The sequence below is a fragment of the Solenopsis invicta genome, chromosome 3 (genome assembly GCF_016802725.1).
Source record: "Solenopsis invicta isolate M01_SB chromosome 3, UNIL_Sinv_3.0, whole genome shotgun sequence".
In the NCBI taxonomy this organism is placed as follows: domain Eukaryota; kingdom Metazoa; phylum Arthropoda; class Insecta; order Hymenoptera; family Formicidae; genus Solenopsis; species Solenopsis invicta.
Window position 1 is genome coordinate 8,630,715 of NC_052666.1, and position 72,089 is coordinate 8,702,803.

A 72,089-nucleotide genomic window follows, 5' to 3' on the forward strand; every position below is an offset into this window, starting at 1 on the left:
AATGGTGGAATTTTGTCTTCTCTAATTACTGCCACCCGTCCAATAAGAGACAAAGATAATTCCGTGGATATCCATTTTGTCCTTTGGTGCAGTTCTGTGAGATATTCAATGGACTACTTCTTCCAAAAATGTTGCACCATGGCTTGAGCTCTTTGAAATCGTGAAAGCTGTTGCTTCTTGATTTCCGTCAGATTCGGTTTAAGCCAAGCTTGAAATAGACTACCAATAAGGAAGTGGCCTGGTGTTAAAGATAATTAGGATCATTGGAAAGAACTATGATTGGATGAGAATTAAGATATGATTATATTTAAGTCAACACAGTATACATTTTTTCGTATGTCAATAATACGTTACATACTAATCGTTCAAATGATGTTTAGTCGCTTTCCAAATACTTCAAAAATGAGGCGCGCTCGGGGAATTAAAATGCCATTTTATCTAATCAACCGATAACTCAGTTGCAATCTTATTTTCAAATTGTTGCAAATTTAATAGGCTTTTTAATTCTTTAAATTCTTTATTTGCACCGGCAAAATTTGTACCGTTGTCTGAATAAATGTCACTTGGTATCCGCGAATGTACGGCACAGAGAGAGATAACGTGCGCGAACCTGAAATTGCCAAGCTTACTTAATTAAGCGCGAGTGAGATAGCAAACAGCAGTTCCTTAAGCCTGCCGCCGAGCGCGACAGAGTAATGTTGAGACGAGAGAGTGACGAAGAGGCAACAAGATCAGTTGATTCGCAAGCGAGCGAGATTCGGAAGCGAGGATTGCAAAATTGAATGGATGCATCAATATTAAAGGGCATATAAGGATAAGTATATGTATGCTGCCCCCCCACGAATCTAGTCGAGATTTTTACCATAAGTTGGCAGTCATGTAAAACTATGTTTCCCAAAAGATTATATCTGAAAAAAAATTTTTATAGGAGTTATCGGGGTAAAACTAAAAATAAAAAAAATAAAATTTCTCTTCAATGAATGAACCAATTTCAACGAAAAAAAATATGTTATGGGGATCAATGATGCGGTGTTAGGAAAAATTATGAAATTTTTTTTTTCGAAAAAGAAAACCGGTTGAAAAAAAATTTTTTAATTTTTCAAATTTTTTTTTATTGGATGCACTTGAGATACTATCACTATTTTTTACTTAAAAAAATTTCAACTTATCTAGTATAACATATTAAATTTTCAAAATAATTGGAAGGGTAGTACATAGTTTAAAAAATTGAAGATTGTCTGCATGCCGCATACGATTTGTTTGGCGCTGCCTACTCTTCGTTTTTGGCACTAACGGCTACTTACGACTCATAGACTTCTATAATACTTCAACAACTAATCCAAATTCAAAATAGAAGTTGGCTTTGAAAGAAATATTTCAAAAAGATTTTTTGAAACCTTCCAAATTGTGGATCTTATTTATAATCAGTTTCCTCGCCTTTCACAAATCGGGGTGCTTGATTTTTGTGAATCCCCTCGCCTCTCACATATCGGGATGCTTGATTTTTGTGAGTCCCCTCGCCTCTCACAAATCAAGATGAGTTTTCTCCTCTCATACCCTCTTAATCTTTGTTGCTATCGTCCTCAATGACAGAAATGATATTATCCTGTCGAAACATTTCACTGGGGGATCTGAGCCGGTTTAGAGATTTTTGACAGATATATGGCATGAGCTAGATAGTAGACTATTGCAGCAACATGTGAACAGCAGCCAACAGTTCTACCTCCATTTGCACAATCACATACATACTGCAGTATTCCAGAAATGCCAACACTATTGGGTTTATACTTCAAAAAGCATCTGTATAATTTCCGATTAATATGACGAGATGCAACTTGCAATTTTAATATATTAAATTGTTCTTTAACGTACTGCACTTTAATATGTAATAATTTAAAGAGTAAGTTAAACTGAGATCAAAGTTAATAGAAAATACGGAAACACATTTTCGAGTCTGGGAGATTTTGTCAACTTTGAGAAGCTATAATTTTGATTACAATCAATATTTTTCTACAATTTTTTTTTTTTTTATATAAAAGTTCAGAATCTTAGAAGTGTTACTGCACAATCGGCATTGCCGAAAAAATAATTTATTGTGAAGTTATAAGGCAAAACTATTAAGCAAAAATGAGAAATTGGTCAAAAATCTACTTTTCCTTCAAAAAATAATATCTTCGCAACAAAACACTTTTAATGACTTTCAAATACGGTGTTTTAAAGCTAAAGAGTCACATTTTTAAAATAAAATTTGGCAAAAACATTTTTTTTTTAAAGTATAATTATGTAACATAGAGAATATAAGGTATTTTTGGGCATCTAAAAATCCACTTAAAAAAAAAAAAATCATATCTTTGTGTTACGTCTGGCGGAAAAAGTTTTTATTTTCCCGCGCCATCTGTATTGATAATAGCTTAATTAAGAATCGGGAACACCCTTCGACACCAATTAAGTAAACCCTACATCGAAATTATAATTTGATATCGCTCATACGGCTTTTACATGCGCAACCGCTTGGCAACATTGCGGCGCCGACCCCTCAGCTCGCGACCCCCTCTAATATCGCCAAGCTCCGCGCTTTGAAATTCCATGCATCTTTCCAATTTAATATAAAATAGTAGGAACAGCAAAATTATAATTATCGAAGCGTGATTTTTTTATGGATGCTTCCTACTACCGCACCATGCAACTCAAATTAAAACAACTCTACAATCGCGACCAAGAAAAACGCCAAAAGATTTTGAATTAATATAAAGATTGATCTCTCATAGATAACAGCAAAACTTTAATTTTTTACGCATAAAACAATAGCGTGTGCTTGGCGCTATTGCCTCGTACACTCTCAAGTACGATAATTCAAAAAGTAACACTCATAAAAGAATTCTAGAAATCTTTCCTGTTAAAATTAACTCCCCGTAGTAGCAACAATAGAATTTAACATTGCATAACGCTTCGGTACATGGTCCTCCACCGTACCATGTACGCCTAATCGAGATCCTATAAAGAACTTAATTTATATTAATTTTTTAAGTATTGGACTTTACATCAAAGTGTGGTATGCGGTATCCCCGCGAGTCGCGACCCCTGGAACCATCTACAAGCGCCTCGCGCGAACTATAGGCGCGAGAAGCGCGGTCGCGGAACAGGGCGAGCTCCTAAAGACTACGTGTTAAAAAAATCTATCGCTCTGAATTTTCCGCGAACCTGAGGAATCGTCCCGCAACACCTCTTGCTCATATCCTTGCCTATATAAGGAGCAAAATCGGAGCTCCAAAATTCAGATCAGTCTTGTTGGTCGAGTAAGATTTGCTGCCATCGGCGACCGCCAAACTGCAGACCTCCAGGTACGATCTCAACGACGGGTGGGTTTGCTCCTGACGAAGACGTTGGTTTTCGGGGTGGCCCCGGTCAAATTGCCTTTTGCCTTTACCATCATCCTTCTCCCGCCCCCCTCCTAACAGAGATCCAGAGGGTTGAACCACACCAGGCATTAGCTTGAGTGTGGCCTCACTCGTTTCTCTGTCTTCCTCCCTTTCATCCAAGCGTTGGAGAAGATTCGCGAAAACGACTCTTCAACGTCTTCCTATTTCTCTCTCCCTCTCCTGCAGCGTCGAAGAAAACTCGCTAACGCGACTCTTCGACGCTTTCCTTCTCTCTTTCTCTCTTATCCCGTCGAGGAAGACTCGCTAACGCGACTTCTCGACGCACTCGCCGTCTCTCTACCCGGTGACTCAAAATTTTTTCCTAAATAATATCCACCTTCAGAAAAGGCATTTTAACGGGTGTCTTCCCCAGAGGATTCGTCTCTTTCAAAATATACTCTTTGCTATTTGTTTTTCAATTATTAATAATTCGCCTCATTAAAATTCGTAGATTCCTCGCACTGACTTCTCTCTCTCAAGCGCTAACGCTTTAAAATAATTTCTTTTGGAAGAGTAGTCATCTACTCATTCATATATCATCGTGGCAATCCTTCTTATTAATACAATCATGCATCTCTTCAAGAAGCTATGGGCCGAAAAAGAGCACACCGCGCTTACGCCGGCGGACGAAAGCATTTCTTTCGAAAAATGATCCGGGAACTTCACGCTTCGGGGGAGTTTGACCCCGTCGATATTTCCGCCTCCGCGCCTTAGTCCTCTCCCCTCCCCGCTGGAGGTAGAGGAAGCATTAAGCGCCGAAACATTGGCCATCCCAAATTTGGGCAATGATCGCGTTGATAATCTTCCAAAACCCTCTAAGCCCTCTTTTGATGATTCGGGTGCTCTGAAGCAGGGCAAAATGTCTGGGATAGTAGGGAAACCGAGCCGCAAGCCCGCTAACCCAACTCAGGACTTCGTCCTGATTCAGGCCCCGACGCGGCCGTGTCCCGTAAGCGTGACAGCGCAGAAGCCGAGAAATTAAGTCGTCTAGGGGTCCTAGGATCATGGAGAACATCAGGCTTCAGTTCAAAATCCAAAAGACCCCTGCGGATTATGCTATCTTACACTACCAAGCCATACGCAATGTTATTCTAGATTACGGTTACTACATAAGTAATATTCAGTCAATTATGCTTAAGACTCCGTTCCCATGTACATATGTTCATAAATACATTCTATTAATTCAACCAATATACACGCGTCACTGTTCATTTAATCCCACGCCAAGCCTAGTCACGCATGTCAAAACTCCTTTTTCTTATCTTCTCTTGCCTGTATAAATAAATTGTCGTGTATCTGGACGTGTTATCGCAGAGCCACGACTGGTGACAGCTGCCTTAATCTCAAACAGAAGTAAAATCTAACCAAGAGAAAACCAAAATCTACGTCCCGGATTGCAATTTCACAATCCGCGGACGTAACATTTGCAACAAAAAACTTTTAAAGACTTTACAATACGGCCTTTTAAAGCTAAAGAAATCATACATTCAAAAAAAAAATATCATTGTCATTTTGTAACGTTACGCCCCTCCACCGTGCCGCCACTCCAGACCGACCAACCGTCCGACGCACCGCAGCCGAGCACGTGCGTACGCTCGGCTTACGATAGCGCGACCACGTGATACCAAGCGCGACCGGCACGCCACGCGCCGCGTTCGCCAAGCGTTCTCACCCCGGCCATAGAGCCACGCTCCGCACGAGCTGATTGGTGCGTCCAGCCGCGCGGAGCGTGGCTCTATATAAGCCGGCAGTGGGCAGCCGAAGAGAGTGATCACCGCGACCATCCGATCTCACCGGATCCTGTCCAGCGCCGGGCATACTCGGCGCCTCCAAGCTCGGGAATCCTTGAGCTCTTCCTCGAGTATCCATATCCCAGCCACCAACTCAATACGATGGGGATACTTGTCGTTCCCGGGTATGCTCGGCCCAATGCGCTCAGCCGCGCGACGGGTATTCTTGTCGCGCGGCCAATCCAATCCGCTTAGCCGTACGACGGGCATTCTCGTTGCGCGGCCAATCCGGACTGATCCTCCGGACGACGGGCATTCTCGTACGTCCGGCCAATCCAATCCGCGTGACTGTGCGGTGGGCATTCTCGCCGCACGGCCTAATCCATTCAGCCTACATGGCGCCCGAACAGGGACCGTTTTTCCGATGACCGTTCGCTTCCGTGTGTTTCTTTTCTTTTGCAATAGGTCGTAACCGTTCTTCCAATAAACCTTGACCAATTTTTCTTTTCAATTTTTTTTTATATAAAACGTAACTGTCTGCGTTATTTTTTCGACAAACTGTGACCGTTCTCTTTTTGTGTTTTTTCTTACTTTTTGTTTTCTCGATAAGCGGTGACCGTTTTTCTGATAGACCGTGACCGTTTTCTACCGATAAAACCGTGATCGTTTTACCGATCAACCGCTTCCACCGGTAAACCGTGACAGTCTTTGCCAAAGACCGTGACCACAAACACATCAGAGCCAGACCGCGGCAGCCAACTACGAACGCACCGAGGTTACCCGACCGAGTCCGAGCACACCTGGAGTACCGTTCCGACCAAAACCGACTCCGAGCCTGACGTCATCGGAGCAGAAGGCTCCAGCAGACGATACCCATGACACCAAGGATCAAGCGGCAGATTTGGACAGGGGCAACGACACAGCTAAAAAACACACTGCGTAAACATCACGCGTCCAGGACATGCTACTCCCAGAGGAAGGGGATACCTCTCCCGGTCGTATCCGGGTATATAACGGGCTGCCCGCGGGAACAAAAACCGCAGAAGGTGACATCTCGAAATGGAGACACTAGACGCAATATTAACCGCACCGACCGACAACGCGGAGATCAAGTTGTTGTGGTCGCAGGCAATGACCACAGCAACAGAGCAAACGCATCTGTTCGCCACGGAAAAACCAGGCCGCCACCGCCGACCAACCGCAAACAACAGACCCAACAACACCCAGGGCACGCTCCGACCGAGAGACGCCACGACCGCACGTACCGGCACCACTGTACACGAAGCCAGCAGCTGCACCGATGACTCCCAACCGCCTGCGGAGTTTAACGACGGCACTGTCAAGGAAGCGACCTGGGGCACTGACAATTCGCGCCCCAAGCCACGGCCTCATCTAGGAAAGTGCCGACCGTCCTCCAGCGGAGGATATCGCCGCGCTAACGCGGAAGCCAACTCGACTGCAATCCCCCGCAACCGGAAAGCGTCCGCTCCCGGCAGTGAACTGTGCCGTACAGCGATCATCCGCCACCACAGCACGCAAATGGCAGAGCCTCTTGGAAGTACTACCGTCACCGACGAAACAGCCAAACCGCCGACAAGCTCACGACCAAAAGAAGGTCAAGCCACCACAGGCACCAGCACCGAAACCGTCACGCGGGCCAGTAACTCCGCCCACAGAAAAGTACGCGGGGGACAAGTTACGCGACCTGTTCGGAGACCTGGACAAAACACCAGGCACCACCCAGCGACCCAACTCGGCTGCCGCTGCATCGCTTGAGCATGACACGGCCAACAAGGACACACCGACACCCGCACCTCTGACTGCCACAGCAACAACTACACCGCAAACCGTCGCAACCAGCAAAACCCCGCTGCCTCTACCTCCAGCTGCAACCAGGGCACCCACAACCACTGACCGACCGGCGCACCCACCAGTACCCGTACCTGTACGCGACAACGTCACCGTTCTCGTGCCGTACCACGCCGCTCACATCACGAGGAAATATAAGGCGCGCATCGGTGGGATGCGATACACCCTCCGCTTTGGCCGTGACGGACAGTGCTACTACGTGCGGGAATTCCCGGTGTAGTGGCCAAAATTCACCACTCCAAACGGAAGGGATGGTGTAACGTTACGCCCCTCCACCGTGCCGCCACTCCAAACCGACCAACCGTCCGACGCACCGCAGCCGAACACGTGCGTACGCTCGGCTTACAATAGCGCGACCATGTGATACCAAGCGCGACCGGCACGGCAAAGTTCCCTCTCCGGCCGGCTCGACCGCGCGAGCTGATTGGTGCGTCCAGCCGCACGGAGCGGTATATAAGTCGGCAGTGAGCAGCCGAAGAGAGAGATCACCGCGACCATCCGATCTCACCGGATCCTGTCTAGCGCCGAGCATACTCGGCGCCTCCGAGCTCGGAAATCCTCGAGTTCTTCCTCGAGTACCTATATCCCAGCCACCAATTCAATACCATAAAGATACTCGTCGTTCCCGAGGCCGGGTATGCTTGGCCCAATCCGATCCGCTCAGCCGCGCGACGGGCATTCTTGTCGCGCGGCCAATCCCGACCGATCTGCCGGACGACGTGCATTCTCGTGCGTCGGGCCAATTCAATCTGCGTAGCCGTGCGGTGGGCATTCTCGCCGCACGGCCTATCCGTTCCATTCAGCCGGACGACGGGCATTCTTGTCGTAGGGCCAATCCGACCCGTCCGTTCCGTACGTCTCCCCGGATGGTCTCGGGGACCAACTCCGCCAACACCGTTTCCATGTCCGGCACACCGTACCTCGCGGGAGGTTCGCCCCGCGAGAAGAGACCACGCAGGTCTACCGCCGACTACCCCGCGTAGTCGGAACCGTCCGCCGTGCCGCACACCGTCGATCCCGCGCGATCGCGACCGGCCGGCACACGGGCCAATCACGGCCCGTCGAAACCGTTTCCGGGAGTTCGCCACTCCGCAGCGATTCCAACCGTATACGCCGTATGAAAACATACGAGTCCAACCGCAGCCTTGCGGTCATGTATATAGATATTAAAATACGCGCGTCCATCCGTTAATCCAGATAGTTACCAAAGTCCGTTCTTTGTTTAGAATGTAAGTTACACCGCGAATTATAGTTTGTCCGGCCCGACCAATCGTCGGTCTTTTACTTTACGCGGGTCCGATTATGGTTTAACCGAGCAACTCCGGTGCCTTATTATTACATGTGTATTTCAACTAGATCTGATAAATCAATTGTTACGTTATTATTTTTGTACTCAAATCACGCTTCAAAAATACATTTAAGCTGTTTCGTTATCACAACTAAACCACGGCGTTATTATTTACACAAACCCGGACATCCGGCGAGCACATCCGAGCAACCAATCCCGAACGCAATTCTGTAACCGCACCGAAAAGTACCAGCGTTACAATTTCTATTAGAAAATGTACTTATGTTACAAGGCGAATATGAGGTATTTTTTATTAAATTGTGTCTAAAATTGAAAATTGGTGTGTTTCATGATAAATTTCGGAAAAACTTCTTTTTCTACAGCATTTATAGTATTCCAACTGTAGACAGAGTATATGCGAGTAACATCCGCGAACCGACCTGTTTGAACGTCTTTTGTCCTGCTTTTTTATATAAAATACTCACAAAAAATGTTTTACTTACACACTATATGGGTTGCATTGACCCTAACAAAACTTTGCTGTCGTGCCGTTCGAATTCTAGTTGAGCAAAAAAGTTGATCAACCATATCAATCGCAAGAAAAGATTTCAAACTTTTTTTTATGTCTTGGTCCGAACCTATCTCATTCCGTCTTTACACAAGAAGCGTTCGAAACTTTATATGGGGTCTCTCAGATCCACTTACGTGTTTAAGGGTTAGTATACATTGGTAGAAATGGGCACATGCTGAAAATCTTCAATTTTTTAAACTATGTACTCCCCTTACAATTGTTTTGAAAATTTAATATGTTATACTACATAAGTTAAACCTTTTTTTAGTAAAAAACGGTGATAGTATCTCAAGTGCATCCAATAAAAAAAAATTTGAAAAAATTAAAAAATTTTTTTCAACCAGTTTTTTTTTAATTTCCTAATTTTTTTCTAACACCGCATTATTAATTCCCATAACATGTTTTTTTGTCGAAATCGGTTCATCCATTAAAGTAAAATTTAATTTTTTTAATTTTTAGTTTTACCCCCATAACTCCCATAAAAAGTTTTTTTCAGATATAATCTTTTAGGAAACATAGTTTTACATGACTGCCAACTTATGGTAAAAATCTCAACTAGATTTGTGCGGAGGCAGCATGCACATACTTATCCTGCTATGCCCTTTGCAAAAAAAATATAATAATTTTATTCCAGTTTTTAACAAACACAGCTGGCTCACAAGTAGAACAAGTTTCTTTGTTTCTTTTGTTTAGTTCGTCACAGAACACGGCAATCACTCGCGTAACAAAATGTTTGACGAATTTGCAACGTCTTACCGAAATTCATCGGTCTTTACTAAACGACTATTAACCTCGCGGATCTTCTCGCGTAAGATTGCAAACAAGATCCTTCTTGGTGAAGTCACTCTGAGAGTCTGCCGGAGCGACCAGAAATTTGGCAGAGCAACCGTTTAACGGAAGCAAGTCGGGGGAAGGGATCTTTTCGCAGGAAAATTTCCAATTGACGAAGGCCAGTGTCACGTTCTGCGAGGATGACTGTGACCGGATTCTTGCAGAAAATACAAATAAGTTTCACGATCTCAACCGCCGAGTTGCTCTCGCTGGGCGAGTGACATTGAACAAAGCGATCGACTATTCGACAGAGTCGAATGTTTGAGTAAATAATGACACGCAATAACTAACAAATAATAAATTTAAGATACATAGCAAATCACACAAAGAAAACACAAACGGTTACATTTATCACGGAACGTAGATAAATCAGCTAATTTTTATTTAATTCGCTCGATCGTGAACATACCGACTGCCTCGGAACATTTGTTCCAAAAAGCAGGGAACGGGCGGGTCAAAAACAAGGGGGGGGGGCGTGTTTTGTGCAGCAAGACGCGACTCGTAAATGAAAGGGATAGGCGAACGATATATTGCGGACGGACTTACTGTTCATCACGCACGGGCTCCGCTTGTTCGACTTCAATTGGCAAAACGCATACTTTGAAGAGCGGACGTTTATACTTATTGGACGCTGTTTTAATAGTGACGACTCGAGTCAAGCCGTCGGGTTCCGGGTAACATTGACTGATGCGACCGAGTTCCCAACTTGCACGGCGGGAGTAACAGATTCCAAAGTAGCACAAGTTGGCCGATTTTAATACCTGAGAGTTGAATGCGTCGCCACTTTGCTCGTTGCTGCAGAGTAATAATGTAGTCGCTTTTCCACAGCTTCCAAAATTGTTCTTTTAGTTGCTAAACGAGCTGCCAGTGAGTTAGGCAATTTTCTTTAACGGACAATAATGATGGTTTTGGGCGTGAAGTAATGGCGGTATCGATCAAGAAGTGCCTAGGCGTAAGCGGTTTGTAGTCAGAAGAGGAACTAACGGACGAGAGTTCAAGCACGCCTCAACCCCACAGAGGAGTGTCGAAAACTCCTCTTACGTAAGAGTATGGGAGGAAAGCAGACTTGCAAAGAGCAGCGCAGAATGTGGTAGTTATTTCGCGATTTACGCCGACGAACGTGGTCCCGTTATCAGAATAAAGGGACTCCGGTAGACCTCGATGAGCGATAAATCAAGGCTCCTAAGAACGCTGAAGTCAAATAACCATCAACGAGTTTGAAGTGCACGGCGCGCGTTAGCAATGCAGACAAAAACCGCAATATAAACCTTGTGCAAAGTGATTCCGCGTCCCGACAAAGCGCGGACGGCAACCAGGCCTGCGTAGTCCAAGCTGCAGTGAAAAAACGCTTGCGCGGCTGGAGAAACTCTGGCTTGCGGGAGGTTGCTCATGAGTTGCGCGGGCGAAACGGCTTGCTCGCAAGCGCTCGCAACGCACCGATGGAGGGCCGATCGAACCAGGCTTCGAGCGCGAAGCACCCAGAATTCTCCCCTTAGCGTGGAGAGCGTAAGCTGAATCTCGGCAAACGCAAGTAAACATGTTGAATGAGCCGCTAGGATGACAGGATGCTTTACACGAATCGGAATCAGTGCCTGAACTAACCGCCCGCCAACGCAAATTAATTGCTCCTTGACGAGGAAAGAATGCAGAGGGAGAAGCGCGTTTTTCATAGAGAGAAAGGTACGGTTTATTAGCGCGTTAAGCTTCTGAAGAAATAGTTTTGTTTGAATAGTTTTAAGCCAAAAATTTTTTGCACGATTAATTTCCTGCGCAATCAAGAATAACGGGCTTTCTGTCTGATTCACTGGAGAATCATCGCGTTTACCAATCCGTTGAAACAAAACGCAAGATGTACGCTGTTACGCGGAGAAGTTTCGGCAAAGATCGTGTCGCGAGTTTCTACGGCTCAATTGGCCAACCTATTAGAGCTTGTCGCTTTAGATTTTGTTCCATAGAGGTTTTCGGAAGATCAACGAGACTCACCCACCGCGATCTGGGAAGCTTTAATCAAAGTGGACCGTCCCACTATAAGGGATGAAAAGCAAGCTGCTGATCCGAAATGCTCCGAGATGCACAATCCGCCGGATTTTCGGCCGTGGATACGTAGCGCCATGACGCAGATAGGATTTGAGTTTGAATTTCGGAAACTCGGTTGGAAACGTTTTCCATTTTGATGGATGTTACGACACCCACGCGGGTACGATTGTGGAATTTGTCTAACAATGACACGGCAAATTCAAGAGCTGCAGAGCGTGGACGACAAACTCCATAAGGCGGGCGAGCATGACGGCTGCAAAAACTCTAGGCGAGGGAAACTCAATGATTTAACCGGGGTGACCCGTGTCTTCGCGACGAGCATTGTTGATGAGACCTCCCCGTCCCCCAACACGAGTCGCATGTAAATAACCGCGGCATATGCATAATTCAACGCATCGGAAAACCTGTTCAGTTCTCACGTCGTGGTGGCAAAATTGTGTCAAGTCCACTGAATCAACTGAACGTTATCAAGCTCCAACAATGACGATCAAATAGTCCTCCACTGGCTCACAAAATCCGACGAAAGTGGCTTATTCCAACCGACGCGTAATTGCCATAGACGTTGAAGAAAAAACTTGGCCGAGATGGTGATCGGGATGCTCCACTTCAGTGAATCAAACGGTGGCGATCGTCGAGAGAATCGATCGCTTAGTGATGATTTCCAGCGGAGGGCAAGAAGCGCAAAACTAAAAGACATAGAAAGAATCCAACAGATTCCAAGCACCTTCAGATGCTTGTCCGGTTGAAGATCTCGGCTGCATGCGAGACCGTGGTCTGTCTCATCAATGTCGCTGAGGAGATCGACGGAGTTACTTGACCAGTTACGCAAGTTGAATTGGTCACGACGGAGAAGCGCGCAAACCTGCTCGCGAACACAACGGAGCGAGGGGATATTGTCGGTGTAATACGAGTTGTGATAAAAAAATAAGGTGACTTTTTGAATTTCGCGCGCTCTGTACACTCTAATTTCAAAATTTTTTTTTTGTGTTAGTACACTCGTCACGATCATATGTTCACAGTTTTGACTATATAGCATGTGTTGTTTTTATGTGAGAGGCATAAAGGTTAAACTCGTGTTTGCGTGCTCGGCGATTTTTTGCTGTTGAAAATAATGGAGCAGAGAGTTTGTATTAATTTTTGTGTAAAAAATGGTATTAAGTGTTCAAAAACTCTTGAAATGTTGACAGTGGCGTACGGTGAGTCAACTTTGATAAAAAAAATGTTTATAAATGGTATTCCAAGTTATTATTCTAAGTTATTCCAAGAGGGTCGAGAAAATGTTAACGATGAACCTCGCTCTGGACGCCCCAGCACGTCAAAAACCGACGAAAATGTTCAGGAAGTGAAAGAAATTGTGTTGAAAAATCGTCGAATCACGATTAGAGAAATAGCTGATGATCTTAATCATATCGTTTGGCTCATGCCAATCAATTTTAACGGATGTTTTGGGTATGACACGTGTGTCAGCGAAATTCGTTCCAAAACTGCTTAATTTTGATCAGAAGCAGCGTTGCATGAACATCGCCCAAGACATGTTGAACGACGTCAATGATGATCCTGATCTGCTCAAAAGGGTTATAACTGGTGACGAAACATGGGTATATGGTTATGACGTCGAAACCAAAGCCCAATCATCCCAGTGGAAGAGCCCAGGAGAGCCAAGACCGAAAAAGGCACGCCAAGTTCGTTCGAATATGAAGGTTTTGCTCACAGTTTTCTTTGATTACCATGGCGTTGTGCATCAAGAATTCCTACCACAAGGTCGTACGGTAAACAAGGAGTATTACCTTGAGGTTATGCGGCGTTTGCGTGAATCAATAAGAAAAAAACGTCCGGAAGTATGGAAAGAAAATTCATGGATTCTGCACCATGATAATGCACCTGCGCACACGTCGTTACTAGTGAGTACTTTTTGGCCAAAAACAATATTATCATCATCAGCCACCGTATTCACCAGACTTGGCCCCCTGCGACTTTTTCCTCTTCCCAAAATTGAAAACGCCTATGGAAGGACCAAGATTTGCGACGATTGAGGAGATTAAGGCTGCATCGCTGGAGGAGCTCAAGGCAATACCCAAAAGTGCATTTCAGAAATGTTTTGACGACTGGAAAAAGCGCTGGCACAAATGCATTGTATCAGAGGGGGATTATTTTGAAGGGGATAACATAATTTTGGATGAATAAATGAATATTTTTTTATAAAAATGAAAAGTCACCTTACTTTTTGATCACACCTCGTACGTAGATATTTGCCATTAACACGGGGATAGCTAATGGGAAGGCGTGACCGTCATCACAAACAAGCTAGCAAAGCACGCGCAATGTCAGGAAGAAGGCCAAGGCGGTGCTATACTGTCGGCGTGACTGTCAAGAGCTGGTATTTTTGAGTACACTCGGTGTCGCGATTCAACCAGAGAACACGCTGGCAGTCAACGCGAAATTGACGGTACATTTTCGCGACGTTCGCTAACACATAACGGAATTGACGCCAGCGAAGAATAACCGCGGCCAAGTCTGTCTGCAGTTTCGGGCCCGCCAGTAAACAATCGTTGAGCGATTTTGCATTTGACGTGAGACTAGACGCGTTAAACACGACTCTCAGGTGGGTCGTTGTACTGCCTTCAAGAATAACTGGGTGGTGCGGAATGTAGTTAGTTTGAGAAGATGCTGGGCTAGGCGAAACTCGGCGCATGTGTCCGAACTCCTCGTACTTGTGTATAAATTTTGAGTATTCCTTCTCTAACTCGACGTTTGTTTTGAATTGACGAATCAGTCGTTTGAGACAACGCTCCGCCACGTTACGGGAGTGACCAATGTTGGGTCGCTTCCTATCTTGCAACAGAATGTTTACGTCTCGGCAGTATTGACATGTACAGATTCAAAAGTTACGTATGTAAGGAAATGACCCAAAGTGCACGCGCCAGTAGCGTGGTTATGCATATTTCTACACTAATCAAATTTAATAAACACATTAATTAAATTGTATAAATGCAGTACAAAAGATGAAATTTCTAACTAATTTTTTAATTATATCAGTTCTTTTATTGTTAGTTGATGAGCTGGCGTTAGATAGTGAAGGTATGAAATGTGTGAGTAATAACTTTTTGTAATCCAAGTTTCTTTATCTGTTAAATGTTGAAGAAAACAAATAGTCTAGATCTACATGATTCTAGTCGAATCATGTAGATTAGTAAATAAATGTTTGACTTATATTAATTACATATTATTTTCTAAACAAAAAATTAATGTCTTACAACACCGTAATTGTTGTTATTCTTCAGTGTAGTGTCGTGTTATTTTGTAGTAAATATTGTTCTTGATGTCTGCGTTTTCATGTTAGACACAGACTGTCCTCCAAATGATTTTGTCATCTTATGCGAGAAAAACATGCATTCAACTTTCATTAAGAACATTTTTCTCTATCTCTTATAATTTCGACAATACACGCTTCAAAAGAAAAAACCCGATTTTCTTCAAAGGAGTGTTTCACCCTTAAAACTGTATTAGGGCACGTGTAAAAAAATACGTGTCCCTTATTTTTATCTGTACAATATATTAACGTCGAAATCGGAGGGAGTTACTTCCGTAACGCACAATGCGCGGACGCATGCGCGTGCGTATACAGAGGTTTTTAATTATTTTTGGAAAATGGGAATGTTGTATCGTAATTTTATCATATACCGTTAAATTTGTAATAAAATAAGCTTTATTTTGCTTATAAAAAAAATTAAAATTTTGAAAAAAATATGTAAGTGGTGGGGAAAGTATTAAAAAAAATTTAAAAAAAATTTTTTTTTCTATTATAAATTACTCTTCAAACCATTCAACTTTTATTTAAAACATTTTTTTCTACCTTTTATAGTTTCGACGGTATACGCTTTGAAAGAAAAAAACCGATTTTCTTCAAAGGGGTGTTTCACGCCCTTAAAGTGCGTATGGGCACATATAACAAAATACGTGTCCCTTATTTTTATTTGTACTATAACATATTAAAAGCTCGTTTTAATCTTAGGCGAACACTTCCGTTACTTTCCTTGTTAGTCCGAACCTCCTATCTTATTCCGTCTTTGTCTGAGAGATCCCATATGAAATTTCGAACGCACCAAGCGTTCAAAATTGCATATGGGGTCTCTCAGACCCACTTACGTGTTTAAAGGTTAATTCCATCATTTCCGATTGACGGGCTTCTATCAAACGCATCCGAAAAAACCCTCATAACAGAAGCTATCTGTTTTAGGTAAGTTTTTGTGGATAGTGTCATGTAAGAATGTAGCTAGATTATGTAAGGGGCTACCAATGGACAAGACGATAATTTGTAATGGGTATCCCGGCTTATGAATTTTAGGTAAACCGTAAGCACGTGGTAAGACTGGATTCATTGCATTTAATTGACTGAAAAATGACATCGATATGATCTCTTGTTGCTTCCATCCTTTTAACAATGTTTTCACATCCTAATTATGTTTACCGGATTTTGTTTTGGTATAATGTATGTGCTATTGTCAGATAACAACTGTTTTATTTCTTGTAAGTAGTCGTTTTTATGAAGAGCTACTACTGTGTTTTCCTTGTCGACGCGTGTACTGTCGGGTTGTTGTTGATAAAACGTTTGATCATGCTCAAAGACGTTAAAATTTTGGTATTAAATCAATTGCAAGGAGTGTGAAGCTTTGTACATTGGACAAACAAGGAGACTTTTAAAAACTAGAATTAATGAACAGAAATTACATTAACAGAAATACTTCCCAGACATCCGTTATTACAACCCACAGAATTTCTTCGTCTCATGATTTTGATTGGGATGGAGTCGAGATATTGGACAAAGAGACGACTCTAAACAAAAGATTAATATCTGAAATAATCTTTATTAGTAAGCAAAAGCAAGCATTGAACTTGCAAACAGACACCGACCTATTAGATCCGCTATACACGTGTTTAGTAAAAAGTGATGCTTCGAACTTTCGACCTCTCTTTCTCAGTATCATCCCGTTCTCCGTATCGTTCACTTCACGCGCTTCTCACCGAACATGTTAATTGCGATTATATCAAAAGATTCAATGTTTACCAAAATTTAATTAATTACAGTGAAAATTTTCATGATTGTCTGGGATTGACAAATATCCCGTGAAAGGAGAACGACCAGCATACGAGAATTAAAGATTTCAACTAATTGTATGTACAGTAACATGTTACTCAATTCTATCAACAACTTCTAAATCCGTTTTTTTGTATTTCTGAATTGTAGATTTACCGAAATTTTTGTCACTGAGGATGGTCCAAACCGTTGAAACCAAAACGTTTGTAACATTTGATGAAGAATACAAGAATTTACACACGAAAACCTAGTGTTTGGCTCTTAATTGGCACTTAACATTATTTTAATTTACTTTCTTGGAGCCTATTTCATTTATGATTTTGAAAAAAGTGTCTTCGCGTTACTTTTTAAATAACTGTAACTATAACAAGTTATTTTTGGAAGACAAAAACTGTAATTGTAACTGGTTATTTTTACAAAGTAATTTTCCCAACCTTGCCATAAACAATATTGTACTTAATATTAAACATGTAACGCTGGCACTTTCCGGTACGAGATATCAGAAGGGCTCACCAGATGCCAGGGTTTGAGAAATAATAACTTCGTGGTTCGAGTGGAAAGATATAAATATATAAATATATTCGTTAAATTTGATTTAAGTACAACAAAATAACAACTTTGTGATTTAATTATGAAAAGTCTAACGGTGTAGATATCTTTAATATAATTTAATTACAAGGAAACCTAAATCGTTAAGTGTTCGATTAAACAATATAAACGGAAACGATGTGCAACGGCGTAAATTCCGAAAATAATCAGCGGGCGTGTTTGGTTAAACAATAGAAACGGAAACGGTGCGCGTCGGCGCGAAAAAAAGCGCAAAGATGTTCTTTTGATAGAACTCAGATACGAAAACAAACTAAATGACTAGTCCGTTCGGTTAAATTACCTTACGGGTCACACGGACGGACGCGGATACTTTCATAATACTTTAAGCGGAGTTGCCGCAAAGCGGCGAACTCGTGAGCGGTTACACGGGCCGTGATTGGCTCGTGTGCCGGCCGGTCGCAATCGCGGGATCGGCGGTGCCCAGCGCGGCGGACGATTTCTGGCTACGCGGGTGTAGCCGACGGCGGAGATCTGCGCAGTCTCTTCCCGGGGGGGGTGGATACACCGCGAGGCACGGTTACTGGTGGGCCGGACACTAGGAACGGCGTCGGTGGGTTGGTCCCAAGCAGTGTTGAGCACAATTTAATTGTTTTTTACAATTAACAATTAACAATTAAAACTTTATTTTTAATTGCAATTAACAATTAAATAAGTTAATTGTAATTGTAGGTTTGTATAAATGATTACAATTAATTAATTGTTAATTGTGGGTATAAATGATTATAATTAATTGATTGAATATTAAATTGTAATAGTTTAATTACAATTAAACTATTAATTGCAGGTTACAATTAAACGATTAATTGCAGGTTGCAATTAAAGTTAATTACAACTAAACTTAAATTGCGATTAATATTTTAATTGTAATTAAAGAAGCACAATTAACAATTAACAATTATTACTTCCAGTGTTAGATTGAAGCATTTTGTATAGAAATCAATTAGCCGGTGAACGTCCTTAAAAAAATGATTTTCATGAAAAATTTGTAATAAAAAATTAATTTCACAGATCTATCTATATTTGTTTTGAGATATTGCCTTATTTAACACAGTTACTTACATTGTCAGAAAAGGGGATGTTTTATGACAAAACGGAAGTCATTTTCGGATTCAGCATACCCTAAATTCCCTAAAATATAAAGATTACGTGGAATAACCAAAACAGCTCTTGAACAAATTTGTTTTGCAGACCTGTATTATATAACTATATATAAGTAAGAATGTTTAAATTAAATAACATGTGATATTTCAAATTTTTTTTTATTCAGGAATGTAATATAATCAATTACAAAAAAAAACTTTTCTTAATTACTAATACAAATCAAAATAAAAAAATATCTTTGATTAAGTTTTCTTATAACGTAAATTAGTTTTTAAGACAACCATTTTCTCAAACATTTGATCTGTTAACTTATGACTCTTTGGAAGATTAGTCATGGTTGCAAATGAAAATAATCTCTCAACAGGTGCAGAAGATGGTAAAGCAGTATTATATTTGATGAAGACATTCTTTATTTCCGGATATCTATTGAGAATTTCTAATTCTTGACTTTCTTCTGCAAAAAACTGAAGCATAAGCAATTCGGCTTTTGTTAGTGGTGCATCAGAAGATCCATTGAATTGCGTTTCTGAATCCGAATCTGAGTTAAAATTGAAAAAGGAATTTTCTTTTCTTGCATCTTTTCTTGTGTGAATGGCCACTGCTTCTGGTTTTTCGTTGATTTCTTTGGATATATTGGTTTTGAAACTGTTCAAAACTATATTACGTTGTGTAGATTCTACACAAGACAGCCATTTGTTTTTAAAACGTGGATAAGATAAAGCAGCAATGGCAGCATTTTCGGATTCTGGAGTACTCAGATCGTAAAACTGGTTAAATCTCCTCTCAACACTTTATATAAGTTTTCAGTAGCGTTTTACAGTAAGTTAAATTGTTTTTTCTTCCAATTTTTTTGAGTTTTTTTCTTAAAGCGAAAAGACATGGTAGAACAATACCATAATACATATTATTTTCACCTTGCAGTATATCCAGGGCTTCTGCAACAGGCGCAGCACATATTAAATATTCTTGTATGTAGTCAAATTCGGTGTTTTTAATAGGATTTTTTATATTTAGTTCCCTATGCAATTGTACATTTTCTTCTTTAATAGAGAGAATTTGTCGAAAAGAATCGAATAAACTGTTCCATCTGGTCTCGCCAGGTCGACTCAAAGTATGCTGTAATATATTTTGTATTATCTCTGCTGACTTGGGTCGTCCTGCGGCTTTCCATAAAGCATTGCATTTTTTCATCACAGCATTATGTATATTTGATAATGGAGTATTTTGTGCATTTAATACTCTATTAACGTCGGTAGTTGCACATAAACTTAATGTATGTGCACAGCATCGTAAATGTGCAGGTAGGAAATAACTTTCCACAATGTGTGAGTCATCCGCGATTGATAAATTGTGAATTTCTTCCGCAAAATCTTCGAAATCAGATGAAATCGCATCGGATACATCTTCATTATTATCAATCGGCTCAATCTTATTAATATTTGTTTCTTGTACTCCAAACATCTTGAAAGCCTTTACAAAATTGCTACCATTATCAGTTATGGTGGCAACTATCTTATTTACAGTGAGGTCAAAATCAGAATTAATTTTCTGTATTAGTTCAGATATACGATCATAACTATGAGTACCTTTGAACCTGCGACAAGCTAATGCCACTGACATCCTAGACAGATCTTTCGTAATCCAATGTGCTGTAACTCCCATAAAACTTCGTTTCTTACCAGACCAGATGTCTATCGCAGTGCAGACGTAATCAATTTCACACAGTGTAGATTTTATTTCTGCTATTTCTTTTACATAATAATCTTGTATACGACGTCCTAAGGTTTGGTAACTTATTACCTTGAGGTCAATGTTCGATATATTTAAATCTGAGAAAATTTTCAAAAAATATTGATCTTCTACAGCTCTCAACGGAATCATAGAATGAATAAAATACGAGGTGTGTTCAAAAAGTATCGCGAATTTTGTGTTTTTTCAAAAATTATTTATTTATTCATGAATATCTATTTTGTCCCCTTCAAAGTAATCCCCATGAGATATTATACACTTGTGCCAATGGTTTTTCCAATCTTCGAAGCACTTCAAAAAATCATTTTTTTTTATCTTGTTCAGCTCCTCCTTCGATGCCGTCTTTATCTCGTCAAGCGTAGCGTAACGTCGTCCTTTCATGGGCCTCTTCAGTTTAGGGAACAAGAAAAAGTCACAGGGGGCCAGATCTGGGGAATACGGTGGCTGCGGCATCATTAGTGTGTTGTTTTTGGCCAAAAAGTCGCGCACAAGCAACGATGTGTGAGCAGGGGCGTTATCGTGGTGCAAAAGCCAATTTTTGTTCTTCCACAAATCCGGGCGTTTCTGGCGGATTGCTTCGCGCAAATTGCGCATAACTTGCAGGTAATATTCCTTATTGACCGTTCTACCCTGTGGCAAGAACTCATGATGCACCACGCAATCGAAGAAAACTGTCAGCAAAACTTTCACATTCGACCGAACTTGGCGCGCTTTTTTCGGTCTTGGTTCGTGCGGCAGCTTCCATTGAGATGATTGAGCTTTGGGTTCCACGTCATAACCATAAACCCACGATTCGTCACCAGTTATGACCCTCTGGAGCAAATTTGGGTCGTCGCGGACAGAGTCCAACATCTCATTAGCAATGTTCATGCGATGCTGTTTTTGGTCGCAATTGAGCAATTTTGGTACGAATTTCGCGGCGACCTGTCTCATGCCCAAATCATTGATAAAAATCGAATGGCACGAGCCAATCGATATGTTTAGGTCCTCAGCAACTTCTCTAACGGTGATTCGACGATTGGCCAATACCATTTTCTCCACTTCATTAATTTTTTCGTCTGTTGTTGAAGTGCTCGGGCGTCCGGCACGCTCTTCGTCGTTCACATCTTCTCGGCCTTCTGAGAACATTTTGTACCACCGATAAACGTTGCTTCGGTCCAAGGTAGCTTCTCCGTATGCCACAGTCAACATTCGGAATGCATCCGCGCACTTAATTTCGTTTTTCACACAAAATTTGATACAGGTTCTTTGATCCATTTTTTTGAATAGGTAAAAATCGAAGACGATCCAAAACACGTGCAAGCAAAGCAGCTGTCAACAATTAAGTGAACATTCAAAATGGCCGAGCTTGTCGGCATAAGTGAGAGACATGAGTACCAACATAACGCCACAAAAAGATCGAAATTCGAATATACGTAACCCGCGAAAATTCAAAATTCGCGATACTTTTTGAACACACCTCGTATTTAACGATGTTTTCATCAAATTGCTTCAAATTGTAGTAGTGATTGAAGTACATTACTTGCAAAACTAGTAGCGGCAAAGTATCTAAACTTTCTGGAAAATTGAAAAAACTAACAAAAGTTTTGACACAGGAGCAATTTGATGAAAACATCGTTAAATATTTTATTCATTCTATGATTCCGTTGAGAGCTGTAGAAGATCAATATTTTTTAAAAATTTTCTCAGATTTAAATATATCGAACATTGACCTCAAGGTAATAAGTCGCCAAACCTTAGGACGTCGTATACAAGATTATTATGTAAAAGAAATAGCAGAAATAAAATCTACACTGCGTGAAATTGATTATGTCTGCACTGCGATAGACATCTGGTCTGGTAAGAAACGAAGTTTTATGGGAGTTACAGCACATTGGATTACGAAAGATCTGTCTAGGATGTCAGTGGCATTAGCTTGTCGCAGGTTCAAAGGTACTCATAGTTATGATCGTATATCTGAACTAATACAGAAAATTAATTCTGATTTTGACCTCACTGTAAATAAGATAGTTGCCACCATAACTGATAATGGTAGCAATTTTGTAAAGGCTTTCAAGATGTTTGGAGTACAAGAAACAAATATTAATAAGATTGAGCCGATTAATAATAATGAAGATGTATCCGATGCGATTTCATCTGATTTCGAAGATTTTGCGGAAGAAATTCACAATTTATCAATCGCGGATGACTCACACATTGTGGAAAGTTACTTCCTACCTGCACATTTACGATGCTGTGCACATACATTAAGTTTATGTGCAATTACCGACGTTAATCGAGTATTAAATGCACAAAATACTCCATTATCAAATATACATAATGCTGTGATGAAAAAATGCAATGCTTTATGGAAAGCCGCAGGACGACCCAAGTCAGCAGAGATAATACAAAATATTACAGCATACTTTGAGTCGACCTGGCGAGACCAGATGGAACAGTTTATTCGATTCTTTTCGACAAATTCTCTCTATTAAAGAAGAAAATGTACAATTGCATAGGGAACTAAATATAAAAAATCCTATTAAAAACACCGAATTTGACTACATACAAGAATATTTAATATGTGCTGCGCCTGTTGCAGAAGCCCTGGATATGCTGCAAAGTGAAAATAATATGTATTATGGTATTGTTCATGTCTTTTCGTTTTAAGAAAAAAACTCAAAAAAATTGAAAGAAAAAACAATTTAATTTACTGTAAAACGCTACTGAAAACTTATATAGAAAGTGTTGAGAGGAGATTTAACCAGTTTTACGATCTGAGTACTCCAGAATCCGAAAATGCTGCCATTGCTGCTTTATCTTATCCACGTTTTAAAAACAAGTGGCTGTCTTGTGTAGAATCTACACAACGTAATATAGTTTTGAACAGTTTCAAAACCAATATATCCAAAGAAATCAACGAAAAACCAGAAGCAGTGGCCATTCACACAAGAAAAGATGCAAGAAAAGAAAATTCCTTTTTCAATTTTAACTCAGATTCGGATTCTGAAAATTCAGAAACGCAATTCAATCGATCTTCTGATGCACCACTAACAAAAGCCGAATTGCTTATGCTTCAGTTTTTTGCAGAAGAAAGTCAAGAATTAGAAATTTTCAATAGATATCCGGAAATAAAGAATATCTTCATCAAATATAATACTGCTCTACCATCTTCTGCACCTGTTGATAGATTATTTTCATTTGCAACCATGACTAATCTTCCAAAGAGTCATAAGTTAACAGATCAAATGTTTGAGAAAAGGGTTATTTTAAAAACTAATTTACGTTATAAGAAAACTTAATCAAAGATATTTTTTTATTTTGATGTGTATTAGTAATTAAGAAAATTTTTTTTTTGTAATTGATTATATTACATTCCTGAATAAAAAAAGATTTGAAATATCACATGTTATTTAATTTAAACATTCCTACTTATATATAGTTATATAATACAGGTCTGCAAAACAAATTTGTTCAAGAGCTGGTTTTGGTTATTCCACGTAATCTTTATATTTTAGGGAATTTAGGGTATGCTGAATCCGAAAATGACTTCCGTTTTGTCATAAAACATCGCCTTTTCTTACAATGTAAGTAACTGTGTTAAATAAGGCAATATCTCAAAACAAATATAGATAGATCTGTGAAATTAATTTTTTATTACAAATTTTTCATGAAAATCATTTTTTTAAGGACGTTCACCGGCTAATTGATTTCTATACAAAATGCTTCAATCCAACACTGGAAGTAATAATTGTTAATTGTTAATTGTGCTTCTTTAATTACAATTAAAATATTAATCGCAATTTAAGTTTAGTTGTAATTAACTTTAATTGCAACCTGCAATTAATCGTTTATTTGTAACCTGCAATTAATAGTTTAATTGTAATTAAACTATTACAATTTAATATTCAATCAATTAATTAATCAATTAAAAATTTAATTGATTGATGCCCAACACTGGTCCCAAGAATACCCAGGAGCGGACGGACGGTTCTGATTGGCCGAGAATACCTGGCCATCGGCACGACGAGAATGCTCGTCATGTTAGGCGGTTCAGATTGGCCGAGCATACCCGGCTGCAGGAACGACGAGAATCCCCGTCGTACGGTGGATCGGATTGGCCGAGCATATCCGGCCGCGGGAACAACGAGAATACCCGTTGTACGGAGGCGAGAACTAGGATATTCGTTCGCGGGGAGGTGCTCGAGAATACTCGAGCTAGAGTCCCTAGAAGTAGAGAGTCTGGACATCTCGGGGTTCCACGTGATTGGATACACGTGATTGTGCACCTAAAATGGCAGCACCAATACGGATCCCTGTTTAATCCTTTTTAGCCAATGCGATAACAGCATACAACACGTTCAAGTGCACACAACGATAAACATACACACACATAAAGCTCACGTACATACACTGACATAATCATCACCGACATTTTAGGAACAGATGTCCAGACTCTCTACTTCTAGGGACTTTAACTCGAGCTAGGAAGCGCCGAGTATGCCCGGCGCTGGAGAGAATCCGGTGAGATCGGTTGTTTGGTCAAATCTGTTTTTTGGCTGCCCACTGCCGGCTTATATATCGGTCCGCGCGGCTGGATGCACCAATTAGCGCGCGCGATCGAGCTCGGGCCGGCCAGAGTGGGAACGCTTACTGAACGCGGCGCGCCGGTCGCGCGTAATAGCACGTGGTCGCGGTAAGGTTTGCCGAGTGCACGCACGTCCTCGGTGTATGCACATCGGTCGGTTGTTCGGACTGGTATGGCAGTACGATGGAGGGGCGTAATGTTACAAACATTTTACACACACCACTTAACACATGTTACGTTTATTTGTGTGTGTTTGTGTATTGTGTGTATGAGTATGAGTATAAGTAATATTTTGTAAACAAAACACGATTTTTGTAAATACGATTTTAAGTAATTTAGGGTTGCGTAATCAAAAAATTGAACCGTTTTGAAGTTATGCTTATTGAAATTTTTAATCAGTATTCTAAAAGTAACCACGTATAAAAAATTTAGACAATTTAAGAGAAAACAGTTTTTTATATAAAGTAGGCAGATGTCTAGTTGCATATGTGGCACCTTAACGCTAGAGTATTTGCGTACGTTTGTTGATCCAAGGTTGGCAATGTCGATTTTAAATTCAGTAAGTTAAGTTAAGTTGGCGACAAGTATTAGCGTGGAAGAACGGTAGAAGTTCGGCACAAAACAAGACTGGTACGAGCGAACGTAGCCAAATATTGTAAGACCTCGGAAATATACCAAATATTAATTATACCAAGTCATTTGTTGTTTCCTAATTTATATCCCGACCGACGACACGCGGCATAAACATTCATTACGACACATAGAGCAAGGTTCTTTTTTTATTTCGTATATAAGTTTTAATTATGAGAATATGAATATGCTCTATATAAAGTGAGAATTGAAAATGTTTTCTTAATATTATATAATATTATATTAATATAAAATTTTCGTACTTTAAAGTGATTTTCTTTTATCTAGTTTTGTCATTTTATTCTATTGCTTAAATTTTCAATTAATTTCTAGGAGTCGCCATCTGCTCCGTTAACAGAATAAGTCGGCAATCTGCGATGAATTTAGCAATCAACATGTAAGCAAAATTTGTGTTCTAAATAAAGGCATCCTGCATTCATATGCCTGGACAATAACAAAACGTTTATGCACACGGATCTGTTCCAGCATTTAAAACGCATGTAAAATTATAATTTTGCCATTTTGTATCAATTGCATCAATCGCACGATTAATCAAAATTGCTTGACGTTTAGTTTCATTGTGTATTGTGAATTTTTCCGCAAACTATTTTGTAAAGAAACTTTCTCAAGGCTGTTTACAAACAAGAATTTTACGAATTAGAAACAAGTGATGTTTCATGCTACCAAAAGCAAATGATCTTGCCAATGTACAACGGAGACAGGAATGCCTACTCATCTAAAGTTAGCTATGTTCCAGCTTTCTTATAGGTCACGTAACATATTCTATATGAAAATTAGAACGCTTCAAACTTCAGATGAATAAGCATTTCTGTTTCCGTGAGTACATAAGAATGACTATTCCCTTAAATTAATATAGTAAAGGAGAAGGGGGGGAAGCAAATAATGACGGATATTTTTCTCTTTCTCTTGCAAGCTGATTTCTTTTTAAGATATAATTTTTCGCTAGAAAAGTACTTTTTACCTTGAAATATACGAAAAACTTAATTAGAGACCGCATAAGACATGTATAAAAGCTAAATTTTCATAAAAATTTAAGTCTACCTTTGTCACTATTTGCCCCAAGTGTAAAATAAATAATGACACCTTAGAGCAAGTAGTGACAATTGCAAAAGATGATAGTTCTTAACTCCTGTCGGAGACATCGAACATTATGTATCGGTGGTTCGACAGTGTCTCCTCTCCTTTCATCACCCGCCAGCCGAACACCATGTGCGACGCACGGAGGCACCCAAAAATCAAGTTAATTATGGAATCCTTGTTATGCTTCACGCATATGTTTATCGCGTCTCGATTCAGGACGCAAAGCCCGAGTTCGAGGGTCCAGTCCCCGAGGACTCTGCCTCTGCCATTCATTGCCAGGATCCCTACTCCACCGATTTGGCGTTGAAATCCCCGGCGACGACGACCGATCTTCCTCGAAACCGTTTTACGACGGCCCCGACCTCCCTGAGCAGACGAATTTCACAAGGCCACGGTTGGGGGGGAAGTAAACCTTTACCACCGTGGTCTCCCCCCGTTGGACAGCCATAAAGCCCTTCCCACTCTTTACCAATGTCATCATGAGGAGGGCCTATGGGTGGCTGGCTCCTATTACGGGCACCAAGCCGTCCTGGTCCCCAAACCAGTTGCTCCTTTGCTGGACCAAGTACGGTGCGATCACTGCCAACTCAATGGACCACTCCACGAGGTGCTGGCACATCAGATCCTGCGCCCTCGCGGAATGGTTCAGATTCCCCTGGAAGATTATATAAAGATCGGTGGCCATTACAGACCGGTCTATATAGCCTCTACCAGGGCGCCCTCCGTCTGGGAATCAGATCCCCCGTGAGAGCCACTGGCCGGATCCGTTGTAATATCGCAGCCAGCGACTCCTATCCGCTTCTCAGCAGCTACCAGCGCTCGCTGCGGTGTGACAGCTGCCCCAGGAGTTTTTACTCCCCTATTCTTCTTACCGCGTGGGGGGGTGGGGGGCTTACACGCCGCACCGACATATGTCATGGGGTGGATGTATGTTACATTTCCCCCACTGGACTCCAATCTCTTAATCAGGTCCCCACTCAATTGGGAAAAGCCTTTCGTGGCTCACACGCTTTTGACCTCGCGGGCACCGCACTGCAGTTTACCAGACTTGATTATCCCAAGAGCACCCCACGGACGGTTGGGATGTGGATTGCCGCTCCCCGACCCCATCTTACCCGCCGTGGCAGCTCAGCCTCTCCTGGCCCATCCAGCAGGAGGACACTCCGTCCAGCGACAGGCGACTTCGGAAAAGGAAACGGTCGCCGCCTGCCGTCAAACAATTCGTACGCCGCCGAATCCCGGTCTCAAGATACTCTTGAGCGGCTCCAGCGGCCGTCAGGGCCCGAAACTCTGGGAAGAGTTTCCCGCACGCACTCTGTCGTCCTCCGCCGCTCCGGCCCTGCCCTGGATCATTTCCAGGCGTCCCGGAAACGGCCCAGCCCGCGATGGGTTTGGATACTCCGAGGCCCCACCGGCCTATCGCTCCCTGCTGTGAGACGCCGGCGTCCCCTCATGCCAGGATGTGTACTGTAAAAACAGCGTCATTTTTAGATACAAGGGTATCTGGCCTCACGTCCCCCCGAAGACTCTCCGTACTATGTGCTTTAGGCCCTACGGTTGCCGCTCCAAAAGGTGCAGCCTGACTCGCATACACACCACCTTGGCGTCTGAAGCGCGAGACGCGGCACCGTTGGTACGGGCTTGAAACGCAGCGATTCAGACGTTGCCGCCTTGATTTATTATAAAGATTGACTTCTTGCGGCTTGGGTGATGAAGCCAGGGCCCCCGGTCCATCCACGTAATAAAACGGAGGATGGATTACGGTGTGGTATGGTCAACTCGGGCATCAGGATGGTTGAAGTCCCTGTACCTGGGGACTCTAGGAGTCCCCAGACCCCGTAATGAGCATTGAGAACCGCAGGAACGCCAACTTCTGTATTGTGATTCGATTTACAGCCTCGGGAGACTACAAATCGATTCAGAACTTCTACAATGACTCTTCCCTGCCGTTGCAAGCAAAACGAGATATAGATGTACTATCTATACTGTCTATAGATGTACTAATCCACATGAGTTTGCAATTTTTCACGCGAAGCGAATTACACCCTATTGTGGAAAGTTACAAACCATTTGGAAAAGTATATCTGTAGATCTCGTTTTGCGTGTGAGAGCAGGAGGAGAAGATGGGACGTAGACTCACCCCCTTGCGCCCCCCCTCGCGCGCGCGTGTGTGTGTTTGTGTGATTTACTATCCTCATTTACACGTTTTCAATGTCCCTCTATGCCGTGTGGCAGATTTCTTAACCTCACTAACGTCGTTCTTCTAAACTGTCTGAGTGGAACCGTCGTGTGTCCGTTTCAACTTATGTTCAATTAGAAACGTGTCCAATTGAGATCGCCGTGTGTCTGATTAAAAAACCCTGCCATGTTCAACTGGTTTTGTGCGCATCTGGGACCCTCTCTAATTTTTCACTACAATAATAATGTCAGGAATGGAAGAGTCTTTTAAAAAATAATTTGTTACTGTTACCATTATTCATTAAAACATTCATAAAGATTTTATTTGTTATATAAAATGTCTACGGTTAGGAAGGTTACTTTATAAAGTAGCGTTAATATTACAGTCATTGAGAAATTAACAAGTATTTTTTCATTAATTTTTGTAATGTTATAATAAATCTGTTGACTGAGGAGCTTAGCAAACACACAATTTAAAAAAAAAAGTATATTTTATATTAGATACAATAAAGTCTGACAAACGCGTACCGCAGAGAAAAAATGTGACACACTAAGAACAAAGGAACATAAGATAGGTCATGTCACTTTACGCAATGCTCGCTACAGCGCCATCTAAATACATTTGAGAGATCACTACTTAACACTCTCACTGAGACCTCGGATGTATACTCAATTGCTTTTTTAATTTACTGAACTGACTAGGAAGACTTTCCAATTGCTAGTCGCCGATCCCGACAAACAATATATTGTTAGAAAGTACTCACCAAGGCAATCACCGTTGTATAGGTCGTTGCCTCCAAAATAAATTACAGTACGGTATTTATAAGATGTAACGGAAAAATCGGAACACTGTATTATCTTGAAAAATATAAGTTTATGAAAAAAAGTTTCAAACAAAAATTGTAGGGTTTAAGGAAATCTATTCACTAATCTTACTAGTTTGACCTTCAATAGCGTCACTGAGGTCAGGTCAAAATCATATTACTTTTTTTAATGGAACACGCTATTTTTAGTTCCATAGTCTAATAGCTGTTGTCAAAAGCTTTCCAAAACTCTATATTGATGTTTATTTTCATTGTGTATTTTTTGTGCTATAAAGCTTGAACATCATAATATTATTACTGAGGAGCCCGCTTGTAACACTCCTACAGTTAGACTTGTTTAAATATGTCATATTGTACAGTGAGGTGCAACGATTCGCAGGGTCATAGTAGGTAGCTTGAGTTACCGACGCTGAGTCGCACGCGCGCGCTCGGAACATGAATAATTTTATAGATCAAATGTTTTTATTATTTATGTTTATTACTTTATTAGTCTACATATTTGTGTATAACTATATATAATTATGTATGAAATATTTTTACTGGAAGTGAGAAAGATAAAGAAATAAATTAATATGTCTCAGATACTTTGTTTTCAATTTTAAATATAAATTTATTTAGTTTAATGTAATTATGTTTTTGTTTCTATTGCATATAAACAATAATATATTCATATAATTACATACGCAAAATTATTAACGCCAAAATGCAGAATAATCTCCGTTACGTTATGTTTATACCATTTGTAGATCTATCCGTATAAATTTGATTCAGTATTATGTTATTATTTTTGCACAGACAGAGATATACATAACAACAAAGAGAAACGTGTATGAGAAGGTAGGAAAGGTAAGGGAATAAGTCATTTTTTAAAATTAAAAATATATTGGTTCTTTAATATTTTCTTTTTTTTTATTAAATATTGCATTCTTGACAAATGTTCCACCGTTAAATAATTTAGTGGTTCTGAAAAGAATTTTTAGGTGAATAGACATTTAGCGCGCACCTTGGCGCGAAACTTGTTTGCTTCGGAGAAGAGCAAATTAACGGGCAGAGATGCGAGTGAAAAGAATAACAGAATCCTCGGATTTGACCGTGACGTGAGACAAATAGAGATGAAATACAATTTCAAAGATATTTACAAGTATCAGTGTCAATATTACCTTAATAATTATTGCGAGGAACAGAAATATAATTTTCAATCGAACAGTTATCAATTTTGAAAATTTATAATATGCAATACATGCTAAAATACAATATATAATAAAATATACGATAAAATACATTTAGTTCTGAACATACCGCCCGCCTCGGAATATTCGTTTCGAAAGATGAACTCGGCGCTTTCCGAGTAAGGATAGAGCGAGGCGATTGATATGTTCGCGCTATTTCGAGGGTTCACCGTCGGTGTTCGTTTTTTGCTCAATGTCGATCGGCAGAAAACAAAGTTTACTCAGAGGGCGCTTGTATTCCGACGTTGCCGTTTTTACGGTGACGACTCGCGAGAGCCCGTCGAAGCCAGGATGACACATTATTATACGGCCCAATTCCCATTTGCACGGCTGAAGAAGTGAGTTTCTAAGCAAGACTAGCTGCCCAACGCGAACATCGGTTTGAAGTTGGCGTCTCCACTTAGTTCTTTGCTGGAGAGTGTTAACATAATCACTTTGCCAGATTTTCCAAAATTGTTCCGTTATCTGGCGAACGAGCTGCCATCGCGTGAGGCAACTTTCTTTAATATTAAGCGTAGACGGTTCAGGGCGAGCGGTTAATGCACCGCCGATCAAAAAATGTCCCGGCGTCAACGGTTCGTAATCGTCGAGCGTGTCGGAGAGCGGCGCTAGCGGCCTTGAGTTGAGGCACGCTTTGATGCTACAGAGGAGAGTAGAGATCTCTTCGTATGTGAGCGTATGAGCTCCTATCATGCGACGGAGATGATGCTTGACACTTCGCACCCCCGCCTCCCAGAGACCGCCGAAGTGAGGCGCAGACGGAGGTATGAAGTGCCAGCTGGTGTTGTCGATGACGGTTTGATTTTGAAAGTCCGAGTTGCGCAGCGCTGCGCGAAAGGCGATCGTCATTTCTCGGTCGGCGCCGACGAACGTGGTTCCGTTGTCCGAGTAGATGGACTCAGAAAGACCTCGTCGAGCAACGAATCTGGCATACGCCGCTAGAAACGCAGGAGTGGCGTAACCATCTACAATTTCCAGATGGGCAGCGCGAGTGGCCATGCAGATAAATATGACAATGTATGCCTTTCGTGACGCGATTCCATGACCGGACATAGATCGGATGAGAATTGGTCCAGCATAGTCAAGGCCACAATTCAGGAAAGCGCGCGAAGGACGCGACACTCGCACTTGAGGGAAATTGCCCATGAGTTGTGTCGGAATCGCGGCGCGCTCGCGTGCGCATACAACGCACTTGTGAATCGCGGCTCTGACGACACTGCGTCCGCGAAGCAGCCAGAATTCCTGCCGCAGCACATTGAAAGTTAGTTGAGTGCCAGCATGAAGTGATCGCAAATGAGCGTTCTGCACGATCAACTCAACTAACGGGTGAGACGCTAGCACAATAGGATGTTTGGTGGTGAACGGGAGCGGAGCATGAGCGAGTCGCCCGCCAACGCGAATTAGTTCCTCTTCGTCGAGGAACGGAGTGAGCAGATTGAGACTGTTTTTCGAGGCGAGAGGTTTTCCTGACCTAAGAGCGTTCCGGTCAAGTGGAAATGAATCTCTCTGAATATATTTCAGCCAGAAGACTCGAGCGTACCGGATCTTGCCCGCGGAGAGAGAGAGAGAAAGACCCGTCCCGCTGAATTCCGCGCGGTAAGAAGCGATCACGTACCCGAGACACAAACCGCATGATGTATGCCGTGACCCTGAGCAGTTTCGGCCATGACAAATATCGCGAAGCAAGATCCCACGGCTCCAGCTGCTCGACCAGGTTCACGGTTTTCTCAGATTTTTGTTCGGGTAACTCTCCGGCAGGAGTGGGGGCGATCGCCGACGGCCAGTCAGAGCTGGCGAGACGCAACCACGACGGACCACTCCACCAGAGATCGTGTGACGCGAGCTGACTTCCGAGAATGCCGCGAGAAGCGCAATCAGCGGGGTTGTCATCAGTGGAGACGTGTCGCCAAGAGGCATTAGGGAAGCGGGTTTGAATATCGATGACACGATTTGAGACAAACATCCTCCACCTCGACGGGTGTTGAGTCACGCAAGAACCACCGTGGAATCCGTCCAACAGTAACACGGAGTCGAGTCTGGAAGCCGCAATGACTCCAGTGCAAATTTCATGAGGCGCGAGAGTAACACGGCTGCAGCCAGTTCCAGCCGTGGTACGCTCCACGGTTTTATTGGCGCAACCTTTGATTTGCTGAGAAGCAGCATCGACGATCGTTCGCCCGATAACGAGGCTAGGCAAATGTATACGGCGGCCGCGTAGGCTTTCTGAGACGCGTCAGAAAATCCGTGCACCTCGCACATGACGGTGTCCGCACCTTTCCGTATCCACCGATCAATGAGGAGGCCATCGATGACCTTGAGAGAGTTCTCGATCGACAACCATTCATCGCCTAGACTAGCATTAATATCCTCATCCCAGTCGACGCGGATTTGCCACAGCTTCTGAAGAAAGATTTTAGCGCGGATTGTTAGTGGAGCACTCCAGTCGAGGGGATCGAAAAGACGCGCAATGATCGAGAGAATCGATCTCTTCGTACGAGGAATCGAGGATGGAATGGACACGCGGAATTGAAACGCGTCCTGAGACGGGCTCCAACTAATTCACAGAATCTTCAGCTGCTCGTCCTCCTGCAGAGTTTTATTACAAACGAGACCGTGATTCTCTTCAGGAATGTCGTCGAGCAGTCGAGATGAGTTACTCTACCATTTTCGCAACTGAAACCCGCCCCGGCTCAACACCGCGCACGTCTGATTGCGCGTTTGACGCAGGAGCGGAATGTCATCGGCGCCAAAGAGCACGTCATCGACGTATATGTTATCCTGAAGGACTGTCACGGCGAGTGGAAATGACGGTCCTTCATCGTAGAGAAGTTGGCGCAGTACTCGAAGTGCCAGGAACGGAGCGGCCACGGTTCCGTATGTGACCGTGAGTAATTGATATTCGCGAGGGCAACTAGAGTCGCTTTTGCACCAGAGAATGCGTTGATAGTTCACGTCTCGCGGATCGACAAGAATTTGTCGATACATTTTTGCGATATCCGCTGAGTAAACGTATCGGAATTGACGCCAACGCAAAATAACCGCGGTTAACTCAGTCTGAAGCTTCGGTCCCGCTAACATATGGTCATTGAGCGAGGTCGCGTTGGAGGTAACACTCGACGCATTAAATACTACCCTGAGACGCGTAGTGCTACTTCCGTCGCGGATGACAGGATGATGGCAAATAAATACGCATTGAGACGATTCGGACAACGGAGGCGATTCCCGCATGTGACCCATCTCTTCATATTCGCGCAAAAATTCCGAATACTCCTTTTGAAAATCTGGCGATTTTCGAAATCGACGGAGTAAGCTGCTGAGACAGCGAGTAGCTGTGCCGCGAGATGATCCGATTTTAATCGGCGGACCGTTTTTGAATAGTAGACGGACGATGTACCGCCCATCAGAGTTACGCGAATGCGTTGTGAGAAAATGCTCCTCACATTGTAATTCGTCCGGAGTGAGCACCATCTTCCGCGGAATCTCCTGCACTTCCCAGAATCGTCTCAATGCCTGATCAAGTGTGGGCGAGTCACCGCGTGAGCACGTTACTTGCGAGCAACAGTGAACGGATGCCGACGAGAGGAACGGCGAAGAGGACGTCGGTCCGGAGAGTACCCATCCAAAGATAGTGTTCTGCGCGTAAGGCTGACCGAATTCTCCTTTCCGACGGCCATCGAGGAGAATCTCACCGTAGAGATCGGCACCGATGATAACTTCAATCGGCGCAGCGCTTGTTGGGTCTGAGTCGGCCAGCGAGAGGCCGTCTAAATGACTCCACGAACGTTGAGACGCGGCGCGCGACGGAGAATATGGTGTGAGTGAGCGCATGATAATCGCAATGACTGAAAAAGCAGGTTCGGGCGAATGCATCGACGAGATTTCGATTTGAGCGGCGTATCTACACGATCCGGCATCCACGCATCCGACCCCGGAAATCAAAATAGGCAGACGAAGGCGCCGTAATTTCAATTCCCGACTTAAACTTTCTGAAATGAGCGTAAGTTCCGATCCGGGGTCGAGAAGAGCGCAAACGAAGCGCGTTCGACCGAGGGGGAAAGTTACGAGAATTCGTGCGGTGGCAATGAACACCGGCGGTCGAGATGGAAAATCGCAAGCCGCGGACATCGAAGCTGCAGTTGAGACTTCCGTCGTTTCGAAGGGCGTCGACACGTTTGGAGCGACGGCGGTGACCGCAGACACGGAACTCGAGTCAACGTGAAGGAGAGTGTGATGTCGTTTTTGACATGTCCGACATGAATACTTGCTCGGGCAGGATTGAGTGACGTGCTTCGTACTGAGACAATTTAGACAGCGCTTTGCCTGTTTGATGACCTCCACTCGTTGACTCGGACTTCGGTTCAAAAATTGAGCGCATTTATTTACATAATGAGAAGCGTTACAAAGCGGGCATGAGATCGGAGATGCAGTCGAAGCCGTAACCTGTGATCCTTTCGCACGGCTGGTCGAGGTGAACTTGAGGGACTGAGTTCTTCTAGCGCGCGAGCGCGTGCTGCAAGGAACTTGTCGAGATCTTCGAACGTGGGAATGTTCGCGTCTTCGCTTCTCTTTAGTTTCCACGCTTTTCGCGTAGAGCTATCGAGCCTTCGCGAGACTGTGTGAACTAGGATGTCGCTCAGAATCTTTTCGGAGAATCTGTCCAGCTTTTTTAGCGAGACGATAGCGCGATTCGCCTTATCGCGAAGGTCGTTTAATTCAGACGCCGACTCCCGATTGACTGGGGACAGATTGAGCAGCGCGGCAATATGAACATCGACGAGGCGACGCTTATTGTCGTAACGCGAGAGCAGAATCTTCCACGCAATGTCAAAGTTGTCGGCGGTGACCGGTACAGTTTTAATCGCGTCGAGAGCGCTACCCGTTAGACTTGGCGCTAGAAAGTGCATGCGGGAAAACGCGGTTAATTCTTTGTTTTGAATTAACAGTGAAGAAAAGCGATCGCGAAAACTTTCCCAGTCTTCAGGATTGCCCGAGAATGGTGGAATTTTAATCGGCGGTAAATGAGACACGGAGGAAGACGCGGGATCCGCGTATCTGAACGTAGGACTTGCCAACGAAGCTGCGGGCGACACGGGTTTCAACTCCTCCAGGCACTCCGTCATGTAGTCGAGGGCCGTCCGGAAAAGTTCCTCGTGTTCGTCGAACTGCTGCAGTGCAAAGTACTCGACATCCTTCTTCTGGTCCTCGGGAGTGACATGCATCAGAGCTGCATGGGCGTTTATGCACTGGCCCCAAGCGTCCTTGAGCGCGTTGATTCTAGATCGAATCTTCGCGGGAGTGTAGTTATTTCTTCCCAATTTTTTGAAATTGGAAAGAGCGTTGGCGATCGAGTGAAGCAGCGTCTGCTGCTTCGCTAGCAACTTGGTCATTGTCCCGGTCGTCACTCACAACTGCACTGATTTAATGTCTAGAACGTCGTCCTGTTCGGCACGATAGTCTCACGACACTCACCGCGATCCGGCTCGAAGGACCAAAATGTTCAGTGGACTCGGTATAGTTTATTTAGGATTTTAACAAACGAGCACTGGAAGCCGGTTTTTTCTCAGAGAGAGAACGCGGGAGTTATGAATTTTGAATTCGTGCGATACTGATAGCGAGCGTTGAGAGCGCGAGAGACAGCAGTAGCGCGAATGACAAAGAGAGAGAGAGAGAGAGAGCGCGAGAGAGCGACGACGACACACGCGAACAGGAGAGAAATTGAGCGGTTCGACGCTCGAGTGCAGGAACGGACAACAGGAGGTGATCAAGGATGCATTGAATGTACAGTTTTATCGGTTCTCACAAAGTGTTTATTATAACTTGTCACAAAATTTGTGCTGTTATCGATAAGTCGGATCGAGTGCATTATAAATGCTCGGTATCAATATGGATAAAACTGATTCCGTTCGCGCGGTTACTTTTGCAAAAGAGAGTTTGAATCGATCGCGTTTCTTTAGCTTCTGAGGCGTCGGACTCTCGAACGAGAGCGCAAACCCCGGAAAAACGGTGCTTCGCGAAGGAGAGTCGAGAGGAGCGAATTGTTCCCGAAATGAAGATTATTGGCCAAGCGACCCTCCCGATGGGAGTTACCGATTTGAACAAACAAAAGCGCGTACCGTTCAAATCCGTGTTTGGGAAATATCGATGTTCGTTGACTCTCCTTCGCGCGCACCTTGGCGCGAAACTTGTTTGCTTCCGAGATGAGCAAATTAACGGGCAGAGATGCTCGTGAAAAGAATAACAGAATCCTTGGATTTGACCGTGACGTGAGACAAATAGAGATGAAAAACAATTTCAAAGATATTTACAAGTATCAGTGTCAATGTTGCCTTAATAATTATTGCGAGGAACAGAAATATAATTTTCAATCGAACAGTTATCAATTTTGAAAATTTATAATATGCGATACATGCTAAAATACAATATATAATAAAATATACGATGTAAATTTAGTTCTGAACAAAATTAATTGCCAGTTTCTCAACAAAATGCTATTTTTTAAATGGGATAATAGAACTATGGGATAATAGAACTATGGGATAATTTTACAAGGATGTAACGCTGGTGGTTTTTGGGTGGTGTCGGAAAAGCAAGGATGCGGTTGCGGATAAGTTTGTCGGGTTGCCGGGTTTGGTGAAATAATCGCACTCGGAGTTAAATAGAACAAAGTACTAGATATTTATTTAAGAAATCTTAATAATTACATGTGAAGATAGTTTGGTAGTGAAAACGCTTCGTAACGAGTGACTTAACAAAGCGGAAATGTGTTCGGCTTTTGGTATCACTAGTTACAGTAAATGAAGATATAAAGTGTTGCTCGAAATAACAAAAACGACAATCTAAATAGACGCGATAAACGAAACAATTGAGATAACGGAAAGATAGTAACAATTGCCTCGAGATTACTCTACGGAGATACAAATGTGTTTGCGGTTTTAAACGGACACGGTGTCCGGGGTGATCGGTGATTTGCGGAACGCGGTGTCAGTGCGCCGAACGCGGATTGGTCGGTGCGATGGTAGCGTTTCCGCGCTTCGCCCGAGCCGCCTCGTGCAAGTGAGGCGAACTAAATCGCCAGGGCGCGGATGCCTTGACGATGTTCGGTTTGCAAGTTTGAAAGAGTGAATCTTCCCTGTGAATAGAACGGAGCTGATTGGCCAGGAATACCTGGCTTACGGACTCGACGAGGATACTCGTCGCGGGCGATGATGTGATTCGCCGAGGATGCTCGGCTGTGAAACTCGGCAAGGATACTCGCCGTGATTGGCTGAGGCAAAGGTGTTCGGCACGGAGGTAGCTCGCGGTTAGCCGAGAATTCTCGGCTACTCAGGACGACGAGGATTCTCGTCGTGAGTATAGAACAAGGCAAGTAATCTCGTCCTCGAGGGAGTCGGAAGCGCGGTCGAGGATGCTCGACTCGTACGGTTTGGTGGACAGGGAAGGTCTGTCTCCGGTTGTTGAATTATATATCGCACCAATCCGCGCGCTCGGTCGGCTGGCTTAGAGTGGAAACGTTGCGGAACGCTACGGACGGCGTGCGTGCTACCGCGTGATTGCGAGGGGTTAGCTGGGTGTGCGCACGTGGTTCCAGCTGTTGCGGTGCTCGGGTGTTTGGAGCGGAGTGGCAGTGCGCGCGAGGTGGAGGGGCGTTTTGTTACAAGGTACATTATGACAAATTTAATAATATGTAATAAGAAATAATTTTTATTATTCATTAGATACCTATTATTATTTAACAGCTTTTGATATAAAAAAATATGTTGTTTTTAAATATTAGCAGAAAAATAAAACTTTTCCAATAAAAAGGTGTTTATCTGAATAAATAATTTAAAACTATCATTTTTTTAATAAAAAAATTTTGTAATTCTTGTTTCATAACATTGGATAATGAAAGTTATTTATTATAATTTTATTTTATATGTTTTAACACGTTTTGCAATTGGTTTCTCTGTTCAAGTTTTTGTAGTTTGGGTATGTAAATTTAACTCCAATCTTAAGTTTCGAATTATCTAGGTATTTGAACATGCACCTCCGCATCGTTCCCCCTGGGGCCGCGAACCGCTTCCCCCCTTCCAACTCCACGCGCATGCGCTCTAGACTGCCCGACAGAGATACGTGCAAGCGAGAACAGAACCGATCTCGAAGCAGTGGGAATGCTGTATTCCAAGGAGTGCCAAACTCCCGAGCCTCCACCAAAACATCTCTAACTCTCCGAGGTCGGGGTATAAGGGGACAATCTCGCAGAGAGGAGAACTCTTTCCTAATCCAGCCTCCAAGTCAGAACAGGGAAATTCGCGTGGTAAAGTGAGCTCTGCCACCGTCGAGAGATCTCGACGATTCTCCCGCTCTTTGTTCTGCATACCAGAGAGACCAGTTACCGCGATGGAGCTCCGTCCCGGCCGAGAGATCTCGGCGCTTGTTATCTCTCACTCCGACGGAGTCCGCGACGACGACTGTCACTCAGGGGGTAAAGAGATCTCTGCCTCCATCAAGAGATGTTAAGGCAGCCGTCATCATTGCATCAGCAAGTTCTCTACTAACAAGGGGAGCACCAGACATTGTCCCCTCCGATTTCATTGAACTTTATATATGTTATAAACCTATCCTCCCAATAATTCATCCTAAAGTAATAGGACCCGCCTCTCAAGCATTCGTGAGAAAAACGCGTTTAAAGATTTACGTGTGCGTAATGTACCGTGTAGTAAGAACAGATTGACACCTAAGCAGCGTAGCCTAGTCGGTAAGGCGCCTGACTACAATGCTGCATATTACTGGTTCGAATCTTACTTTTTTCATTTTTTTTTTTTTAATTTCCTTGCAACGTACTATTGTGTGTGGTGTATGTTTTTAAATATTTAGCCTATAAAATAACTGTTTTAATTATACAATTAATTATATTTCAGAAATTATAAAATTCATCTATTTATTAATGTTTTTAAGGTTTTGTGAATAAAAAATAATATGATTTTATTATGTAATTTTAGAATGTGTTAATAAAATATTATTAATTATATGTTGAAATTTATTTTCTATTCAATTAAACAAATTTCAAATTATTTTTGCCACGATTTTTCTTCTTGTTGCAACGAATTTCGGCTACACAGACAGTTCCTTTTGGCAAGGATATCTGTGTAGTTATACGCACGCTACCTGAGAACTTGTTTTCTTTGTAACACTATAAGATCGTTTAAACGGTTTTGAGACCGTTGGGTTCATTCGAGTAGTAGCTAGCGTTCAGAGCATACCGTGTGTAAATTGCAGTGCGAATATATCATTTATAAAAATGCAAGAACCAACAAGTTCCAGTGCAGAAGAAAATATTTCAAGCCCGGAATCTCCGCCGAATGAAAATGAAGTAATGAAAAATAACCTAACAAACGCTCTTATTTATTGCAAGAGTTTATTAGTAGCAGAAAATCTGCTAACTAATACTCACAAAACCTTAAAAACATTAATAAATAGATGAATTTTATAATTTCTGAAATATAATTAATTGTATAATTAAAACAGTTATTTTATAGGCTAAACATTTAAAAACATACACCACACACAATAGTACGTTGCAAGGAAATTTAAAAAAAAAAAAAATGAAAAAAGTAAGATTCGAACCAGTAATATGCAGCATTGTAGTCGGGCACCTTACCGAATAGGCTACGCTGCTTAGGTGTCAATCTGTTTTTACTACACGGTACATTACGCACACGTAAATCTTTAAACGCGTTTTTCTCGCGAATGCTTGAGAGGCGGGTCCTATTACTTTAGAATGAATTAGTAGGAGGATAGGTTTATAACATATATAAAGTTCAACGAAATCGGAGGGGACAATGTCTGGTGCTCCCCTTGTAAGAGAATTCCGCGTGGCATCTGTTGCGAGTCGCGAGACGGGATTCTAAGAAACGCACCGGCGCACAGTGGTCACTTTTGTCGATCTGAGTGAGCGAAATTATTTTATTTGATAAAACGTGTAATTAATGCTTGGAAAATTTTATTAAAGGACAGAAAATTAATTTTAATGAATACACATTATAAATTTTTAAGAATATATTGCTGAAAAATAGCTAAAATATAAAATAAAACCAAATTTTACAAAGCATTAGTCATATATTTGCTTTTGATGATGCAAATAAAAAAACGTATCATACAGACTAACAAATGCAAAAAATAAATAAATGAAGGAATTTTTTAATGCAATTTGAATGTAATAAAATAATAACGTAATTCTATAAGGTACATTGAGAGATAAATCAAAAAGAAGAAAAAAAGCATGTTTTACTCATTGTTATCGCTACTATCACAAGATTCACTTTCATTACTACTATTTAATGAATTTCTATCGACACATTTGATCATTTTCATAGCTTCTAATGGCAAAGTGTTACTTTTCTTAGGTTGTGATATTCGAAAGCTGCTAATTACTGGGTCAGATGATATAAGCAACATATGCATCATGTCTTCGAGTGTCTGCTGCCGAGAGAACTTCCGCGAAAAGAATTCTCTGTATTGCTTCGCGTCTTTATGCCGTGATTCTTGTACTTCTTCGGACATTTGTCCAATTGGTAGAACTGATTTATTAATCAGATCTGCGCCATGAATTAGTACTCTATGTAAACTCTGTGGCATGTAATACCAAGGATACAAGCTGATGTAGATCTTTGCAGTATCTATACAATAAGATTTAAATAGCGTGCTGTCTACTTCGAAACCACAGGAAATAGTAATTAATACGACACTCATTCGTCTTATAAATTCTTCATTTATTCCTGTGATTTTAGAAGCCAATTCGGGATTTCTGAAAAAACGTCTCGCCGTATTACCGTCGTTTGTCGTTCCAAAACCTGGCTTAGGCATATCAATTAGAAGACCCATGTGTCAACGAAATTTTTCTTGTATCTTCTTCTTTCTTGTTTCCATCTTTTCTTTATCTTTTTTTCTGATTTGCCATTTACGTATTTCTAATCTGTAGGCGATGTGTAAAATGCATTCAAATGTTTTTATCCATGCATGAAGACTTGAAATGCCATATTCTAAATTATCTTCCGTAATCGATCTTTCTAACATGGCATCTATGTCATTCATTTGCTTTGGAGAAGCCTTACAAAGATGACAATTTTGACCGGGTGTATCGGCTAACCAGCTACAAATCTTACCATCAATCATTGTCAAAGAAAATGAGGAATAACATGGTATTGAATTCTCATGAAATTTTGTAATAACTGGAGAAAGTTCATCTATTTGTTTTTTAATGTTTTTAATTTCATCTTTGACAAAATCCTTTGTTTCTTTGTGAAAAATTATTTTCACTGGTCGACAGTATTTTGTCGATGAGCTAGATTCATTCTGCCAAACAACAAATTCCTGTTTGTCTTCACAAACTTCTGCTATAATTCGTAATGGCACTATAGAAATTAAAAACAGAAATGAGTCATTATTTTCTTCGTACTGAAAAACTTGCTTATAGCAACTTTGCCCGGCTGCACCATCACAACCCCATTTGAAATAAATGTTTATTTTTTCAATAGTACTACCGCTATCAATAATATCTTTAAGTTTGTCACTTTGAACGAAAAGTAGTCTTTGGACTGTATGTTCCACTAATGATTGGAGCTTGATCTCGGATGAAATTTCATTAATTGTTATATCATTTGGGTAACATTTTTTTTTGCGAGCAATAGTGCATTATAATTTGGATAAGTATTTGCATTATGAGATGTACTGATTTGTTTTATAGCAATGTATAATATTGTTTTTTTGTCATTTTTGTATTTATGTACAAAGCGAGAGCCTTTTCAGGTGTAATTTTTGTTGGTAATTGCTGTACATTGGAACACATTTTTTTTATTTTTGTCGCTCTCTTAGGAGAACTAGATACTTGTTTAATTAAATCAGCTGTATCTCTTTTTCCACTTCGCCTAAGACTCATTCTTGACGCGAAAATCAGTTCATCTTGAGTGAACGTCTGTAAGAGTGGACGAACTTTCCTCCGTTTGACCGAGTCACTATAGCTAGCGAACGATTTTTCTGGTCTCCCAGATCGTGATGGAGTTTCTTTAGATAGAAGTTCCTCAAAAATAATTTTTCCGTCGAGCCATTTCTTATTTATTGAGACAAATAAATTATTACTACGATGGCATTTTTTCCATTTTAACATTAATTGGCTGCAAAAATTTCTAATCTTTTTCTCAATTATACATTTTGAATTCTTGTACTCTAAAAAATCACTTTTCTACATCAAAAAATTCAAAACTGCGTCAGTTTTTTTATTAATATTTGATTCATTTCGTCAAACGCAAAATAATGTTTCTCGTCGGACCCCGCATATCAGACCTTAAAATGAATACAAAATCTAAAGTTGCGAATAGTTGCAGCTAAATTTAATTTTAAACTATTATTAAGAAGTAATTTAATAATTTCATTTAACTCATTTGATCAATCCGTATCAATCCCGAGTTTTCTACTCTATCAAACTTAATAAAATATATTAAAAAATAGCAATTTTTGAAGCAAATTTTTAAAACCATAAACCTTGACCTATATTCAAAAAATTCTTACTATTTTTACATTATAAGTTGCTTACTTACTTATATTTGTAGGATCCATAGTAGGAACAGATAAAACGCATCTATTCAGCGTGAATTCGCTTATCGAAATGAGGGCGACCGCGAGCCGCGATGAGCGGGCGCGCGCCAAGACTTGCAGAAACATGTTCGTGACGGTACTATCGAGTATTTCCCATTCGATTTAAAAATTATTTATTTTTAGATTTCATAGCATTCAAGCTCATTTTTACGCAACAAAAAAGTTTGAAATGCCCAATCGGATTTTTGACTTTTGTTCGCTCAGATTAGCAAAAATGACCCCTGTGCGGCGTGCCGTCTACGCGGCATCCCAACCCGCGCCCGCACCGCGAGGCCTCGCAACCGCAAGCGTAAACACCTCGGACGAATACGCGCCGTACACGAACGCGTGCAACCGCGACAACGATACCATACCGTTCCCACTCATCGGCCGCGATCCTCTTGGGATTAAGACTCTGTAAATAGCTACTGCCGCATTGTAAATACCGCGTCTTTATATACACTTTTCTTAATTGTACTACAATTAATCTTGTTTATAATAAACTCTCATCTATATTCGCACTCCCGATCTAAAAGTTAATTAATCCTTCCGGCAACCTTCCTTCGAGCCCTGGCTTCCCTGAGCTCGTCCGTACTCGGACAAACGCAGGTTGTTATAAACATCAGGATTTTTTAAGTAGTCGGATGCTGTATTATTTAAATATTTATAGTTTAATTCATACGTTACAATTTACTAAAAATCTATTTTATTATTTTTGAAAAGTTTTCCAAGTTTTAGTTGAAAATATCTCGGAAGAAACGCAGGAAGAGCGTAAAAACTTTTAGTTATGCATATACTGCAGTTTGATTGAGCATGAAAGATAATTGCAATTTGCTAAAATTGTGATCACCTTTATCCAAGCAATATCAGGCAAGCATAATTTTTTATTTTGTCTATCGTTTCGTCAAGCGAAACAATAAGTTACGGTAAACCTAAGTCAAATTCGAGACAGATATCGGAGAAGATATGAAATTGCTGAATAATAAAGAGAAATGAACAATAAGAGACTTAAGGAGTAACACCACCTTTGAGATTTGAAAAACTCGATTTTTTTTGCTTAAATTATTAGTTTATACTTATAAAAATATGCTGTAAGTAGTTTTAGAACACAATTCAAACTGTATTATACTGTTTGAGCTTATTAAATAAATCGTCTCTATGCGTCTACCGAGCAGCTGCAAGCGATTTAGAGCGGCCCGGTCTTCTCTATGCTTCGTAGTTACTTGAGCCTTATTTATGTACCGAAAATAGATCTTTGACTAACACAATATAGATGTTATTACTTGTACTATAACAGTAAATAGTTTTGAAAACGTCGGTTTCTGTGTTTATGCGACGCCATTATTTTTTCTGTGTTTAGGCAACAAATTTGGCTGTTTGTTATTATAATGATGGCTATAACAGTCTAATGGAAATTTTGCAAGTCTAAAACCTAATGGTGGGCATTATTTGTCATTATTATTATCGAAAATTGGATGCGCGGCGCGTTGTACTTGCCAACCGCAGTCTCACCCAAGAAGCAAAAGAGACCAGAATATCATTATTAGCAACAAGAAAGGAATATAATGAGGCTGCTAAACTTGTGGAAGCTTTATGGGGCAGGCATCGCAGATTAAAGATAAATTAAAAATTTTCAACTTTATACACAAAAAATCAATTACCAAAACTATAAACGCGTTTTTCTCAAAACATAGTTTTTCAAATTTGCGTGCAAGGTTACTCTCACAATTTTTATCCGATTGACTTGAAATTTTAACACAATCTTCTTGTAACTATTCTACAGGGAAGTACGTAGGCTTTTTGCGAAATGTTGAAAACTCTTTTTGTAATCAGCATTTTTTAAACAAATTTTTGGGTGAAAAATCCACTTTTTTCTATAAATAGCTGCTATTTTGATAAAAATTAATATTTTTAAAAATCCCCACGTATTTCCTTAGTTTTGAATATGTAGATAATGAAGATTTTTTTGTTTGATAAACCAACATAAACCATGTCGCAGAAAACTTGCACGCAAAAATTTATCTTTAAGAAAAGACGATTTCGTAAATGGGCTAGTACGCCGCTATTTTGTGCATAAAAGAAAATTTAAAAATATTTTTTTACTTGTCAATATATGTACAATAAAGCCCTCTAAGCTTTTTTTATATAAAGTTGTTCATTTGCCGACAATAAATTCCCAAACTTAGGTATCATTTTAGGGCCTCAAAGGTGGTGTTATCCCTTAAGAAAAACAACAAGAAGAAATGATAAATAGTTCGTGTCAAGATTTACTTAAAAACTATACAACGCTAAATCGTACTTTGGGACATTTTTGTTAAACTCACCTCCGACAGGTCGTTTCTGCCGTAACTATTAAACGAATCCATTTTTAACGCAACGACGACACTTGCACTCTCATCTTAATTTTATCATATAACAATATATCGGCGTGAACTGTATCAACGGATCAGGCGCACTTGTGTTGCCCGCGAACTAAAATATTAATTGTTAAATGGACGACTTTTCGGAAACCTCTCACATCGGCGAGATGCAATGACACAAATGTCATAGGTTACGGCCATAATATGACACAAATATCATCACATGGTCTCGCGTCTCGCATGAATACGGCCGACTAATGTATGCTGTGGTGTCCCTTAAAGACAGAGTCTGGACAATGTTTGGTTTGAAGGAAAATGGCGTCTCTAAAGATTAGTAATTCTCACTATTGCTATTTATTTCTCAAAGCTAAATCTTACCGCGTTCAGGATACTCGAAGTGTGGATATAATATTGATGATTGGTTTCTGGGGATATAACATCATTGATGATTAGTTCCGTCTTTTCCCTCAAAACCAATGAAATCTTTTACAACGTTGTCCAGACTCTGTCTTCAAGGGACACTAGTATGCTGGCATTGCCAGTTATTGTGTCAAAAGTATGAAATGGACATCCCGACGACGACGTTTCTTAACATGAAAAAGTCGAAATTTAGACTTTGCATCGCGATATCGACGCTTGTAGGGCACGGAGAAAAAAAATAAAAACACTTTTATATACGCAATTTTCCCCAAGCTATCAATTGAGACTACTCAGAACTTGATCGATTTAGCCGTTGCTGAGATCTAAGAATCTTGTACGTTTGGAAGTCAATGACTCAGGTAAAAGAAGTCTGCGACTCGCTAAAGCGTGCACTTGGCGTGAAACGCGACCACGCCTCTTGATCTGGACTATTGATAAAAAAAAGTTCTACATTGTTGCGTCTAAGCTAAAGTTACACAACAAAATAGACGGCTGGGTAAATTTTACCCATCTGTGATAGATTCCGATGGCAAATAGAATGTGATAATATAGAGTTAAGTATTGGAAGAGAAGAGGGTAATATAGCACCCATTTTCATTTTATTGAATAACTTTATTTATAATTAATATTTTCAATTGAAACATGAACGATTACATTAGTCAGAGTGTTGTTTGACAGATTCTAGACTCAAAGTAACGAAATATTTATTATTTAGGACGTGATTTATAAAAATCTAATGCACTGCATAATCGGTGGGAGAAAAAAAGTGGTTGTAATATGGCGATCCATAAAAATAATTAAAAAAATTAGTTTACTTTAAAAAAAACACAGTACCTTGTTACAAAATTATATATTTTTAATTTTTCATTATTTAGAATTTTCCTGATTTAAAATTTTCTTGCATTAAGAAGCTCTAGAAATACCATTAGAAATTTTATTAAAAATATCATTTTAACCCATTTCAACATTAAACAACAAGCATAAAATGATGTCTCTAATGTATTTAAACACCGCTCTTTAGAATGACAATCGATTTATCAAAGAAATATTTTGATATAAAGATTTTGCTTAAAAAACCATATTAACAAAATTCCATGTTATTGTTTTAACTTCGTATTACTCAAAATGTATACGGCCAAATAAAAAGTTAAATAACAAAAAAAAACACTCAAATGTACCTTTGTGTGATAATACATTCAGGTGTAAGAATAATGAGAAAGTGTATGTAATTAAAGATTAAAAGTGTACTTAAAAAAGTTCAGGAGTGCTCAAAAGTAAAAATGCCTTATAACAACTGTCAGTTATTATGTATTGATATAATAGCATCACTAAAAAATGGCGGGCTACAGAACACATAACTCTATAAGCAATTGCTAGAATACGTTACCAATAACGGAAATAATAGGAGTAGCCATATTGTCGATAGTAGCCATAATACCCTCTTCTCCTCTACTATCCGTATATTTCTCAAACTGATTTCTCAAACTTAACGTTTAATAAAAAAGGTACAAGCAAAAGGAATGTTCATAATATATTTATCTTTATATAGATAACAAATGCACAATAACTTAAAATACTTGAAGTTCATTGTATTTAACCCTTAAACACACCGATCCTGTAAAATACGGAAACACATTTTCGGGTCTGGGAGATTTTTTCGACTTTAAGAAGCTTTAATTTTGATTACAATCAATATTTTTCTACAATTTTTTTTTAAATGAAAGTTCAGAATCTTAGGAGTGTGACTGCACAATTGGCATTGCCAAAAAAATAATTTATTGTGAAGTTATAAAGGCAAAACCATTAAGCAAAAATGAGAAATTGGTCAAAAATCCACTTTTTCTTAAAAAAATCATATTTTCGCAACAAAAAACTTTTACAAATTTTCAAATATGGTGTTTTAAAGCTAAAAAGTCACATTTTTAAAGTAAAATTTGGCAAAGTCATTTCTTTTAAAAAATATAATTATGTAACATAGAGAATATAAGGTGTTTTTGGGCATCTAAAAATTCACTTAAAAAAAATCATATCTTTGCAACAAAAAATTTTTAAAGACTTTACAATACGGCGTTTTAAAGCTAAAGATTTATACTTTCAAAAAAAATTATATCATTGTCATTTCTATTAGAAAATGTACTTATGTAACAAGGCGAATATGAGGTATTTTTGATTAAATTGTGTCTAAAATTAAAAATTGATGTGTTTTATGATATATTTCAGAAAAATTCCCTTTTCTACAGCATTTTACAGTATTCCAACTTTAGACAGAGTATATGTGAGTAACATCTGCGAATCGACCTGTTTGAACGTATTTTGTCCAGCTTTTTTATATAAAATACTCACAAAAAATATTTCACTTACACACTATATGGGTCGCATTGACCCTAACAAAACTTTGCTGCCATGCCGTTCAAATTCTAGTTGACCAAAAAAGTTGATCAACCATATCAATCGAAAGAGGAGATTTAAAACTTTTTTTACGGCTTGGTCCAAACCTCCTATCTCATTCTGTCTTCACATAGCAAGCATTCAAAACTTTGTATGAGGTCTCTCAGATCCACTTACGTGTTTAAGGGTTAACATTCTTAACCCTTAGCTGACACACTGTTGTAAATTCGGGCTATTTTACAAAAATATTTGACTTATGCTTCATAAATCGTTTGCTCCTTCTCTTCTGAATATTTCGAATATATAACTTGATTTTTGCATCTATTTAGTTTTTTCTTGATCTTTTGGCGTATCGATTAAAGAAAAAATTGTTCAAATTCTATGTATTAGGTATCAAGATATACGCAATTGAAAATGGTCACGTGACATACACTCTATGTAGCAAAATATGAAATTTAATATAAAGTGTCAGCTGAGGGTTATCTTTGGGCACTCGTACTTTAAAAAAGGTTTATAGGATTAACTTGTGTTACGTCTGGTGAGAAAATTTTTATTTTTCCGCGCCATCCGTACTAATAATAACCTAATCAGAATCCGGAAACATCCTCCGATCAATTAGATAAATCCCGCATCAGTATCATAAATCGATATCGCTCGATTTCAAATCTCATACGGCTTGGCTACATCGTGCCGCCCCCTCGACGCGCAACACCCGCGAGCGTCCATCGGCGCGAGACAAACATCGTGCGCGCCGACCCCTCGGCTCGCGGCCCCCTCTGATACCGCCACGCTCCGCGCGTTGGAATTCTATTCATCTTTCCAATTTAATACAAAATATTAAGAACGGTAAATTTATAATTATCTAAACGTGATCCACTCATGGACGCTTCCCACTGCTGCGCCATGCAACTCCGATCGAAACAACTCTAAAATCACGGCCAATAAAAATGCCAAATAATTTTGAATCAATTAATCTCTTACGAACGATAATAAAACCTTAACTTTTTATATATAAAACTACTGCATGTGTTTGGCGCTATCGCTTCACACACTCTCAATTATAATATAAATTCTATTAAATTCTATTAATTTTCTGAGCACTGGATTTCGCGTCGGGGCTTGGTATGCGGGGCCCCCGCGAGTCGCGATCCCCGGAGAAGTCTACAAGCGCTCGCGCGATATAGGCGCAAGCCGCGCGGTCGCGGAACGGGGCGGGCTTCTAAGGGCCACACGTTACGAAAAACTATCGCTCAGAATTTTCCGCGAACCTGAGGAATCGTCCCGCGACACCTCTTGCCCATATCCTTGCCTATATAAGGAGCGAAATCGGAGCTCGAAATTCAGATCAGTCTTGTTGGTCGAGTGAGATTCGCTGCCATCGGCGACCACCAACGTTCAGACCTCCAGGTACGATCTCAGCGACGGGAGGGTTTTACTCCTGACGAAGACGTTGGTCTTCGGGGTGGCCCCGGTCGAATCGCCTCTTTCCCTCTCCCTCCTTCCCACCAGAGATCCTGAGGATTGAACCACACTTAGCGTTAGCTAGAGTGTGGCCTCACTCGTTTCTCTGCTTCCCTCCCTTTCATCCGAGCGTTGGAGAAGACTCGCGAAAGCGACTCTCCGACGTTTCCCCTCACTCTCTCTCCTACGGCGTCGAAGAAGACTCGCTAACGCGACTCTTCGACACCGTCCTTCTTCTTTTCCCAACCCGTCGAGGAAGACTCGCTAGCGCGACTCCTCGACGCTTTCACCGTCCCCTCTTTTTCCGTACAATATCCACCTTCAAGGGAGGCATTCTAACGGGTGTCCACTCCGACCCAGCGGATTCGTCTTTCATAACGTATACTCGATTAATAATTTATCTTACTAAAACTCGTAGATCATTCATACTGAGCTCTCTCTCTCTCGCGTTAAAGTCGTCCATTCGGAAGATCGGTAAGTTATCGGCTCATTTACGCATTCACGTGGCAATCCTTCTCCCATATCAACTCTACCAGGTCTCGCTTGAAGCACATATGGGCAAACGTAGGGCACACCGCGCGTACGCCGGCGGCAGAAAGCGCTTCTTTCGCAAGATGATGCGGAAGCATAACTAGGGATCGGCACGGGAACATCCGTTTTACCCGCAGCCCCCATATGTAACCATCTACTATTCTGTAATCACGAAAATATATATACATATTCAGTTTAATCATTACACGCTCTGTCATTCATTTAATCCCACGCCAAGCTCAAGCACGCATGTTACAACTCCTGTAGCTTTAATAAAACGCTACTACATTTTCTAAAACTGCTGCTCATTAATCACCTAATAATATATCTTCCTACAATACCTCCTATTTCCCATACGAGGAATTTGTCGCGTATCCGGCCGTGTTATCGCACGATTCGGAGCCGCGACTGGTGACAGCTGCCTTAACACCGAAAGAACCAAAAGTCACCCACGTCCCGGATCGCAACCTTCGCGAATCCGCGGACGTAACACTTGGAGTAATGATAATTTTTCAGTATCACACGGAGTATCATTAACTGAAGTTTCAGTCCATTTGAGTGAAACTTAATTTCCATAAGAATTGCGGGGTCTTTTTTTTCATAAATTGATTTTAATATGATGTATTTTCTTTTTAGTCTTTTTATAACTTTTGTTTAAAATGTTTTTCTCGGAAACATGTTTTCTTAGATATTTAAGAATATTTTTAACAATGAGACTATATATGATTTTGCCTTGGTGAAAAATATTAGGCATCTTATATTTCTTTAAAAATTTAAACAAAAGTTAATTTAAACAGAAAATGTAAATATCCTTTCAAGAATATTTTAAACTTATGTGTAATCAATATAAAATAATACAGATAAACAATTCCAGATAAAAATTTAGGTGCTTAATAATTTTGGTTAAGGCTGTACTTCTAATTGAAATATTTATGAAACTTTTCTTAAAAGCAGTTTTAACGCAAACATCACGAACCAGACCGTCGATGAAATTCGCAACTTAATCATGCACTTGGGCAACTTATATCCTTCCGTTTTCGATATGGATGTAAATCGCAACATGGAAATACATCAACTTTTGACAACTTATTACAAGGGGCCTTATGATGTCATCAATATAATGAGAGACGTATGTATACAAATTTAACTAATACCATGATAGACAAACATGATCTACGCTATATTACAGCAATATTATAGTAATATTATTTTTTTATTGCAATATTACTATGAAGTATAGTAGAAGTATTACTGAAATGTCAGAGTAATATTACAATGACATCACAATTGTATTTCTGTAACATTATGTAATATTTTTGTGATATTTATATAATATGCATAGACTTCCGTTTCCGGTAGCGAGAGTGATTGACATGCGTGTAGAGAGTGCGATTAATAAGCAGGTGTTAGGGGATAAGGTGAGACGTGGTGAAGTGCGAGGAAGTGAAAGGAAAGGGAAGAGGCTGGTGGTATAGGGTGAATAAAGGTAAAAGGCGGGGGTAAAGGAGTGGAGAGATAGAAGGGAAGTAGGTGGATAGGAGTTGGAAGTTAGGCGAGCAAGAGGTAGAGCAGGCCATGAACGTAGTTAGTGGAGAAAGCACTAAGTAGAAAAAAGGCAGAGATAGCGCCGTCGTGGCAGAAGTGGGAAGCGCAAGGGAAGAGATCAGACGGGGACGCGAAAAATTTGAAAAAGGAAAAGATAGTAAGATAGAAGAAGAACGGAATAGAGGAAGAAAAAAGGGGTGGAAGGAAGGAGTGGAAGGAAGGAGTGGAAGGAAGGAAGATAGGAAGGCAAGAAGAGTGGAAAGGGGAGGAAAAAAGAAAGGTGGGAAGACCGAGAAAAGCAGAAGGTTTAATGAGGGATAGAGTATACAGTCTGTCGTTGACAGATGCGTTTAAGAGAGAAGAAAAAAGGAAGGAGATAGATGCATTACAGGCAGATATTTTTAAGAAAAAATTAAATGTATTGAGATCGCCGGAAAAACAACAAGAAAAACAACCGGAAAAGCAGCCGGAAAAGCAGCCAGAAAAGCAGCCGGAAAAGCAAGAAGAAGGGGGATTGAGTGCAATATTAAGGGAGGTGAGAGAGAGTTTTAAGGAAATAAAATCGGAATTAAGAGAGGTGAAGGAGGAAAAAGCAGAGATGAGGGAGTGGATGGAAGATATGAGGAAAAGATTAGACAGTTTAGAAAAAAGAGTGGAAGAGATCGAGAAAGGTAGGGGAGGGAGAAGAAAGAGGAAGGGGGTGAGGAAAGGAAGGAGGAGAAAAAGGTAAAGCAGATAGAGAGAAGGAGAAAGGGAGAGATAAAGGATTAGAAAAAAGAATAAAAAGAATAGAGTTAAAAGGAAAAAGGAGAAAAGAGGAAAAGAGGAAGAGAAATATAATAATAAAAGGAGTGAAAGCAAAGGAGAAAGGGATAGAGGGTTTAAGAAAAGAGATAGAAGAGATAGTGGGGGCGACGGGGGCGACAGCGAGAGTGGATGGGATAAGGAGTATAGGGAAGAAAAATAAGGAAGGAAGAGAAATAGTATGGGTAAAATTAACGAGTGTAGGGGAGAAAATTGAAATGATGAAAGGCAAAGCAAAGCTGAGGAAAAGAAGAGAGTGGATAGTAGATGATCATACAGAAAAAAGAGAAGGACAGAGTGGGGGATAAATAAGGAAGCGGAAAGGATAAGGAGGGAAGATAAAAAAAAAGAGTAGGATATATGAAAATATGGATTGAGGAGAAATTATGGGTATGGGATGAGATTAAAGATGAGTTAAGGGAATGGCACGGAAAAGAGGTAAGAGAATGGAAGGGGGAGACAAAGGAGGGTAAAGGGGTGGAAAAAGAGAAAAGGGATTTATAGTAGGCTGGTGGACGGTGGGAGAGGGAGAGGGGAAAAAAGAAGGAAATATAGAAAATAAGCATAGGAAAAAGAGGAGGAATAAAAAAAAAGATGGTTAAGATAGGCTTTTGGAATGTGGCAGGCATGAAAAACAAAAAAAAAGATTTCAGGGAAAGACTAAAAAAATGGGATGTGATGTTCCTGAGTGAGACTTGGTTACAGAAGAAAGGATGAAAAAGAGTTCGAAAATGGCTTTCAAAAGGATACGTGTAGGAAGTGCAAAGGGCGGCAAGAAAGAGTAAGAAAGGGAGGGCAATGGGAGGAATGATTATGAAAATAAAGGAAGGAACAGGGAGAGAAAAGTATAATAAGGAAAGATAAGAAAAGGGATTACAAGCAGTAAAAGTAAATTTAGGGGGAGAGTGGTGGAAGCTAATAGGAGTGTATGTGAATGGAGATTTGGAGGAAAAAATGGGGCAGCTAAGAGAGTGGATGGAGGATAGAAAGGAAGGGGTAAGGGTGTTATAGGGGGAGGGGATTTCAATGCTAGGACGGGGAGAGAAGGGCGAAGAATAGGTGAGGATGAAAAGGGAAGGCTAGAACAGAGAAAGAGGAGCTCGAAGGATAAAAGTGTAAATAGAGAAAGAAAGAAATTATGTAGTTATATAGGAGAATTAAAATGGTCGATATTGAATGAAAGCGTAAAGGGGGATGAGGAGGGGAAATGGACGTATGCAGGAGGGAAGGGAGGGACCGTAATAGATTACGTAATCAGGAATGAGGAGACAAGAAGGAAGGTGGAAAAGATGAAGGTGGAGGATTGGGTGGACTCCGACCATCAGCCAATAACGGTATAGGTTGAGGGTTGAGAGTGGAGGGATGAGAGCGGAGGGAAGAGAGGACCGGGAAAGGGAAAGGGAGAGGACGAAGGGGGGTTTGGACGGAGAAGGAAAAAAGAAATTTGTGAAATACTTTGGGAAGAGGGATAGTGATGGTGAGAAGGTAAGGGAGGTTTGGAGGAAAATGAAGAGAAGAGTAGAAGTGGCATTAGAGGGAGTAGAAAAGGAAGAAAAGAAGGAAGAGGATGGTGGGATGAGGAATGTATGGATAGGAAAAGAGTGATTATGGAGAAATTAAAGAGGTAGAAAAAGAGAAGGGAAGAAGGGAAAAAATATAAGAAAATGAGGAGGAGATACAGGGAACATTGTGAGGAGAAAAAGAAAAGGGACAGGAAAAGATGGGAGAGGAAAATAGAAGGAATATGATCTGAAAAGGATGTGTGGAAGGTAGTGAATAAAGGAAGGAAAAGGAGAAAAAGAGTTAGGGAAGGGATTGAAATGGGGGAGTGAAAAAAACACTTTAGAGGAGTACTGGGGTGGAGTGGAGGATAAGGGGGGAGTGGAGTGGAGGATAAGAGGGGAGGTAATGGGGAGAGGAGTAAAGGAGGAAGAAGAGATTAGTAGAGAAAAAATTGGTAGGGCGATAATGAAATTAAAGGAGAGGAAAGCGGCAGGAGGGGATGAGATTATGAATAAAGTATGGAAATACGGGGGAAAAGAAATAAGGGAATGGTTTTGGGAGATATGCAATAGAGTGTTGAAGGGAGATGGATGTCCGAAAGAATGGAAAGAGGGGATAGTGGTACCGATAGTAAAAAGGAGGGAGGGGAAAAAAGTAGAAGACTATAAGGGGGTTACGCTAACGCAAACGGCGTATAAAGTGTACGCGGTAGTTTTAGCGGAGAGATTGAAGAAAGAAGTGGAGAATGAAGGGATATTACCACCGAGTCAAATGGGGTTCAGGAGAGGGGTAGGAACAATAGATCACATATACGTGTTAAACTATCTAATAAATAAGAAAATAGCAGAAACAAAAGGCAAAATAGTAGTTATGTTTGTGGATATGAAAGCAGCGTTTGACTCGATGGATAGGGAGATACTGGTACAGACAATGAGGAGAAAGGGAGTGAGAGAGAGTCTGGTGGTGAGGTGTGAGGAAGTTTTGGAGGAGACAATAAGTAGAGTAAGGGTGGGTGAAAAGGAGGGGGAAAACTTTTGGACAGGTGAAGGAGTGAGACAAGGATGTCCGTTGAGCCCATGCATGTTCACACTACTGCTAGCGGATTTGAATGAGGAGTTAGAAAAAGGGGGATGGGGCGGAGTAAAGGTGAAGGGATGAAAAATCTATTCTCTGGCGTATGCGGATGATGTGGCGGTGGTGGCAGAGGATGAAGCAGGGATGAAAGGGTTGATAAAAACATCAGAAGGACATGTAGAATAGAAAAGATTAAAGGTAAATGTGGAGAAAACAAAAGTGATGAGGTGTAAAAGAGAGAGTGGAAGAGGAAATTTGGCAGGCGGCACGCAGGATCTCTCGCCCCACGCACGAGGGCTTGTCGCGCTCCGCCATTGGTTTCGCCTTAGTACGCAGTTCTCGCGACCTTTTAATTAGGCTGTCGCGCTGCGGCGCGCAATCTGAGGTAGGTCTGTGTCTTCGGGCAGCTCGCAATTCTTCCCATGGTTTTCCCAAGACCGGACGGCTATTCCTAAGGACTCTTCGGTGTCCGCTGCCCCCGCGCTCGGGACCAAATCGGGAACATTCTCTCGCAGCTCCTCGAGAAAAAGATAATATGGAAATGGAAAGAAAATAAAATAGAGGAAGTAAAAAGGTATAAATATCTGGGATACATGATGATGGCAAATGAAGGACAGAAAGAGCATATAGAGGAGAGGGTCAAAAAAGTAGTGGTGGTGATGAGAGAAGTATGGGGAATAGGAAAGAGAAAATTCGGAAAAGACTGGGTTAGAAGTATGTGGTTATTTGATAGGTAGGTGTGGACGGTAATGAGCTATGGTGCAGAAATTTGGGGGTGGAAAGAAAGGGAAGGGATAGAGAGGATACATGACATGTATTTGAAATAGGTAATAGGGGTGGGAAGATACATACCGGGGTACATAGTAAGGGAGGAGATGTAAAGGGAAAAATTAAGGGGAGGGGCAGGAATGAGGGCATGGATTTATAAAAAGAAACTGGGAGAAGGTGGAGGGGGGGGGAGTTGGCAAAGTTGTGTTGGGAAGAAATAAAAAGTAGAGCAAAGGAGGGAAAGGTGATGGGAAAATGGGAGGAAGAAAGAAGTTTCTATGAAGACAAGAGCTAGAATGTCAAGGAGATAGAAAAGTTGAGAGAAGAAAGATGATTAAGGGGGGAAGAGGTGGTAGCAAGAGAGAGAAGGCAGCAGGAGGAGGAAAGGTGGGAAAGAATTAGGAGCTTAACGTTCAACAGATTACATAACAAAATACAGATTGTATAACAAAATGAAGGGGAAGGGAGTGCCGGAGTACTTAAAGAGGGATTGGAAGGAGGAAAGATAGAAAAGGATTGCGAGGTTTAGGTTAGGAGACGGTATGAGAAGAGGTAGATACTGGGAAGAGAAAGAGGAGAAAAAGTGTAGGATATGTGGATGGGGAGAGGAAACGTGGGAACATATATGGAAGAATGCACGGATTAGGGGATGGAAAAGGGATGGCAAAAGATGGTAGAAGAGGTTTTAGGTGAGAGGGGGGAGGGAGAGGTTTGGATGAAGAGACTGGAGGAGATGAGGGAGGGAGGAGGTTATCTTGGAATGAATGGAAGTATGGAAGGAAGGAAGGAAGGAAAATGCGGCGGAAACGGAGGTCCAAGGAATGAGCGTAGAATGATGTATGGATGAATGAATGTGTATTTTGTTCTCTCTTCTCTCTCGTGCGGAATGAAAAAATGCGAGAAGAATAGGTATTTTGTAAACGGAGCGGAGGTCCGCAGTGTACCCCGCAAAAAGAATAAGGCACTACTATTATTATTATATAATATGCGTAAAAATAATTTAAAAAATTATATTTTTATTAAATTGTTATTCTGAATAGTATTATTTAAAAAATTGTTACATGTAATATTAAAAATAACATTATATCCTAAGGATGATTTTAAAAAACGTTGAAACGTTTGTTATTGGTAATGAATAAAAAAAGGATATTTTCAAATATTGTTGCGTTCTTTAACTGCGCCTTGACTCTACGCCTTGTGGGAACAATGTTTTATTAAAATAACATTGATATAATTAATTAACACACATAAGTAATATTATGCATTGCGACCACACTCACGAGAGTGGTGCAACTTTATTGTGTACTCATAAGACTATCTACGCAGAAATTTTCATCTACGATTATTCTTACCGAACGCACAAAAACATTTACAATAATTCGGCGCCAGGCATAAAAAACGTGCCACTACGTGATAACTAACAAAATCTCTTTCTTAGAATTCTTGAAAAAGTCACGAGTAACAACAGATAACCAACTAGGGGAGACCGGGGCTAAACGCCTCATATTTTAGAATTTTGAAGCTACAACTTCTTAAATATTGATTGTTGTAATTGCCTATACAAATGTGATAGAGGCAATTTCTCTATATGTTAATGCCTAATTTGATCTTGTTAACCATACGTTTTATTTTATAATAATCAAAATATAAAAGTGCAACAACGTGGCTATTTTGCTCCAATATCGGGATCAGTTGGTTAGTAGGGCCTAAGCTCAATTTTTCATTATCTAATTAACTAATGGTTAAATTTTACTTCATATTTTATCCTATTGAGTTCATCCATGATGATGCCATAGGTAAAGTTTATTGGCTAAAACTGAAATTTAAGTTTAACCATAAGTTAACTAGATAATGAACCGGGTCCTAGTAGCGTAGACAACAAGGTTCTGTAATAAAATGCACGTAATCTGCACGTATAATAGTCAATGCCAAGGCGGTACGCGGAGTTGTATTAACTCTTAAACGTACCGATCCTGTAAAATACGGAAACACATTTTCGGGTCTGGGAGACTTTTTCAACTTTGAGAAGCTATAACTTTGGTTTCAATCAATATTTTTCTATATATTTTTTTTAAATGAATGTTCAGAATCTCAAGAATGTGACTGCACAATTAGCATTGCCAAAAAATAATTTATTGTAAAGTTATAAAGGAAAAACCATTAAGCAAAAATGAGAAATTGAACAAAAATCTACTTTTCCTTCAAAAAATCATATCTTCACAACAAAACACTTTTAAGGACTTTCAAATATGGCATTTTAAAGCTAAAGAGTCACACTTTCAAAATAAAGGCAATTTTAGTAAAGTCATTCCTTTTAAAAAGTATAATTATGTAACATGGAGAATATGAGGTATTATTGGGTATCTAAAGTCCATTTAAAAAAAAAATCATCTTTGCAACAAAAAACTTTTAAAGACTTTACAATACGGCGTTTTAAAGCTAAAGATTTATACTATTACAAAAAACTTATATAATTGTTGCTTCTATTATAAAATGTTCTCATGTAACAAGGCAAATATGAGGTATTTTTGATTAAATTGTGTCTAAAATTGAAAATTGATGTCTTTCATGATATATTTCAGAAAAACTTCCTTTTTTACAGTATTTTACAGTATTTTAACTTTAGACAAAGTATATGCGAGTAACATCTGCAAACCGACCTGTTCAAACGTATTTTGTCCAACTTTTTTATGTAAAATTCTCACATAAAAGGTTTCACTTACACACTATATGGGTCGCATTGACTCTAACAAAATTTTGCTTCCGTGCCGTTCGAATTTTAGTTGAGCAGAAAGGTTCGAAACTTTATTTGGAGTCTCTCAGACCCACTTACGTGTTTAAGGGTTAAGCGCCATGGCGCACGGTGCCTATCATTAAATATGAACAAACTGACCTCGACCGGACATCTGCCTTATTTCCATCATGTTATGAATAAAAATTGCATATATTACCCAAAATAATATGTCATACGTTTGCAAAAACTTTACTCTAATTAGTAACACGTTGCTTAACTTTATACGTTGACGCTAAAAAATATTAATATAAAATTTCGGGAATCTCAAAAATTTACTTTGCTACTGTTAAATTGGTTTTTCAATTTTTTAAAAATGTTGTTAGAAGGTTTTACGACTATCGCAGTGGTTTTTACCAGAAAACACAAGACTAGAGATGTGTGTTAATAAAATGTATATAATTCAAAGAATAACTATTAAATACAATAAATATACAGGGTGTTTCCGAAATAGGTGGCCAAACTGTAAGAGCATATTCTACTCATTGTAAGGATGAAAAAAAGTCATATAAACATGGGTCCGGAAATGCTTCCTTTACAAGTTATAAACATTTTTTATTGATTTTACAAAAATTGCTGGAAATGATTTCCTTCCGCATCAATGCATGTTTCGCACCGACGTCGCATAAATTGTCGAAGACGTTGAAAAATTCCCGGAGTATTTCGTATTTTTTCACACGCAGCGATAATACGATGTCGGAATACTTTCACAGTAGCAACAGGAGTATCATACACGATAGTCTTAAGATGTCCCCATAAGTAAAAATCTAATGGGTTCAAATCGGGAGAATGTGCAGGCCAAGCGATGGGTCCTCTTCTACCAATCCATCTATTGGTGTAATTACTATTCAGAAACTCTCGAGCAATGCGGCTGAAATGTGTTGGAGCTCCATCTTGCATGAACCACATTTGATTGCGTATCTGTAAAGGAACGTCTTCTAATAATATAGGGAGTTGCGTTTCCAGAAATTGTGTGTAGTTGTTACCATTAAGTGTAGGTGGAAGAAAAATCGGTCCAAGTAGAAAATCTCCAATAATGCCAGCCCATACACTGCACGAAAACTCATGTTGATGCCGAGATTCAATAATATCATGCGGATTTTCGTATGACCATAGGTGATTGTTATGATGATTTATTATAGCAGCGTGTAAAAAATTTGCTTCGTTTGTGAAAAGTATGGACACTTCAAAATTTGGAAAAGTACATTGTTGCAAATACCACTGAGCAAAAATTATTCGTGATGAATAATCCGCTGGTAAGAGAGCTTATACTCGTTATATGTGATAGGGATACAAAAGATTTTTGTTTAATATCTTCCACACAGTTGAGGAAGAAACGTTTTGCATTTCTAATGCGATCTGTCTCGTGCTAAGTCTTGGATTTTCTGTGACTCGTCTAATCACTTGCTCTTCGATTGCAGGTGTTCTTATGTTTCTGTTTCGTCCTCGATTAACTGTATTGGATAAGAAAGATCCTGTTTCCCTAAGTCGGCGATGGACCGAACTAAAGGTATTTTTACTAGGGCATCGCCTTTGAGGAAAGATTTGTTGATAGAAACGTTGAGTTTTTCTGCAGTTTCCATTAGCCCGCCCATACATGTAATGGATATCTGCCCATTCGATGTTAGAATAAGCTGCCATGTTGATGAATACTATCTTTATTCGTAAATGCTCAAATAAAGACTGATTCCAAATCCATACAGACCTATCTAAAAACCTTTTGTTTACTTTAGAAGGTGAATGTCGAAGCAAGGCATGTCGCCCGACGTAAATACGTACAATGTAAATAAGATATGTTTATAATTAGGAAAGAAAGCATGCATTTATGCGAAAGAAAATCATTTTCAGCAATTTCTGTAAAATTAATAAAAAATATTTATAACTTGTAAAGGAAGCATTTCCGGACATGTTTATATGACCTTATTCATCCTTACAACAAGTAGAATGTGCTCTTAAAGTTTGGCCACCTATTTCAGAAACACTCTGTATATGACAAGCGATACGAAGCCATAAGAGGATGAAAACAAATTGGAAATAGCGTATAACAATTGCAATTTATATGCAATATACATGTTATGGGATAAGAAGTCCTTATAAATTGCGCGCAACAATATCAATCTCCAACAAATGTGTAATATTATTCCAATTTTAATGAAACTTAGAGGAAAGTATCTCTATTCTAAAAGGATGTTTCGCGATTTTTTATTTGCTGTTTGTTTCAAGATAAATTTTTGGTCATTTAAAAAGTATTTGCAGTTTTTGTTCAATTTTTGAATGAAATTTTTTTTTATTGAAAATCAATTTTAATCAAGTATATATTGGCCATTATTATCTATAATCTTTTGTTATTTTTTGGGTAATTTCATAATTCTATCCATGTAGAACTGCCGTGGTTTATCGGCGAAAAACTTTTTTAAGTAATTTTTGACAGCTCTTTTGTCGGCCAATGTTTTTCCATCAAGAGAGTTCTGCAAAGATTGAAACAAATGGTAGTCAGACGGTGCAAAGACCAGGCTATACGGTGGATGCATCAAAACTTCTCAACCAACCTCCCTCAATTTTTGGCGCGTCATCAAAGATATGTGTGGTCTGGCGTTGTTATAATGGAAGACAACACCTTTTCTGTTAATCAATTCTGGTCGTTTTTCTTTAAGCGCTTTCTGTAATCTATCTAGTTGTGAACAATAGAGCTCTGAATTAATCGTTAGGCCATGTGTTAACACCTCATAATGGACGACTCCTTTCCAATCCTACCATACACGCAGCATCACCTTATTTGTCGTCAAATCAGGCATTGAAGTCGTTTGTGGTTTGCTGCGCTTACTTCATAATCTTTTACAAAAATTATTTTTGTATTTTACCCATTTTTCATTGCCCGTGATGATTTGCTTCAGAAATGGGTTGATTTTGTTGCGTTTTAGTAATGTTTCGCTGGTGGAAATTTGGTTAATTAAATTTCTTTGCATTAATTCATGTGGCACCCAAACATCGAGTTTCTTTGCGTAGCCAGCCTTTTTTAAATGATTCCAAACTGTCACATGGTTGATTCTTAGTGCATTGGCTATGTTCTTACAGCTTGCATGCTGGTCTAGCTTGACCAGTTACAAAATTTCATCGACTTTTTCAGTGATTGGTCGACCAGAGCGAGGTCGATCTTTGACATCAAAATTTCCAGAACAAAATCGAATAAACCATTCCTGCGTCCTACGTTCACTTACAGCATCAGCGCCGTAAACTTTACAAATTTTTCTGTATGTTTGTGCTGCGTTTTTGTCTTTTTTTGTACAGCATCACATAACGTATTTTTTCAGAAATTTCACTCATTTTCAAACCAATATAATTTTTGACACAATTAATGAATTACCAAACTTTGTTTACAAAAAATATAACCTAAAATGTCATCTTTCAGATGCGCGTTTGTTTGATACAATCGGATTAGTGTTGCCCAATATTATGGAAAAAATTGACTCATTTTGCTTCCAGTACGGTACCACAACCGTCATTGACGTGATGAGGATAGGATAGATCACCACGACTTAAATACAAGAGAATATATTTTAAACGTAACTGGCTAGTACAAATGCCGGGAAAAGTCTGTTTTTCCAAGTCCGCACGCAGGCAGCAGAAGCATCGCAAAGCCCCTAGAGTGTCGTCACTGCTGCTTTAGGGAAAAGTAGTGGTGCCAATCCCTACAATATATGACCATCAACACCATCTAGTGACCAAAAACCGCGGATACTTTTTAAATGATCCAATAGCAAAAAAGAACACATAACTAACAAGCCCTTGGTGTCATTTAGTCCCGGTCTCTTCTCTTACTCAGCCACGGAATTGGCAAAGGAAGTGATTTGGTGCGCGCTGTAGAATGTAAGAGAGCGAGAGAACTTACAAGTCATAACTGATGTGGCTTTATCTTTATTGTTTTGACCATTTCTGGTGATCAAACGTTTAAACCTAGTCATGTGTAAAAAATGCAAGTTTAGCTTCAAAATTGCGTAATTTGGTCAAAAAATTGTAGAGAAATTTTAAAAAAAGCATTTTGTAGGCAAAATGTTGTAGTTTATGATGTTTTACTTGAATTGTTCAAAAAAAATTTGTTTGTCGAGGTGCAAAGTGTCAAAGATACAAAATTTCAAGAAACAAAACAAGGTGTGCTTCTTTACTGCATAAGACAATAAAGTTAAAAAAACTTTAAAAATTTGTTGATACACCGTTAAAGTTGAAACTTCAAGCTTCAAAATGCTTTTTTCATTTTTTATCTACGATGATTTTTCGCCGAGTTACAGCCATTTCAAAATAGCCTAATTTTTGGTGTCTGGAAAATGTTCCCTATTTTTTTTTCTTTTTTTTTAGTAGTGTATTTACGTATTTATTATATAGAAATTATATTTGTGTATGCTGCACATTGTTTTCACTTAGAAAATTATTAATAATTTCTAGCAATATATATTGCGTATTTACATTTTCCAGCTGACGCCGCAATGCTCAATGATGCTATTAAAATGTAAATTGCATGGAAGCTATAGAAACTGTTCGGATCTTTTCAAATTTCGCAAGACACAAGACGGATACTGTTGTGCTTTCAATTACGCACGTGAAAATGACGATATTCCCGAGTAAGTATGCCGAAAGCTTTCCAAATGTTTTTTCGGAAAGTATACAATATGCAACAATAAATTTTATTGCTTTTCGACTAATTTATTAATTTGCAAACAATGCAGTAACATATTTTAACATGGGCAATAAAGGAACAGTAGAGGAAAAGAAAATAATATGACACTCGTTTTTATTTTACTGAATAACTTTGTGAATAGTTAATATTTTATATTGAAACTTAAACAATTATAATCGTCAAAGTGTTATTTAACAGATTTTAAACTCCAAGTAGTATTTACTTAAAATAAATATCTTGAAATTGTGTAATCTAATAAAAAGTAGTACGGCACGACACGACCGTCTTTGTGAAAGATGCAGACGACAGTGGTAAATACTCCGGTTTCGGCTAGCATTACGTTCAACTTTGTATTCTTAGCATTAGGATTGGGCGTGATGTCACCCTTGCCTAGATCGCGAGGGTTATCTATTGGTTGGCGATCGGCTGCGCAAGTAGGTGACGAGCTGCGCAGTCTATTGATAGCGCCACATGATTGTAGCGCTGATAAGTGCTGCCGCTCGGCGGAGCACTCCGGTGCAGCAGAGACAGAGATCACAAGGAGCATCGCTTCTTGTCGAATCCTGAACATGTCGATTTGAACAAAAAAATTCAATTTTAAAAGTATGGGGTGTCAACTTTCCGTAGCACACCAAGTTACGAAAAAAATAAATTAAATTAAAAAATCTTACAGTTCTCAAAAAGTTCTATAGTTCTGGATAAGTTTTAAAAAGAGTTCTGCATATTTAAAATTTTTTAACAATTTTTTAATTTGATAGCTGGCACCCCATCTATCGTAAAACGCAGTGCTGACAGTTCCAATTGATTTGTTAAAGGATCTCGGTAGTTTTAGCATACTTTTGACTATTTCGAAAATCTATCGATTATTTATTTACAAACAATTTTTAAACGTAAACAATTGTATCTCAACACAAGAGTAAAGTATCGTTTCATTGCGAGTTTGGGACGGCTGTTTGGCATTTTTCGATAGGTCTGCAATAGTTCTAAAGCTTTATATAGGTTTTGTCAAGAGTCCCAGCGTTTATAAATTTTTAAACAATTTTTAAACGTAAATGTTGACACCCCAAACAAAAGTAAAGTACCATTTTACTGCGAGTCCTGGACGGCTCATTGACATTTTTCTATAGTTTTGTAATAGTTCTGAAGCTTTTTATAGGTTTTGCCAAGAGTTCCGGCGTTTATAAATTTTAAAACAATTTTTAAACCTAAATTTTGGCATCCCACACAAGAGTAAAGTACCACTTAGTTTATACCTTAGTTGTACCTACCACAAAGTATTACAAAGTTACTCTTGTGTGGGCTGCCAATATTTAAGTTTAAAAATTGTTTTAAAATTCATAAACGCCGGAACTCTTGACAAAACCTATAGAAAGCTTTAAAACTATCGTATAACTATAGGAAGATACTAACGAGCCGTCCAGAATGCGCAGTAAAATGGTACTTCACTCTTGTGATCAGATAATTTATTTAGTTTTAAAAATTGTTTAAAAATATGTAAACGCTAGAACTGTTAACGAAACCTATAGAAAGCTTTAGAACTATCGCAGAACTATAGGAAAATGCTAATGATCCGTCCAGAAGTAAAATGGTTCTTTACTCTTGTTTAGGTTTAAAAATTGTTTTAAAATTCAGAAACATTGGAACTCTTGACAAAAGCTATAGAAAGCTTCAGTACTATCGCGGAACTATCAAAAAATGTCAATGAGCTGTCTAAAACTCGTAGTAAAATTGTAGTTTACTCTTGTGTGGGGTGCCAGCATTTAGGTTTAAAAATTTATGAACAGCGGAACTCTCGACAATACCTATAGAAAGCTTTAGAACTATCGCAAAATTATAGGAAAATGCCAAACAGCAATCCAAAACTTGCAATGAAATGATACCTTACTCTTGACATACAATTGTTTAGGTTTAAAAATTGTTTGTATATAAATAATCGATAGAACTCTTTTCAAAATAGTCAAATGTATGGCAGAACTGCTGAGATCCTTTAACAAATCGATCGAAACTGTCAGCACCGCGTTTTACGATGGATAGGGTGCCAGCTGTCAGATTAAAAAATTGTTTAAAAATATTAAATATGCAGAACTCTTTTTAAAACTTGTCAAGAACTACAAAACTCTTCGAGAACTATAAGATTTTTTGATTTAATTTATTTTTTTCGTAACTTGGATTGCTAGATGTCAGATTAAAAACTGTTTAAAAATACTAAATATGCAGAACTATTCTTAAAATTTATCAAGAAGTATAGAACTCTTCGAGAACTATAAGATTTTGTGATTTAATTTATTTTTTTCATAATTTGGTAGTGCTTCCGCAAGACAAGACAATTCAATATTTTTTGTAATCTTGTTTTGTTCTTGAAAAATATGAAATTTTAACTTCTTGTTTTGTCTTGCCCAGATTCTTAATACAAACAATATTGTTTTGAGTCCGCTTTATCTTGATTTTATCTTGAAAAATCTTATCTTGATGACAATTTTCCTACATACCTATATTTTTCGAAACTAGGGTAAGTTATTGTATATGCACTGAGAAAAAGATGTTTGGCATTTGTTTTTAAATGGTTTAATAAGAATTTTATTAAAACATTCTACATATTAGAATAAAGTTACTACTTTGGGATTAAATCGACTGTAAGTGTATGTAGTTGTAAAGGAATTAACTACGAGATCGAGTGAGTTTCCTATCTGTTTAATATTTAACGTTTGGTTTTAAGTATATGACGCCCGAGTTACAAAGTACGATGTATTGTCTCAACACATCGTACTTTGTAACTCGGGCGTCATATACTTAAGAGACAAGAGATCACTTGGCGAGAGAGAGCGTTTCTTCTCTCGCTCGCTTTATACAGGGTTGGGCAGAGGAACCTGACATATTTTAATAACCACTTGCGCGGCCGCTATTAATCGGAAGAAGTTGAAACTCCGGGAGAATAAACTAGACACTTGAAGGTTTTTTTTGTTTATTTACCAAAAATTATATCGGCTAAATGATGGCCGTTACAAGCAATACAATTTTCGAGGCGTTTTTCGAAATTATCATACACTTTTTTCAACATCGCTGGCTTTATTTCTGCAATTTCTCTCCGAATATTGGCTCTCAGCTGGTCCAAGGTTCGAGGTTTGTTAGCGTAGACACGTTGCTTCAAATAGCCCCACAAAAAGAAGTCGCACACTGAGAGATCGGGCGAACGTGGTGGCCATGTTCGCCCGATTTTTCAATGATTGCCCGATTTTTCAATGATTCGCCCGATGATTTCAATTCCTGGATTATGAGAATTTTGTAGGGATGAAAATTCATCGCTTTCAACATTCTGCTAAACGATCGACGAGACATTCCGAGAGCTTGAGCATGTTTACCGGCAGAACGGCGTGGACTTCGTTGCAAAGAGGTGCGAACGCGTGTCTCATTTTCAGGGATTCTTACCGTTCTTGGTTGCCCTGGAGGCTTTTGTTTCGTGGCTGTGGCTGTTTGTCGGAAGTTTTTGACCCACAGATTCACAGAATTACGAGAGGGAACCGGATCTCGTGGACGAAGAGAATATTCAATACGAAAATAGCGAATTGCTTGAACGTAGGACTGAGTTATGAAAAAACGCTCGCAAACAAACGCGCGTTGTTGCGGCGGCCACTTCTGCATACTGGAACTGTACTGATATGTAAACATAAACCTTCAACCATCTATTTTTCGCTCCCGGAGTTACAGCGCCCTCTTTTCACTTGGAGGGGAATAACGATTTTTTAAAATGTGTCAGGTTTTTCTGCCCAACCCTGTATAAGCTCCGAAATGACCGTTTGGTCCGCAAATTCGAAGCTGTATATGATTTTTCTTGTTTGCGAATCTTTTGACAAACATGTTATTTATTTTCCTGAGTAATATTATTTTTCAAACCTTCAGTTGGGCATGTGGCGAAAGATTGCCACAGGATCCCCCTGCCAGTGATAGGCGCTACGATAGGCGTTCTTATTGTTGCTTGCAATTGAGCTATGAGTCACAGAATACTAACTAAAATAAAATAAATAATAAATAATAAATAACAGCTACTAATATATACATTAATTTAGCTTGATGCGCGTCAAAAGAAATTGAGTCAGGAAAATAAATTAAAAGTATAGAAAACCGACTGTCTCAGTAACAAAAAAAAAAAATTATTTCACAAATATATATTGACAACTATGCTGATTCGCGTCTCGAGTCTTTTTACAATCAACTATGAATTTGACATTTTCGTCAGACAACACAGAGATATGTTTAAGTAGGTTAATTTTTCTATCGTCGTAAACCCGCCTGGAATCGGTCCGGGAAATGAACCTTGCGTCCTGCTCTCGTCATTCTTTCTCTCCTCGTTCCTTGGGAGTCGGTATGTTTTCGCTCTGTTCTCGGTCAAAGCCTCGTGTTGATGTCTTGGCTGCCCGATCCTCGCCGGCACCTGCTGTCAAATCTGTAAACAGATATGCCGGTTTAACGCGGGCGATTAAGATTGTTACATCTTTGCCGTGCACACGTATGACAAGATCCCTGTCCATACGCCTCACGACTGCTAACGGGCCATCATAAAGTGGCTGCAACATCGTCTTCGGACCATCATGTCGGACAAAAACTTGACCAGCCGTCTCTATTGAAAATAAACGGACGCCGCTCTCCGAGGCGGGTCCCACTGACCGGGTGCAAATCGTCAAAATGACGGCGCAATTCCTTGACAAAATTAGCGTCATTTACATCCTCGCTTGGTCGTTAGCTTAAAAATTGTCCCGGAAGACGAAGCGCTTCTCCGTAGACAAGTTCGGCTGCCGTTGTCTGAAGGTCCTCTCCAGGTTGCTCGCACCCCTAATAAAACGGTTGGGTGCACCTCGGTCCATCGGCTGCTTCCATGGCACTTTATCGCCGCCTTGAGCTGGCGATGAAGCCTTTCCACCATACCATTCGCTTGTGGATAGTATGCTGTCGTCCTCACGTGCTCCGTTCCCGTCAACTCGCTCAGCTGACGAAAAAGTCGGGGCTCGAATTGGCGTCCTTGGTCGGTGGTAACCCGGAGAGATGTTCCAAATCGACAGATCCAGCCCTCGTAAAATGACCTGGCGACTGTCTCTGCTTCCTGGTCCTCCAGCGGAAACGCCATCGAGTAAACCGATCAACGCAGGTGAGACAGTCTTTTCCTTTCTGAGCTCGGCATCACAACAATGTCCAGATGAATATGCTCGAACCTCCTGGATGGTATAGGAAATTCTCCGACCGGGGCGACCACGTGCCTCGTGATCTTGGCTCGTTGACACGGTACGCATGTACGGACCCAGCTCCGGCAATCGCTTCTCATCGACGGCCAGACACATCGCTGTGATATAAGTTTGACCGTCGCCTTGATACCCGGATAAGCCAAGTTATGGACGCTGTCGAACGCCGCTCAACGAAAAGCTCTCGTCAGAAACGGCCTTGGTGTTGCCGTCGCCGTGTCGTAATACACCGCCACTTCTGTTCCAGGAATTTTGATTCTCTCTAAGAGCAGACCGGACTCTCGTCGCACGTGCTCTTTTAGCTCCTCGTCGTTCTCCTGTGCCGCAGCTAACGCGAGGTAGTCCAAAGGGGATTGCATCTCCTCTATCCTTGATAATGCATCCGCCACTATATTCTCGTCGCCCGACACATGCCGGATATCTGTTGTAAACTGGCTTATAAAATCTAAATGACGGAATTGTCGCGGCGTGCATTTCTTTGGTTTCTGCCTAAAAACAAAAATCAACGGTTTATAATCCGTGTATACGGTGAACACTCTCGCCTCAAGCATGTGCTGGAAATACTTGATGGCGAGGTAGATGGCCAATAATTCGCGATCGAACGCGCTGTATTTTGACTCGGCTGGGCTTAGCTTCTTTGAAAAAAAAGCTAACGGTTCCCATCCGTTCTCTCCTTGTTGTTGTAACGCCGCTCCGATACTCTGATCGTCTCTGCAGGTTAAATTCTTTCTACAACCGTGCAGGACTGAGAGCTTTCCAGAATCTCCGGCAGAATCGTTTTCCCAGTAGCCTTATTTGTATTTCAATCTCAATTGTACAGATTGTATTGAGTGTACCACCTGCAATGAATCTCAGTAAGGACATACGTTCTCGATTTTGAATACGTTTTTGATTTTTCGTCTGAGAAACACTACAGAGCCTTCCTTTTGAATCTTTTGTATCGAGTAGTGATCAGTAATGATGCAATACTGAGCTAGCATGCGCGCACCGTTAGGTTAGCACGCGGCCGGGCCTCGCTGCAAGCGCCGGTGTCCGGGACCGCGCGGCGAGAGCCCTCCCTCGGACGCCGCTTACGACATTTGACTAAACGTGCGCCTGATTTTATGGAATACTTTATACATAATCTTTTCAGTGAGTCAAGATCAAGATTTCTCTAAATCTTTAGCAAAAGATCTTGTTCGGACTGATTTCTTGGCTTGTCACTTTTGATATTGGTCTTGATTGTTTTATCATGGATCAAATTTTGATATTGTCTTGATTTTCAAGACAAAACAAAACAAGATCAAGATTTTCTTGCATTTTGCGGAAGCACTATAATTGGGCTGCTACAGAAAGTTGGCACCCCATATTTTTAAAATTAAATGTTTTTGTTCAAATTGACAGAACAATTGTTTTAATCTATTAGGAACTATTATGGGTGCAAAAGGAACTCTGATTAAAATATTTATTTAAAAAAATGGGGTGCCAACTTCACACCGGCAGTTATTGTATTTAATTTCAATAAGTTTTAATGAAATATATAACATTTAATTAAAAAAGTTAAAGGAAACATTACAAAATGAGAAAATTTTATTGAAATAAAAAATTTTTAATGCACAAAAACGTAGCGCTGCCAGATAGAAAAGGCAATGAAAAAAATGGATAATTTCTATTCAAAACTTAATTGTTACTATCTCTATTGTCATTGAAAATCTTCCGATCCAAGTGATATTTAACCTCTAAACACGTAAGTGGGTCTGAGAGACCCCATATGAAATTTTAAACGCTTGCTATGTGAAGACGGAGATAGGAGGTTCGGACCAAGACGTAAAAAAAGTTTGAAATCTCCTTTTTCAATTGATATGGTTGTTCAACTTTTTTGGTCAATTAGACTTCGAACGGCACGGCAGCAAAGTTTTGTTAGGGTCAATGCGACCCATATAGTGTGTAAGTGAAACTTTTTTTGTGAGCATTTTACATAAAAAAACTATTTTACATAAAAAAAACAAACGTTCGAACGGGTCAATTTACAGATGTTACTTGCATATACTCTGTCCAAAATTGGAATATTATAAAATGTTGTAGAAAAAAGAGTTTTTACATAATACATCATGAAACACATCAATTTTTAATTTTAGACACGATTTAATCAAAAATACCTTATATTCGCCTTGTTACATAAGTATATTTTCTAATAGAAATGACAATGATATAATTTTTTTTGAAAGTATAAATCTTTAGCTTTAAAACGCCGTATTGTAAAGTCTTTAAAAATTTTTTGTTGCAAAGATATGATTTTTTTTAAAAAGTAGATTTTTAGATGCCCAAAAATACCTCATATTTTCCATGTTACATAATTATACTTTTTAAAAGAAATGACTTTGCCAAATTTTATTTTGAAAGTGTGACTCTTTAGCTTTAAAACGCCGTATTTGAAAGTCGTTAAACGTTTGTTGTTGCGAAGATATGATTTTTGAAGGAAAAGTGGATTTTTGACCAATTTCTCATTTTTGCTTAATGGTTTTGCTTTTATAACTTCACAATAAATTATTTGTCGGCAATGCGGATTATTCTATCACACTCCTGAGATTTTGAATTTTTGTTTAAAAAAAAAATCGTAGAAAAATATTGATTGTAATCAAAGTTATATCTTCTCAAAGTTGAAAAAGTCTTCTAGACCCAAAAATGTGTTTCCGTATTTTACAGGATCGGTGTGTTTAAGGGTTAATTGAAAATAAATAATATATTAAAATTATGTAATATATTTCAACGTAAATAATTTATATTTTAACAGAAATAAGAAAATTTTATTAAAATAAATAATTTTTAATAATCTATATTTTTTAATAAAATTCAAGTAGTAATATCTTAAGTTTAATTTACGATGTTACTTAAATGTTAAAGAAAACTAAAGCTTATTTCGCAAATTGTTTATATAACGCATACTTTACAAGTGTTACATTTATTGCATTCTTTCTTATGTCGTTTTTGTTTTTCCTATCCAGCAACGCCATGTTTCTGTGTATTAAAATATTTTTATTTCAATCAAATTTTCTCATTTTGTACTGTTTCCTCTTTAATTCTTTTAAATTAAATGTTATATATTCCATTAAAACTAATTG

General features: G+C 39.9%; 2 protein-coding genes across 2 annotated transcripts; one reads left to right on the plus strand and one right to left on the minus strand.

Annotated features, from left to right (window-relative positions):
- Window positions 1-6,208: 6,208 nt before the first annotated feature.
- LOC105198608 (mucin-1) lies at window positions 6,209-7,238 on the plus strand. The gene is made up of 2 exons (XM_011165375.1): window positions 6,209-6,607; window positions 6,663-7,238. The coding sequence occupies exons 1-2, from the start codon at window positions 6,209-6,211 to the stop codon at window positions 7,236-7,238; spliced, it is 975 nt and encodes a 324-aa protein (XP_011163677.1).
- A 23,743-nt stretch (window positions 7,239-30,981) lies between these two features.
- On the minus strand, window positions 30,982-36,215 carry LOC105201556. Its single transcript, XM_026141368.1, has 5 exons — window positions 35,269-36,215; window positions 33,526-35,179; window positions 32,915-33,228; window positions 32,457-32,864; window positions 30,982-32,299 (listed from the first exon to the last, which is right to left on the minus strand). The coding sequence occupies exons 1-5, from the start codon at window positions 36,213-36,215 to the stop codon at window positions 30,982-30,984; spliced, it is 4,641 nt and encodes a 1,546-aa protein (XP_025997153.1).
- Window positions 36,216-72,089: the final 35,874 nt, after the last annotated feature.

What these genes read in the sequence shown, in the direction of transcription:
- LOC105198608 (XM_011165375.1), top strand. Translation starts at nt 6,209, where the DNA reads ATGGAGACACTAGACGCAATATTAACCGCACCGACCGACAACGCGGAG. An exon ending in ACGCGGAAGCCAACTCGACT is followed by an intron (nt 6,608 to 6,662) that starts GCAATCCCCCGC and finishes TGTGCCGTACAG; the next exon opens with CGATCATCCGCCACCACAGC.
- LOC105201556 (XM_026141368.1), bottom strand. Translation starts at nt 36,215, where the DNA reads ATGACCAAGTTGCTAGCGAAGCAGCAGACGCTGCTTCACTCGATCGCC. An exon ending in CGCGCAATCAGACGTGCGCG is followed by an intron (nt 33,229 to 33,525) that starts GTGTTGAGCCGG and finishes ATCTTTCTTCAG; the next exon opens with AAGCTGTGGCAAATCCGCGT. An exon ending in CTGGAACTGGCTGCAGCCGT is followed by an intron (nt 32,865 to 32,914) that starts GTTACTCTCGCG and finishes TGCGGCTTCCAG; the next exon opens with ACTCGACTCCGTGTTACTGT.